Below are 60,667 nucleotides of genomic sequence, written 5' to 3' on the forward strand. Positions count from 1 at the left end.
GAAACACAAGTTTTCAGAAGCAAAACAGCATCACTTATAATACCTCCAAAAATCCATTATGGAAGACATACTTGTATAGCTCACTTTTAGGCTCTTTGCAGATCATTTGACTGGTGAAAAAAAGGCATAAGGGTTTTTCAAGAGCATGTCCCTTCCACGCTGCACAGCAGCAGCATTCCTAGTATTATTTCCATTCCCTAGCTGCTCATTTTTCAGGACACAACAAGCCTGAACAACTCTCTGCCTTTTTTTATTTTAAATAGCTATCACACACTAAGCGGACATCATCTAGATGTATCTATCCCAAACTACAGCAAACCAGTTCAAAAGTGGGAAGTAAACACATCTAAACGTCTGTGTATTTACTTAACATTCTGCAATGGCTTCAAACAGCCATTAACATTTTGGCTCAGCTCTCATGTACTTGAATGCAAGTTTTCTCATTCCTTAAAAAACAAAAGTCTATCAGAGAGAATACAAAGAAATTCAAACCACAAACTCCCAGGTGCTACCAGGTACTTAACATTATTTGGATTCCAACCAAGAAAAGATGGGACATTTACAGAGGAGACTAAAAATAGTATCTGTAGCCCCATTACCCTTTTTAAACAATATTTTGATTTTTCTGGGTTTTTTTAATCCTTAACATTATTTACCAGGGTTGGAACTTTAACCCATTGAGGCAGAGAAGTGTGAAGTGCTGTCTACCACAAACTGCATGGAGTATAAATTTTGCATATTAATACTTGTGCCATCCAATCAGAGAGTGAGCAAACATGTGCCTTCTGTATCACAGCATTTTCACTTCTTTTTCCCTGTTCACTCTCTCATTTTGTTTAACATCTACCTCCTACTAGCCATTCTCTCTCTCAAGCACTAACTACGCGAATAGCATAGCTGAAGTTGAAGTATCTTGGATCGAATTACCTGGGGTCCACATGGCGCGGGATCGATGGCCGCGGCTCCCCCATCGACTGCGCTACCGCCGCTCGCTCTGGTGGAGTTCCGGAGTCGATGGTGAGCGCGTTCGGGAATCAATATATCACGTCTTAACAAAACGTGATATATCGATCCTGGATAAATCGATTGTTGCCCGTCGATACGGCGGGTAGTGAGGATGTACCTTAAGTTTGTCTGAAGCAAATACAAAATGGAGGACAGACCTTTTCTAAAAATGGTCCTTCCCATGAGTGGGATTATGTTAATTATGGGGCAGATCGTCAAATTTAAGATTGCATCAGAAGCGGGTCTAGCTCTGAGTGCAGTCATTCTGGGTTAGTTCTGGAGAAGGTAAAAAAAAAAAAAAACAGGTTGCTTTTCTTAAAGGGCTTATGAATTTCACAGAGATTAAACCAAAAGGGTACTATAGAAATTATTCTAAAAAGCTGCAGAATTTAATAGAGAATGATCTTTCATCTATCCACACAAAAAAGTTTGTTACCTTTAGAAATAAGGTTGCTCAAGCGCATTTCCTATTAACAAAATGCTATAAATTCAAGAAAATTACCAGTTAAAGCAAAATTAACATCCACATCAATCCCACATGCCTTGCACCTGCCTACGCTAATACCCAACTACGGCCAGAAGCTCCTCACCCTTTCATATTGAAATAGTCAGTGTTTGACAATGATGGGGCATTTTCATGTTTAATTAAGAGGACCCTATTTTAAATGAAAAATGCAATCTTCACTACAAAGCTTCTAGAGTGACTCCATAATGAATTAAAGTCTAGAGGCTTGTTCAAATAAAACCCCAATCATTTTCTAAGGATATGCAAGACCATTTTCTTTTCTGTATGTAGCTCCTTTACCTTTAAGTCTGTCTTATTTCCCTTTTTGCTACTTTTATTCACTTTCCCTTGTCCGCTGCCCTTTTTTTAATTACAAAAACAAATTCTCACTATCTGTTGCACTAAAAATCTGGCTCTCTATTCACTATCCCACATGCCAGCATGATGCTCATATTCTCCTTCCATATTCTACTCCTGGAACAAAAAAAAGACATCAAATCCACTACTGCATATTATCCTACTGTAAAAGCCAAACCAACCATGCCTCTGTAAGTCAAGGCAGCCAGAAAAAGCACTAGAATAGCACACTGGATGGCTTGATAATAGCTTTCCTCTATTGCCCCCAGTGGATAGTGAATCTGGTGCCATACAAAACAGACACTAAATAAACCATCTGGCCCAATGAGAGGTAGCTCGCCTAGGCAACAATATGTGATGTATTCAGTTTTAGCAACACTTGTCATAGGTTTCTAAACTCATCAAGTTATTGACAAAGGTTAGCTTAATCTCTGCAATTCTGACTATCAGTATTGTGCTTTAAAAAAGAAAGGTAACTCCCCAGTAATCTATGTCACGCTCATGGAGGCCAGTGTTGCTAAGTTTATGGAGTATTCTAGAAAGGAGTGCCCTTTGCAGCCACACAAGGATCTTCTCACGGTATTAAACAGTCAGAGCTGAAGTCACAAAAAAGTCAGACCATTTGTTCCAGCCATTTCACTTCCTTCTGCTAGATCTCTGGGAAAGAAGGCAACTGGTGTGAACACAGAAGTAATCATCTAGGTTCCCAAACTTTTCATATTGCATATCCACTTCCAGATCTACCAGCTGCCCGCATATCCCTAGCAGAATACAGGTTTCATATTTTAACCCTTTTAATGCCCAAGCATTGTACAAAACATACAAATTATAATACACATAAACACAATATATATAGGACTATAATAATAATACATATGGTTTTAGTTTTAATGTACGCTTACTTTTGACCAATTTAAAAATGGCTTACTAGTACTACTCACCATTAATGTGATGGCTGAACTGGTTTGTTCAAGCTCAGACATATAATGTTTGGAGTGACAGGTGATAGTTTGAGACATAAATTGTTTTCTACACAAAGGTGATGACGATACTTTGATTTCATTCCAGTGAGTGATGAAAAACCACTTTCACACAGGTAAGTTGTAATAAACGGCATCAAAACCTTGAGAGCCCTGTCTGATAATTCGGGGAACTCTGCTCGCATTTGGATCCAAAACTCAGCCAACTGCTTTTGTTCAAACTCACTTTTAAGTCCAGCATTAGTTGAGATGTCCAGAAGATTCTCTTGTTCTTTTACTGACAATTCTTGTGGCATGGGTGCTACAGAAAAAATTGTGAAAGGGTAGCGGACCCATCTGTTTGTATTTCCCATTGAGGGAAAGTACTCACGTAATTGTCTCACCAGTTCAGTAATGCTATCCTGCAACTGTAGTTCATTCGTTGTCAGGAATTCATGCATGTTTGGGAAAATTTCAGTGTTATTTTCTTCCATGCAGCGAGCCCAGAATTCCAGCTCTTTTGTCACTGACTCAGTTTTGTCCTGGACATTGACGATGGTTGCATTCAGCCCTTGAAATCCTAGATTTAGCTCATTCGGGCAAGAGAATGTATCTGACAAGTAGCCCAGTCATGAGAGCCAGGCCATGTCATGCAGACAGCGAAAGAGTGGGAATGGGTGGTCTGTAAAGAATACCTTGATCGCAGAGTGAAGTTCAAATAAATGTGCCAAGACTTTTTGCCCTGGGACAGCCATCAAACCTCGGTGTGGAGCAATAGATTGATGTGATCACTTCCCATCTCATTACATAGAGCAAAAAAGATTCTGGAATTTAAGGGTCGAGCTTTTATAAAAGTTTACCATCTTCACAGATGGTTGGCATGCTATTAGCAGCTAGTGCTTCCCTATGTATGCTGCAATGCACCACATCACATTGGGAGCGACTGCTCTGATACGTGTCACTGTCCCACTGTGCCTACCAGTCATTGGCTTTGCTCTGTCGGTGCAGATGCCAATACCTCATGACCAGATGATATGTTGATTTATGAAGCTGTCAAGCAACCACAAAATCTCCTCAGCTATTGTTCTGGTAGGCAGCAACTGGCAAAACAAAATGTCCTCCTGTAGTGCACCTTCAAAAATATACTGCACATATACTGGAAGGTGAGCTAAGCCTGCCATGTCTGTGGATTTGTCCAGCTACAGAGCAAAGTACTGGCGGCTACTGACAGTTAACTAATTGAGTTAGGACATCATTGGCCATGTCATCAATTCAATGGGACACCGTGTTGTTTGATAATGGCACTAACTGCATTAATTTTTGCACCTTCTTTCCAAGCATGGTGCTTACCATGTCTGCAGCCACAGGTAGTATTAGTTCCTCTGCTATGGTGTGAGGTTTCCCTGACTTTGCAACTCTGTAATTCACTAAGTAGGATACTTCAAGGGCCTTAATATTGTTGTCAGCAGCAGAGGGCAAAACTTTTCTGCTCACCATTAGCTGTGCCAACATCCGCTTTAAAAATTCTGGTGGTTTGTCCTTGTGTTGTTCGTGTTTTGTTTCCAAGTGTCTGTGTAGAAGAGATAGGGTGGCCACCTGACACAAAATGAGGGAGAAAGTCCCAAAATGCAGAGTTCAAATCCCGGTCTCAAGCTAAATGACTCTGGGAAGCATTTGTCACGGATTTCCTGTGGCGCCGCTCCACACCTGCCCGAGACCCAAAGACAGCGCCAGCCTCTTCCCGGTGGGGGGAGGAGGGGCTCAGGTGGGTCTTAGTCCCCCCCTCACCACAAGGCCCCACCCTCCCTTCCTCTCCCCACCAAGACCCAGCTTCTCACCAGGCCAGAGGGCGGGGGCTGGGCAGTACTAAGAGCTGCCCAGGAAGCCTGGGCCACTATTGGGAGCAGGGCCGGCTCCAGGCACCAGGCACCCAAGCACATGCTTGGGGCAGCACCTGGTAAGGGGCGGCGGGGGGAGCGCCGCGCGGCATTCCGTGGGGGGAGGGCGTTCCGGCGGCGCGGCGCTGGGGGGACGGACTCCGGTTGCGCGGGGCTCGGCGAGGGGGCGGCGCGGCGCTGGAAGGGGGTTCCGGCGGCACTCGGCGGGGGCGGGCTCCAGTGGCACGGCGCTCGGCGGGGGGGGGGGGGGCAGCGCGGGGCTCGGCGCTCGGGGGTGGAGGGGTTCCGGCGGCGCTCGGCGCAGGGGGGGTCGGCTACAGCGCGCGGCGCTTGGCGGGGGGGCAGCGCTCGGGGGGAGCGGTGGGGGGGACGGCATGGCGCTCGGCTGGGGGGGGCGGCACGGTGCTCGGCGGGGGGCGCTGGGGGGCGGCACTTCTTTTGCTGCTTGGGGCAGCAAAAAAGCTAGAGCCGGCCCTGATCGGGAGCCCCAGATCCATCACCTGCCCTGGGCAGCATACTGTTGGGGGCGGGGACACAGGCCGGGACTGCTCTCAGGCACCCCAGCCCCTGCCCAGGGCAGGTGGAGGGTCCAGGACTCCCCACAGCAGTCTGGGCTCCGTGGGTGGCTCTTAACACAGCCCAGCTCCAGCTTCTGGCCTGGCCAGGGGGCGGGGCCTCAGGGAAAGTGGAGGGACAGGGGCAGGGTTCCTGTATGTGCCCCATTTTTGCCTTTTGAAAAGGTGGTCAGCCTAAGAGGAGATGGTTTAGGCTGTTATTCGACAGGACTTCACATCACACACCCTGCAGCTGATAGTATTCACTGTCTCCAGTCCAAGTAAATCCCATTTCAATGTACTTTTTGTCATATTTACATCTCTTTGGTATCAATGTTACGCTTCACAGGCTGAGATCCGCATATTGAGTCAGTAATCATTTCACCCAGCAACTCAGCAAGTGCACTGGTATCGGCAAGACCAATTTAATCACTTTGCTTCTCCTAATTAGCATGCAGGACTGCCCTCCCCCAAGGGAGCATGGGCTGTAGATACAAAGTCAGGAGAGTAGGACTGGCTAAGCATGCACATAGAATTCCAAGCCCTACAGATCTCTAAAATGGACACATTCTGAAGGCAAGACATCTAAGCTTCCTGTAGCCCAACCACAGCGAACTTTAAGACCCTGAGTTACTGGCCCCATAGCTAGGTTTGATATCATATAACAACACTACTTACACTTTGTGTGGATGATGTTCCCTTAGATTCATCCCCAAAATGCTAGATAGTCTCAGGGATTTTCTAAATATTCTCCTCTGGAAATAAAGGCCCAGAACTCTTTGTATCTCTAAGAGCAGGTCTTCACTACCCGCCAGATCGGCAGGTAGTGATCGATCTATCGGGGGTCGATTTATCACGTCTACTGTAAACGCGATAAAATCGATCCCCGATTGCACTCCCTGTCGACTCCGGAACTCCAGCTCGCGAGATGAGGAAGCGGAGTCAACGGGGGAGCGGCAGCAGTCGACTCGCCGCTGTCCTCACGGCCAGGTAAGTCGACCTAAGATATGCCGAGTTCACCTAAGCGAAGTTGCGTATCTTAGGTCGACCTTCTTCCCTCCCGCTAGTGTAGACCTGGGCTAAGAAACAGATTCTAACTTCTCTGGGATGAGACTGTCTGGGGAAGAACATAGGAAGACCAATGCTCTGGGTCACATGGAAATGACACCATGTGTGGTATAAATTTGGGATGAGGACACAGGACAACTGGAATATGAGGCTTTTATAAGCAAAACTGATTATTTGACTTATAATTGTGCAGAGGTGTTATCAGACCCCAAACAACTACAGGATAGTGGAAGAAGCTTATGCAAATATTTCATGCCATTGGGTGATGGAGATTCCTAGTAGCGCCATAATTAAGGCTGTGCTCAGATTTGCACTTAAAGCAAGAATATCATCTCTCTCTTTCACATAAATATTTGAATTTAGTCTCTAAATTCAACAGACTTACCCTTCATTGGCCAAGTGAATTCTCGATCATCTTTTCTTTGTGAAAGAGTTACTAACTTTGGCAGAGAAACGAGCCCATCCTTAAGAACGTAACTCTCCAGCTCACTCAGCAGAGTGGGCAGCAGGAATTGATCTGGGGGTGTGGGGGGGGGCACGGAGGAGACATGGGGGTCTGAACAGGTATTGATAGCTGAACAGCGCTGTAAGGGAGCAGGGAGACATGGCCGCTGTGCAGGGACAGAAGCAGGGCTTGGTGCAGTGCCCAGGCATATCAGGCAGCAGCACCACCAAAGGGGGAAGGGCTGAGGACCATGTGTGGAAGAGGAGAAAAGGGGCTGTGGAATGGAGCATCGACAGCATCTGAGGCTGTGAGGAGTCAGCAGGGGTTGGAGGAGACAGAGTGATTGACAGCACCATGCTGAAGGAGAGGAGCGTTGGCAGAGGGCCACGTGGGAGCCTGGGAGATGGTACAAGAGAGGGCCAGAGCCTTGCCAAATAGCATTGGTACTTGAAGGGTCCCCTCTCCCCAGCATCACTGCATCAGCTGCATAATGCAGAGGCAGCAGCACTAGGAGGAGCCCCCAGTTTACTGCATACTCAAAGAACCTCACCACCACCCCCTGGCTCTTTGTACTCTTGGTGGAAAACATGAAGTGCCCCTCCACTCGCAGCAGCAAAGAGCTGACATGACTGTGGAGTTTGCTTTGTTTTAATTGTTCTCCCTTTTCAGCAGCAGTCAGCTGCTCACTGTAATCATCAGTGCAGGGAGGTGCTAGTAGAGAATTTGACTTAGCTCGAGGTAGTAATACCCTTGTCTCACAAGAATCCCTGCAGAGGGGTGTGAGCTGCAGACAGCATCTTGTATCCCCTAAAGAAAACATTTGTCAAGTGTGCTTGCAGCCCTAAAAAACATGTGCAGGCAGCCGGATACCTCACCTGGAAGCTTGGTTGATGGTCTTTGCTAATGTCTCTATGGATCATCAGGGTAAAGAGCAAATTCCATGTTAGCAGGGCCAGGGCAAACCCACCCAGAGAGCCCCCATGGCCTTAGCAGCTTTCCACAGCATTCAAATTTGCACATAAGCCCAAGTTTCCAGCACTACCTAACCAGCAACTTCCCATTCAGTTCAAGGAGGTAAAGTCGTAAGTGCAATGGCCTCATTGGGACCAGCCCATGCTAACTGCATTAAGAGAAGCAGGCCTATGGAGTCCTGTAATTACTTCAACACTCTTGCCTTGCATGAGATCTCTCCAGCAGTTTTCAACAGAACAGTGACAGCTTTGGCACAGGTACATGCTCAGCAGCAAGCTTCAGCCTATTACAGCAGAGGATATTCACCCTCAGTGTTCTGCAATTTGATAGAAGATGGCATCAAGAACCAGCAATCAGCAATTTATTAGCCCTTCTTCCCCACTGAGGGTACATCTACACTACAGGGGGGAGTCGATTTAAGATACGCAAATTCAGCTACGTGAATAGCGTAGCTGAATTCGACGTATCGCAGCCGACTTACCCCGCTGTGAGGACGGCGGCAAAATCGACTTCTGCGGCATTCTGTCGGCGGCGCTTACTCCCACCTCCGCTGGTGGAGTAAAAGCGCCGATTTGGGGATCGATTGTCGCGTCCCAACGGGACGCGATAAATCGATCCCCGAGAGGTCGATTTCTACCCACCGATTCAGGCGGGTAGTGTAGACCTAGCCTGAGTCAGGAGGTTGAACTTCCTCCTTCTTCCCTACACACAGGCATCCCACACCTCCATGGACTTCATGCTACCCTAACCTTACCTTCCTATTCAGAGTAATTTAGGACTTCACCGTGGTTCTTTCATGCCCCCCCCCCCCAGCTGTTCTCACTCCTTGACTTATTTTCACCGCCAATCTGCTTCCTGGACAAATAATGGAAGAGGGGGCACTGCAGCTGGAAAGTGTGTGAAAAGCAAAGCAGAACTCTAAAGAAACAGCTCTGTTACATCCCCTTCCCCAGGCTCACACTGCTTCCAGTAGCACCTCTGGGAATTAGCCAGTTTGCCAATCTCACCCAATTGGGCATTAACTGCTTTCTAAACACCAATACAACAACCCACTTCTCTGTGCTCACCCAGTTTATCAAGTTGAGCCCTCACCTGTTTCCTAAGCAGCAGAGCCCCAACTCATGGTTTTAAGATAGAGTCAGATCAGCTCCTTCGTGCTCTGTACTTGTCATTCCTTTCTGAATCCCCACTTTCTGTTCTTTGTAGTGACGGCTCCTAAGTCTGGCAGTGAGTAAGTCTAGAAAAACTGTCTACTCAGCCTTTTAAAATTTGCAGAAGAAGTTACATGATCTGTTTTATATCTCCACTTTACGGCAAAGATTGTGTAGACTTACAAGTGTTAGATTACAGTAATACTTACAGAGCATGTAGGGGTACTCTCCCCAGAATGCTTCAGAAAAAGGGGCATGATTCCTGAGAACGGTTATCAGTCTCTTTCCCAAAAGTTTCCATTAATGCTAACACTGGAGAGATTGTGTTGTGTATACTTTCATCTCACCATAAAATCATACATTAAAAATATGGAAAAATTTAAAAGATTGCACTCTGAAACTAATTCATTTTCTTAGACTAGATTACTATATATCACAGCATGGGCAGCATTTAAGACTTGGCTTTTGTTTGAAGGACATCTCTCATTACACTTCTAACATGGAGTCTGGGAAAAGAAAATATATTAAAAAACAAAAAACCACAACCCAAAAAACCTCCAGTTTGCTCTCCTAAGTAGATCTTAAGACTCAAGTTCTCTTGACCTAAAAATTAACTAAAAAAAAATTAAAATTTACTACAAATTATCCACAACTGAAGAAATTCTTCACTTAATGAATAGACAAGGAGTATCAGCTATTCACACAACTAGCACAACTCTAGCTTAACAAATGTAGGCAGTACAATGAAAGGAATGATCTATTTTGTATCATTTTATCTAGCCAAGGATTTCAAATTGAGAATTTTTATTTTTCAGTTTATGAACCAAGCCTTCACTGGTGGTGCACAGGGAGACATTCAAAAACTATTCATATATATTTGTTTTAAATATTTAAATCCTGATGCATTCCTCTTTTTGAGCTATTTTCCAAATTCAAAGAAAGCACAGATTCTACAAAAGTGAAGAGCACACGTTATTTGGGATTAAAAATACTGTCAGTTTTATTTCAGTAAAAATGAGTACAGGATACACTATTTTTCAAAAAGTACAATGATGAAGAATAAAACATTCAGAGAAATGAGGAGCAAATTCTACTTTCTGGGAATTCAAACACTAACCTTCTTCTAGCTGTTTTAGTACTACATTTTAAATCTGCTGATGCTACTATACCTGCACAGTGGCCTGCTTAATATAGGGTTTAGATGCCATAGGAGAAATGTGTGGGAAACACTGCCAATTCCAGTGAGATCAGTGTAGGAACCTGAGACAGGTGGAAGAAAAAGATACTGAAAAGGCAGATAATGGGGCAGAACAAGGAAAAAGCACCTCTCAAAGGTTAGCCCCAGTATCTATCGAATGTCAGTTTCAGTGCTTGCTTTGAAAGTGTCTATAAATGGTTAAACTCATATTCCTGGTCTTTTCCTATGTCTGATATGATATTAGTTTGACTCCTCAGGGGAATAATGCATGTAGTTATCATGCAGACCTGTAAACTAAGGCCCTCTCTCCACTGTGAAGACTATTTGGAGATTATCCTTTGGGGATTTCCACATCTTGATTTTAGTTATCCAGTTCCCAAACATGGGATCACTATATTTTAGTTTAATTTACAGTACTTGAGACACTGCCCAATTTTGTAGTTAATTGGCAAAGGGTGTCAGAGCATTTGGGTGGCATTTATTGCTTGTACAACACTTCTTTCACACTAGTTTGGATTCTGCACCCTCCCCTCCCCAAGATGAACAGAAGCCACAGAAGTCAAAGGATTATATTTTTTCTTAGAGTATCACCTTCGTGTGCATTAAGTTAAAAACCAAATGAACAAACAAGACCTCTCTCAGACATGTAAACTGCTAAGGAGCTTCAATGCCAATAAATTCCTTACTTTCAGTTAAAGCTTAATTGATTGCAAAAGGCAGAAGAAAGTTTCGTTAGCAACTGTATTATGCTAAGTATTTTGCTACATTTCTAATATGACTAAATGTTTTCCAAACAGCTGAAGTGTGAGTTATATTTTAGTTGGTTTGGACAAGCTGCATACATTATTCTTGCATAAGCTATACATCAGACTAGGTGCTGGAAGTATTTCTGTAGGTGCGAGCTTTTTTTAAATATGTGAAAGCCACACACACACACACACACACACACAAACAAATATTAACTAGACCATTTTCCATTGTCCTTCATCAACCTCCACACTTTTCTCCATGATGTATGTTGAGGCCACTTTCCTGCATTAGGAGTTAAAGAATTCTGCAACACTCTTCAGTACTAAAATGTGGCAGAGCTTTAGTATAATCCTGGCATTTCAAAATTCCCTAACATATAAGTGTTCGGTACACTTAGATGGCACAGCATACTGATAAGGAAAGAGGCACATGTGGTTGGTCACAACAGAAAGAACCAGTAAAGGCAAGCCACAAGTACACATTATTGCTGTTGTACTTTTTTCAGTGAAGGAGCAGGAAACCCACTCGACTCATATCAAGGTAATTAAATCTAGAAGATTAGATTCTGTTAATATTTGTTAGAGTCTGTTTATGGCAACATTAGGAGTCACCGAATCAGCAGTGATGATGGGGACTCAAAAAGTCTGTGGAGTAATAAAAACACTGCTTGAAAAGATTTGACATCATCAATCTTCTCTCCCCACCACTTAATGACTTTACAGCTTTCTCGATTTCATGCTGCTAATTTAAATGAAGATGTGAAAAGAAAAGTTGGCCAGAAGGTCTTTTCACTGAACATTGTCAGGTTCCTATTTAAAGAGAGCAGATCTAATGTCTCACCCGTATAAAAAAACAAAACAAAAACACAGTTAGTTCCAGATCCTGGGATTTTCATCTATAAAAATTTTTCCAGTCCAGAGAAGATTCCATGTATGAAGTTGCAAGAGAACTTGCATATCCTGCAATTAACTGATGTTTCTATGTCGTTGGTCCAACAACTGCTAGTTAATTTGGCTATTTTTGCTCATGCAACATATGACATGTGCAAAGCATGCTTTGCAAGTAGACCTACAGTGTTATAAACGGAGCAAGCTATAAATAATATTTCAGAAGACAATCTCGGTGTTAAAACAGTTGAAGTGTTTTATAAAAATGGTAACAGACAAAATAAATTAAATCTCTGTTTAAAACAAAACAGCCATGGGACTAGTGACCTGTTAAAACAAACATATGATACTTAGACACATGACAAACTCAGCTGCATATTAAACCTAAGGCAGGTTAGAAACGACACTGGTTTGAAGTTTCAAGTAAAAAACTATGCATTGTTTGCACCGTTGCACCTCTCTGGTACCAACTGCATTGTTTGCAGTTAAATACAATTGACAGAAGAAATGTCAGACACATGATTAATAAATTTTAAAATACATGGAAATTCTACTTTCCTCATAATATTACTGTCAGGAGGTAATTATGACAAACAAGGCCAGTTCTGGTGTGCTACGTAGGAGAGGCCAGTTCAGGAAAGCATTTTAAAATATTGAGGTTAAAGGGTTAAACGTGTTAGAAAGCAACGTTTTGTACTGTGCTGTAAACCCTGATGTGCTTTTGGATGAAGAACACTAGGTAATCCTTAAAAAGTTCTAGTATCTTGATTAGGTGCAAAATTCTCCAGTTGGTAGATCAGATCTACAGCAGCATCAACATCTGGTACAATATGGTCTGGCTCTACCAAAGCAGGATCAAATCTAAAATCTCTGTGACCATGGAACACAGTCTCAGTTATACTCTCTCTGGTGTCAGAGGGCACCTCTGTGTGAGGATTGTAAACCCCAGTACAAACAAGAACAGACCTACAATTGGTGGCAGTAGCAGGTGCTAGTTCATTTTGCCAAGTGTGGTCTATTTCATCATCCTGAGAAATAGTGGCAGACCTGGTCCCAGCAGCAACTTTGGCCTGGATACGCCCTTTGGAACCTTTTCTGGAATTCTTCTCTTCAAGGTAGCGATTATAAAGGTTAGCACCATAGATATCAGTCATTAGGTTGTCCCTGGAAAGCCAAAAATATGGTTTCATCAGCAAAGCACAATCAAATTAGCAGATTTCAGATGTATCAAATATTTTTTGCAAAGTTTTGATAAACAGAATTCCATCTCCCCACACAAATACATGAAAATATGTGTAGCATTTGATCACGATCTCACATCAGTATACAGATAGGAAAAAGTTAGCCCAACAATAGCTATTTTCATCATTCATGAACAAAGTACCTTTTAGTCATGGGTATTTTTAGTAAAAGTCATGGACAGGTCACTTGCAGTAAAAAAAATTCCTGGCCCGTGACCTGTCCATGACTTTTACTATATACCCCTAACTAAAACTTGGGGCGGAGCGCTGTGGGTGCTGGGTGGGGAGGGGGTGGGTGGCAGCGCATGGCCCAGGAACTGCAGCCAATGGGAGCTGCGGGGGGCGGCACCTGCGGGCAACATGCGGAGCCCCTTGGCCTCTCTGCCTAGGAACTGCAGGGACATGCTGATTGGATCCAGGAAGCCCCTCCTCCAGGTATGCGTCGCCCCACACTCCAACGCCCTGCCCCATGAGCCCCCTCCCACACACCCAAACTGCTGCTGGCCCAGGGGCTGCCCGGCTTGGACAGCCCCTCAGCCAGTACCAACCACTGCAGAAGTCTCAAAGGTCACGGAAAGTCATGGAATCCATGACTTCTGTGACAGACATGCAGCCTTATTCATGAGACATTATAGATATGAATAATTCTTGCTAATGCAGACAGCGGGCCAGAAAAAAAAACATGCATTTATTAGCAGTCCTTGCCAATAGTATATTCCAACAACCTAAAAATCAAACATCTTTTCCTTAAATGCTTGCACAGCCTACTTCAGAAAATGAAACTTTTAATTGGGGAAAAAGGAGTTGTGTATAAATTACTCCAAATTCTTCTACAGAAACTATTATATACAAAAAAGTTAAGGAAATGTTATCGGTTTTCAAAGTCAAGCAGTCTAAAGTTGGGAAATGCCAGAATTAAGTTTGCCCACACATCCCATACATCTTCCAGCATTTGGAAGTGAAAGAGACAGGAGTCCACATTCACTTCACAGCCCTGGTTCATTCTGTCAGTGGCATCCATCCTGTGGCACTTAAGGAATTAGGGAGTGGAAAAAATACACTATGTGATCATGCAATTAAAGACTAAGGCCTGGTCTACACTACGGGTTTAGGTCGACTTTAGCAGCGTTAAACAGAATTAAGCCTGGACACGTCCACACAACGAAGCCCTTTCTTTCGACTTAAAGGGTCCTTTAAACCGGTTTCTTTACACCACCTCCGACGAGGGGATTAGCGATAAAACCGGCCTTTGCGGGTCGGAATTGGGGTAGTGTGGACGGAATTCGACGTTATTGGCCTCCGGGAGCTATCCCACAGTGCTTCATTGTGACCACTCTGGACAGCACTCTCAACTCAGATGCACTGACCAGGTAGACAGGAAAAGACCCGTGAATGTTTGAATTTCATTTCCTGTTTGCTCAGCGTGGAGAGCACAGGTGACCACGCAGAGCTCATCAGCACAGGTAACCGTGATGGAGTCCCAGGATTGCAAAAGAGCTCCAGCATGGACCGAACGGGAGGTACGAGATCTGCTCGCCATATGGGGAGATGAAGCAGTGATAGCTGAACTCCGTAGCAGTAAAAGAAATGGAAAAGTATTAGAAAAGATCTCCAAGGCCATGAAGGACCGAGGCCATAACAGGGACACACAGCAGTGCCGCGTGAAAATTAAGGAGCTACGGCAAGCTTACCACAAAGCCAGAGAAGCAAACGGAAGGTCCGGGGCAGAGCCGCAAACTTGCCGCTACTACGCGGAGCTGCATGCGATCCTAGGGGGTGCAGCCACCACTACCCCAACCGTGTGCTATGACTCTCTCACTGGAGAAACACACAGGGAAGACGGTTCGGGGAACGAGGAAGATGACGATGGAGGTACTGTAGGTAGCTCACAGCAGCAAGGAAGCGGAGAAACCGGTTTCCCCAACAGCCAGGATATGTTTGTGACCCTGGACCTGGAACCAGTAACCCCCGAACTCACCCAAGACCCTCAGGGCACACAGGAGACCTCTGGTGAGTGTAACTTTGTAAATATTTGTAAACATTACAAAAAAAAAAGCAAGCGTGTTTAATGATTAATTTGCCCTGGCAATCGCGGCCAGTACATCTACTGGAAAAGTCTGTTAACGTGTATGGGGATGGAGCGGAAATCCTCCAGGGACATCTCCAGAAAGCTCTCCTGGTTGAAATGGGGTGATTTTATTAAGGGGACATTCAGAGGCGCCCGTTCCTGCTCTTCTGACCAGAAATGTTCCCCGCTGTTAACCACGTGGTGGGGGGAGGGGTGAAGTGATCATCCCAGAGAATCGTGTGTGTGTGGGGGGGGGGGGGGGTGGTTTACTTGTGTTTGTGCCGCATGTTAACCGGGAAACCGCAGCCCCTCCTTTTACATTGAAACCCCATTTTAAATGGGCAACCCAATTCATCCTTGATATGGGAAATGCGCTGCTGTTTGCAACCTTTCCCGCATGTTAAGAAGGTTAAAAAAGCCAAAACACTGTGGCCTACCATGGCTGCCTGCAAGCCGAAATATGCGACCTTGTAATGAAAGAGTGTACCCATTATTCTCTAAAATGTGTCTTTTTTAACCACCTCTCCCTTCTCCTCCACCAGCTGCAAATGTTTCTCCTTCGCAGAGGCTCGTGAACATTAGAAAGAGAAAACGTAGGACGAGGGACGATATGTTCACGGAGCTGCAGATGTCCTCCCACGCTGATAGAGCACAGCAGAATGCGTGGAGGCAGTCAATGTCGGAGATGAGAAAAGCACAATATGAACGAGAGGAGAGGTGGCGGGCTGAATCGCGGGATGAACAGAGCAAGTGGCGGGCTGAAGACGATAGGTGGCGTCAGCTTGCAGACAGACGGCAAGAGGCAATGCTCCGTCTGCTGGAGCATCAAACTCATATGCTCGAGCGTATGGTTGAGTTGCAGGAAAGGCAGCAGGAGCAGAGACCGCTGCTACAGCCCCTGTGTAACCAACAGCCCTCCTCCCCAAGTTCCATAGCCTCCTCACCAAGACGCCCAAGAACATGGTGGGGGGGCCTCCGTCCACCCAGTCACTCCACCCCAGATGATCGCCCAAGCATCAGAAGGCTGGCCTTCAATAAGAGTTAAAGTTTTAAAATGCAGCGTGTCCTTTTCCATCCCTCCTCCCCCACCCATCCCAGGCTACCTTGGCAATTATCCCCCTACTTCTGTGAGGAACTAATAAAGAATGCATGAATGTGAAAAAACAATGACTTTATTGCATCTGCAAGCGGGAGGGGAGGGTGGGGTGGGGTGGTTGGTTTACAGGGAAGTAGAGTGAACTGGGTCGGGGGGGGGGGTTGGAGGGTTCATCAAGGAGAAACAAACAGAAGTTTCACACAGTAGCCTGGCCAGTCACAAAACTCGTTTTCAAAGCTTCTCTGATGCGCACCGCGCCCTGCTGTGCTCCTCTAACCGCCCTGGTGTCTGGCTGCGCGTAATCAGCGGCCAGGCGAGTTGCCTCAACCTCCCACCCCGCCATAAAGGTCTCCCCCTTACTCTCACAGATATTGTGGAGCGCACAGCAAGCAGCAATAACAATGGGGATATTCTTTTCGCTGAGGTCTGAGCGAGTCAGTAAGCTGCGCCAGCGCGCTTTTAAACGTCCAAATGCACATTCCACCACCATTCGGCACTTGCTCAGCCTGTAGTTGAACAGGTCCTGACTACTGTCCAGGCTGCCTGTGTACGGCTTCATGAGCCATGGCATTAAGGGGTAGGCTGGGTCCCCAAGGATCACGATAGGCATTTCAACATCCCCAATGGTCACTTTCTGGTCCGGGAAGAAAGTCCCTTCCTCCAGCTTTCGAAACAGACCAGAGTTCCTGAAGACGCGAGCATCATGTACCTTTCCCGGCCATCCCACGTTGATGTTGGTGAAACGTCCCTTGTGATCCACCAGGGCTTGCAGCAGCATTGAAAAGTACCCCTTGCGGTTTACGTAGTCGGTGGCTTGGTGCTCCGGTGACAAGATAGGGATATGGGTTCCGTCTACGGCCCTGCCACAGTTTGGGAATCCCATTTCAGCAAAACCATCCACTATTGACTGCACGTTGCCCAGAGTCACTACCCTTGCTATCACCAGGTCTTTCATTGCCCTGGCAAATTGGATCACAGCAGCCCCCACCGTAGATTTGCCCACTCCAAATTGATTCCCGACTGACCGGTAGCTGTCTGGCGTTGCAAGCTTCCACAGGGCTATCGCCACTCGCTTCTCAACTGTGAGGGCTGCTCTCATCTTGGTATCCTGGCGTTTCAGGGCAGGGGAAAGCAAGTCACAAAGTTCCATGAAAGTGCCCTAACGCATGCGAAAGTTTCGCAGCCACTGGGAATCGTCCCACACCTACAGCACGATGCGGTCCCACCAGTCTGTGCTTGTTTCCCGGGCCCAGAATCGGCGTTCCACGGCATGAACCTGCCCCAGTGACACCATGATTTCCACATTGCTGGGGCCTGTGCCTTGTGAGAGGTCTATGTCCATGTCAATTTCCTCATCACTCTCGTCGCCGCGCTGCAATCGCCTCCTCGCCTGGTCCAGGTTTCGCCTTGGCATGTCCTGGCTCTGCATATACTCCAGGACAATGCGCGTGGTGTTCATAGTGCTCATAATTGCCGCGGTGATCTGAGCGGGCTCCATGATCCCAGTGCTAGCTATGGCGCCTGGTCTGAAAAAAGGCGCGAAAGTAGTATCTGATGGACCAGGAGAAGGAGGGAGGGCAGGAGGGAGGGAGGGCCGAGTGACGACATGGCGTACAGGTACAGGAACAGGGAGAAACACAAACAACTGTCACACAGAATGGTCCCCCCAAAGATTAAACTGAAAACCCTGGGCTTAGCAGGCCATTGATTTCACGGAGGAAGGGGAAGCAAATGAATACAGAACAAATCTATTTTTTACATCTTAAGCAGGCAACCGACGGTGCAGCATGAGTGATAGCCTCTCCAGTACAATGATGATGGATACCAATCATAATATACCATCATCTGCCAAAAGGCAAGGGGCTGCTGCTGTGTAGCAATGCAGCCCCACGTCTGCCAGCCCCACGTCCGCCAGCCCCCAGCATCGCCCTCGGCCTCTTCTGGGTGCTTAGCAGACAATACTGGGCAATGGGCAATTGGCAGAAAATAGTATATTACGATTGGTAGCCATCATCATCGAAACATGTCTGCCCAGGTGGCCATGATTGACAGCCACTCCAGTATGACGACGACGGGTACCAGTCATAATATACCATCTCCTACCAAAGGGCAAGGGGCTGGTGCAATGCAGCCCTATGGCTGCCAGCCCCACAGCTATCACTCATGCTACACCGTCTACCGCCAAAAGGCAGTTAGCAGCTGCTGCTCTGTAGCAATGCAGTCCCACGTCTGCCGGCACCCAGAGGACATATGGTGACGGTGAGCTCAGCTGAGCTGAGCGGGCTCCATGCTTGCCGTGGTATGTTGTCTGCACAGGTAACCCAGGTAAAAAGGCGCGAATCTATTGTCTGCCGTTGCTGTGACGAGGGGGGAGGGGCCTGACGACATGTACCCAGAACCGCCCGCGACACTGTTTTGCATCATCCGGGCATTGGGATCTCAACCCAGAATTCAAAGAAAAGGCGCGAACCGCTTCTCTGCTCTCTGAGCTGTGGCGCAAACGTAGTATCTGACGGACTAGGGGAAGGAGGGAGGGCGGGCCGAGTGACGACATGGCGTACAGGCTCAGGGAATTAAAATCAAGAACGGTGGCTGTGCATCAGGGAGAGACACAAACAACTGTCACACAGAATGGTCCCCCCCAAAGATTAAACTGAAAACCCTGGGTTTAGCGGGCCTTTGATTTGACGGAGGGAGGGGGAAGCAAATGAATACAGAGCAAATCTATTTTTTACATCTTAAGACGACGGTGCAGCGTGACTGATAGCCCTCGGCATCTTTCTGGGTGCTTGGCAGCAAATACGGGGCGGTGTATGACGATGGTCTTCAGGCCTATTGCACAATCGGCTGCTCAGGGAAGACTCTGCTAACGTGCGATGACCCGACTTGTAAATAGGCCGGTTAACAGTCGTAATACACCATTTACTGCCAAAAGGCAAGCCCCACGGCTGCCAGCACCCAGATCGCCGATGAAGGCTACCAGTCTACTGCACCGTCTACCGCCAAAAGGCAGTTAGCAACTGCTGCTGTGTAGCAATGCAGTCCCACGTCTGCCGGCACCCAGGGGACATATGGTGACGGTGAGCTCAGCTGAGCTGAGCGGGCTCCATGTTGTCTGCACAGGTAACCCAGGTAACCCAGGTAAAAAGGCGCGAATCTATTGTCTGCCGTTGCTGTGACGGGGGAGGGAGGGGCCTGACGACATGTACCCAGAACCGCCCGCGACACTGTTTTGCATCATCCGGGCATTGGGATCTCAACCCAGAATTCCAAGGGGCGGCGGAGACTGCGGGAACTCTGGGATAGCTGTGGGATAGCTACCCATAGTGCAATGCTCCGGAAGTCAACGCTAGCCTTGTACTGTGGACGCGGTCCGCCGACTAGAGCACCTAGAGCATTTTATGTGTGGACACACACAATCGGCTGTATACAACCGATTTCAATAAAACCGGCTTCTATAAATTCGAACTAATTTCGTAGTGTAGACATACCCTAAGACATACACATAAGGGTTCAGAACTAAGGCTGCAAGGGCCACTTTCATTCTGTAATGTCCTAACTTGAGCTCTTGACTTGCAACCTTAGCTAGATTCTTTTAACAATTTGTAAGTGTATTCTCCTAGATTAAGAAAAAATACATTTTACTATGTGTAATTAACAACCTTCACATGATGACTGATCAGTGCGGGAGGATGAACCCTAAACTTTCAGCATAGACTAGTGGTTTCAACCTGGGGTCCGCGGACCTCTGGGGGTAAGAAGACTATGTCTAAGATTTCTAAAGGGGTCCACACCTCCAATCAGAATATTTTAGGAGCCCACAAATGAAAAAAGGTTGAAAACCACTGGCACAGACGTCTACCAACTGAACTAAAGAACTAACTACATCTGGTGGCAGAAGGCTGTTATCTTCCATGTACCAGACACTGCAAGATGACATGTAACACACAAACAGGGGGTTCCATTATTCAGGTGTTGCCATATTTTACAGACAGCATAGCTAAGGACAAAGAATTGGAAATGACACACTGTAGCTAAGTGGTTGGGATGTGGGCCTGCCATAACTGAGTTCTGGGTTCTCTTCCCAGCTTGCGCAGACTTTTGGTGGGATATGATAAAAAAAAATAATAAATAAGGGTTGTGAAGGGCACAGAATTAATTATTAGAATTGGTGTGGGATTCATGGTCTCCTCATTCCCAGCACATTGCACTTTCCCATAGGCCAAGGGTATTTTGATAGGAGAAAGCAGTTGCTGCCACCAATTTGTCTGAATCTCTTTCAGGAAGTGCTACATGGCATGCTGAAGTAACACCAGGATGGTTTATGCACCATGTATTGGAATAGTGGGGGTTTGGCAAGCTGCCAAAACATGCTGCACTGAGGGAAAAACAGAGGAAAAATGGTGATTTTTGACTTCTTATAATTTGGCCAAATCTGAATGGATTTACAGGTGGCAGCACAAGGCACCTCCCTCTGTCCATGACTATCCCTCTCCCAAATTTCAAAGTCCTGCTGTAAACCATGGAGGTACCAAACTTTCAAAAAAAAAAAAAAAAATGTTCTGAAGAATTTTTATAATGGTGTTAGGCAACCTTAGCACGGGGGTTGCTACCTGTACTGTACTGAGAATTGCAACACCAGTTAAACCACAAGGAAAGAGGAGGAATTATAAAATTCAGAAAGATGTCACTGTTTACCCTAAAATATTGAAAGTGCCCTGAAAGATCCTGATCCACAGAAAAAGGTTTGTTCATAGTGTGCCAGCCATTTCGTTTAACGGAAAATGTAACTTCTACTGGCAATGTTACATTTTTTATATTCCAAATGCATTGAAAAAGAAAAGAAGGAAAATGTTGGGGGAAAGGAAGGTTCATTCTGAGGTCCCCATTTGAGACTAATACAACAATAACTTTCACACAAACAACAGATTTTCAAATTAAAAAAAAGTTAAATTTTTTTAAACAAAAGATTAGGACAAACTAAGAATAAAACAGTGGGAGCCACAGAATTTTCCTTGCTGTTACTTATGTTGTAAACAATTTCCTAACGTGCATATTTGATGATCTTATCCCTTACCCAATGGCATAAAGAGTTTGAATAGGCTTCTTCCAGTGTCTTTGTGCTGCCTGCATCCTAATCAGGTACTCTGCATAGTGATAGGTCAGTTCACTGGGTTTGCCCATCAAGGCCTCATATTTCAGTTCTTTGCCAGTGATCTTCTTGTAAATATTTTCCAAACAAACCATGAATGTTCCATGCCCAAATCTAGAAAAGAGATGATTACAAATCAAATTGCATTAAGTATACAAAGAAAAAAAATAGAGTTTCAATTTCATGGACTTTTGGTGATACTAAAACAATAAACCTATACTGTTAATTCCTAGACACTGGTACCACTTGCAGATTTCAGCACTATGGAAACTATGGAACACTGCATTAACTCACTGGGAAGCATTTGGGGTAGGGTGAGGAGAGCAGCAACCTCATGTGGTGTTTTGGGGGAAGAGGAGAAATGGCTCGGGGCTGAAAATGGAGTTTTCACTTAAGAAAGCTAACTTTTACAACTGAAAAATTTGGTGCAAGTGCATTTTTGCAAACCCTGCAAGAACAGAATGTGGCACTTTGCCTAGTTTGCCAAAGGCGTGTTGCTTTTGCACAGCTCTGCTTGGGTCTTGATGACTATGGTGACAACTACCTCAATGAAAAATTAGTATGAAACACTGTCTCTTCTTGAATTTTGACTACTCCCTTTTATTAGCAATGTGGAGAAGCCCGGAATGGTGAAACTGTCTACATTACATGGTGTATGTGCTATAACTGCACCTACCTTGGAGACTGTGCTTCAGCCATCCACATCAGATCCATATTACAAGCAAGCACGGGTATATGTGGGTAACTGGCTTGATGATGTGGCTTTCCAGGACAGCCACCCGTCAGCAGAACATCTATTATGAGTTGAAGATTAGTCTCCCATCTGACTGGTTCGCCAAACAAAACAACAGCTGCAAGAACAAGAAAACATTTGTGAAATATTAAAAATGAAAGGTAGATATAATGCAATAACTTTCTAAGATTTAACAAACAGCATCACACCCACGTTAAAATTTGATAAGGAAGAAAAGGAAATATCCTAAATCAATTTGAACAAACTTCTAGATTTAAAAATTCAGTAAAGTGATCAAAGTGCAACATGGGGCAGAGACCATCTTTTTGTTCTGTGTTTGCACAGCCCCTAGCACAATGGGGACCTGGCCTATGAGTAGAACTCCAAGGCATTATGATAATACAAATAATAAATAATAAGATTATGATTTTGGTTCAATCTACCTTAAATTTCAAATCTCTTTCGTTACAGAAGGATTTCAGAAGTTGTTAAAACCTCATACTGTAATCCACAGGTTTTACAAGATGAATTAACTAAATTGCCCCATACAACTGAACAACACTGACACTTCTAATCACATTTATAATATTGTGACTGCCAAGAATTAACATACAGCACTGTACATAATAATCAGATCTACCAGGACTACCATCTGTTTGTCTCTAGACAAAATACAGTATGGATGTTTATATTCCTAGCTGATTTCTCCAATTGCTTGGAATAAGTCATGGGATAGATCCAGCTCATAATTTTTTTCTTTCATTCTCAAGCCCAGTTTCTTACTCCCCACATTTCAAACAGATGGAGGTGAGAAGAGGAAGGAATGGCCTCTTGCCACAACTTTGCAAATGACTCTGCTGACCAGTGTAGGAGCAGGATTGACTGACTCTGATGGGATTCCAGTTCAGCCCTCCTTTCCAGAAACAAGGAAGCACAATCTGCTAGAGGAAGGCAAAAAGGAAAACAAGCCCCTTATCATCCTTCTATAACCCCTAGGAGGCCCATGGATGAAAACTGCACATTCACACTGTGACATTCTGTGCCTTGGGAGAGCACCCCGTAACCCCCCCATATTCCTCATCTGTAAATAATTGTGATACTAAATATAAAGCATGCCTTGTAAGGTATCAGGGGAAAGATTATGACCTGCTGAAAGTCATTTCTCTATCCATATATGTATATCATTAATGCATGTGAAGTTATGAGAATTGTGTTGTATGGTGGTCACTAAAGGATGCTGTAAGTTGGGGAATCAGCCAGATATTAGCTCCCCAGAGTAGGGTGACCAGACGTCTCGATTTTATCGGGACTGTCCTAATATTTGCTTGTTGTTTGGTCGGGACACTGGACAAACAAACAATTTTGCCCTCCGCTCCGCTCTCGCCCCCCTCCCCCGCCCCGACTCCGCCCCCTCCTTCCTCTATTGGATCCCTCCCCAAATCCCCGCCCCCCAGCCCTGCCCCCCTCACTGCCCCATTGGATCCCGAGCCGGGCCCGGGGAGGAGATGCCCCTGTGCAGCAGCCTGGGCGCACGGGCCATGGCCAGCCGGGGCTGGGAGCGCTGCAGTGCAGCGCAAAGGCTGCTCCAGCCCTGCAGCCCACAGGGCAGCGCGGTGGGTTTGGGGGCAGCGCGGAGTGGGCAGGGCCCGGGTGGGCGGCGTGGCCCGGGAGCGTGGGCCGCCCGCTGGAGACACGCAGTGGAGAGGGGCTGCGGGGGTGAGACTTGTCCCAGGCGGGGCTGCCGGCGGACAGGGGCAAGAAGCCGGCCGGGGTCTCCCGAACCGATAAACTTCCCCACCACTGCCGGGAAGCCCCGCGCCTCTCCCGTTCGGGTGCGCTCCAGTGGCTCGCCCCGCCGGAAGGAGCCGCTGGAGCGCAGTTGAGCGGGAGAGGTGCGGGGCTTCCCGCTGGCGGCGGCATGCGCCACATGTGCCCAGGGCAGGGCAGGAGGCTCCACGGGGAAGGCAGCACGCGTGGCTGGGACGCTGTGCGCGATCCTGCAGTGCGGCTGGGGCCTGCTAATTCCCCTGAACCCTGCGAAACTGCTTTTTTTTTTTTTGCTCTGCCTCCCCCCCGCGGCCCGATATTTCATCCCTGTGATCTAGTCACCCTACCACAGAGGCAACATCAAGGAAAGTAACCAACACCCAGGCGGGGTGTCAAACAACCCATCAACAACCACTGTCCAGCTAGGGAGCTATAATTCAATGACTCACCTGCATGAGGCCACACCAGGGGAATTGCTCAACCTTGCCTGGAATGTCAGCAATACCTCCAGACATGCCTGGACTCCTGATCCCATAGGTGCTGACTCTGTGGGTGCTCCGGGGCTGGAGCACCCACGAGGAAAAATTAGCGGGTGCTTGGCACCCACCGGCAGCCAAGCTCCCCCACCCCAGCCTCGCCTCCTCCCCCAAGTGTGCCACATCCCCGCTCCTCCCCATCCCTCCCAGCGCTTCCCTCTTCTCTCCCACCCCCGCCGCCTAACAGCTGTTTGGTGGTGCTTAGGACTTTCCCGGAGGGAGGGGAAGGAGGCGGAGAAGGGGCGGGGACTTGGGAAAAGGGGGTGGTATGGGGGCAAGGCGAGGGCAGGGCAGAAGGCAGGGACTTGGGGGAAAAGGGCTGGGGACTTTGTGGAAGGGGTTGAATGGGGGCTGGGAGGGTGGTGCAGGGGCGAGGCCAAGGGGTTGAGCACCCACCAGGCAGAGGGGAAGTCGGCACCTATGCCTGATCCCCAAGCACATAGGACTGAGGCAGACACAGTGGTCCCATGCTGGGCTTTTCTCCTTTACCCACCTATGCTGCAAGCAACAAGGACACTCTGAAGACTCCAACTGAGGCAACTGGCTCAGATTTCAAGGGTGAAATCTGTATGCTATGGACTGCAATATCCAGTAGGGTCAGAAAAACTGCTTAATCTAGATGTTGCCCAGTTTAATAGGGTTGAGAGTTTAGACTGCGTGGTTATATTTCATTTTCTTTTGGTAACTAACTGACTTGACATATTGCTTAATATCACTTAAAAAAAATCTATCTTCTGTAGTCAATAAACTTCTTTTACTGTTGATCTTTACCAGTGAGTTTGCCTGAATTGTGTGGCAAATGTGCTCAGGTTTGCAAAGGCTGGTGTATATCCACTTTCCATTGATGAAGTGGTGAACCAATTAATAAATCTGCATTGCCCACCTTGAGCAGTGCAAGAGGGTATATTCCTGAGGTATAGTGCTGGGGGGATTTGGCATTGGTGCCTTTCTCTGTGTGATTCATGAGTGGCTCCGGGAACATTCATGCAATATAGCTGGGTGTAGGGCTTCACATGCAGTTGTGCTGAGCAATAATAGCACTTGGAGGGGTTTGCTGCAGGTCACTAGCAAGGCACTGTGAGACACAACCCAGGCTGGAGAGAGTTCAGGGGGCACATGGTCCCAGGCTGCACCCTGGGGATCCCGGCACACACACACACAATGACTATGTTACTGTAGTGCACACACGTTTTGCATACATTTTATGTAGAAATTCTAGGGTTCCCTCTGCCAACCATCCAAACCATCAATGGGGGGGGGGGGTTTCAAGGATTTGTAACTGTAAATAAAATTTACAATGAAGAAGAGATGACATTTAATCTATGCTAGGACAGTTGCAAGATAGGAACACGGAAGACATACCCTCAATTTTGGGAAGTTCCACAGCTGACAAATGCTGCAACAAGAAAAAGTAAAGTTATCTCCACTAAGTTAAACATCCTTTGGTGTTACTAACAAAAAGAAATATAAAGCATTACTCCCAAAACCGTTCTTTGGAAAACTGATAGAAGATGCACTTTACATTCGTATGTAGCTAGTTCTTGATGTCACTTTGCTTAAAAATTAATATTTCCAAGCACTGAAGTATGGTCCAGCAGCAAGGACAAGTTGGACTGACGATTTTTGTATTCTACATTCACAGCTCTGCTCTATTTGCCAGACTTTGGGCAAGTCACAGAATTTCTGTTCTTCAGTTTACTCATCTGCAAAATAGGTATATTTACCTTTCTACCAGGGTCGTTGCAAGGTTTTAATATTTGTATAATGCTTTGAGAATCTCAGCAGACAATATATTTGAGAATACTTCATATTTCTAAGGAAATCAACAGATGTTTTACAACAACTGCTACACTAGGTTCATCTGGAAGGTAATGATTTGTACTTCCTTCTCCACCCTTCCCAGAGATGACACACAAGTTAGCACTGTCATGGACTCTTATCTTTGCATGGTTGCATGGCAAGCTGAGAGGTGACATTACTGAGTTACACACAGTGAACCTCAACTTGGAAATTCTGGCTTATGTTGTTCTGTGTAAAATCTTCAGTTTTATCTAAGCATAGTTCCATTGATGGTGATAACATACAGAAGACTGCTCTAATCTCTCCAGTACATCTTTAATTGGGTTCGTGTAAATACCTAAACTAAAGAAGCAAAATATATTGAATTACTTTCCAAAGCATCTCCTACCAGATTCTATCTCTATTTTCATATTCACATTAACTCATTTGTTGTATTTTGGCCCAAATCCATATTTTGTCACGTCATTAAAAATGAATTTTCTTAATTTAAATTAAATAAATAAATAAATAAATAAATCGAGAATTGCACCAGCTCCAAAAGAACCGCTGAAGTTTGTGTAATTCCTTCCTCATAAAACAGATAGTTAGTGACTCCTCTGGAACTGTTCCTAAACACATGCAATGTGTTTATGAAATATCTGTTTGGAAGACACAACGTGGAGGGGGAAGCGGGTGCCTCTGGGCAATAATCTGCATTTCTAAACGAAGCCATTTCATAGTTTATTTTGCCCCCAAGATTTCTCTACACAGTATGAGCAGATATTGGCCTGCTTATGATCAGCAAGCCCTAGGCCATTTTTAAAATGTTTTTATGTTTATAGCTTTTATTTTTAATCTCGCAAAGTACGAAAGGGGAAACATTTTTCCTGCACATTTTTAAAGCAAATTTTAATGATCGTGAAATAATTGATATTAGAAGTCTCTACAAATAGCTGGTAATCACCGCGCAAGCTTCCTAACTCCATCAATGACACACAAAATAAACCCAAAGGAATCAACTCTATTGTGAGTGTTCGTTTTCCCACACAGTTAATCATGTGGAGCTAATCAGCCTCTATAGAGACTGCCAACAAGAGCATCAATTAGTGGCACTGGTGGTGGTAGTGGGTTTTTTGAGAGACCTTGCATGATAGTTCTGATGACAATTCTGAACTGTAGCAATAAAGCAGATTTATGTTCAAAATGCTGACACAACCCGATTTGCTAGAATATCACTAAGAAAAGTGTGTTTTAGTTCCCATTTTACTCTTGTTGCACACTTCTTTGGAACAGATCTACTTGGGCTTCCAACCATGTCATTAGAAGATTTGCACATTATGGCAAATTATACTTCAGGTTAACTATTTTAAATTATGTACATCATACCTATGAGTAACGTCAAAGATTATGTAGTATTCAGTTGCTGTTTTCCCATCTAAAGTATATAAAGTCACGAAAGGGTCAGAATTACTATTATTGTTGCATATCTCAAAGTAGTTTCCTAGAGAGAGGTAAGATTTAGCTTGTACAAACTTTTTGGGTTGCTTAGTCACACTATTTTTCTCTTTGTCTTTACAGGCTGCTAAAAGTAAGGTATGTGCATTTTTACACTTAGGCAATTCTATCTTGCAGTCATTTCCTGATGCTGGTGTAGTTGGCTGTTCTCAACTGTTCAAACTTACTCTGTAATCAGTAAATACTGAGTGACTGTGAACAACCTGTACCTTTACAGACAGAAGTTAAACAAAACGCTTCAATTAACTTTCATTAATACATATTTGCAGATTTGTACTTAAGGTAGTATCACATGTACATCAAATCAACAATACAGTGAAGGCACCATTCCAAGGGCAGACAAAGGCTATCCTGGGTTGTTGGTTTGTTTGTTTTGTCAGATATCACATGAACATCACCTGCTGTAGAAAACTGGCTTAGAGTGTGTGTATGTCAGTTTTAGCTATCAATTTTCAGATATTACCAGCTTGCATTGGAATAGTAAATCATCAAGGACAGAAATTTACAAAATGACTGAAGCTACTGAGCAGCCAACTGTATATTCTCCAATGGAAACTATAGATTTGGGGTAAGCATTTCCAGACCAGGCATCAGTGAAACAAGGGCTGACTGGCTACTCAGTTAGTAAAGATTTTGACTTCAGGGCACAACTGTTTGGCCTGTATTACTCCTGCCTCAAAAGAAGCATATGTTGTACTAGATTTTGTTAGGCAACTGGTTGTTAGAGTTGGATGGGAAACTGTTTTTCCATCCCAAAAGAATTTGATATTTCAAAAAATATTTCTGACCCAAACTGTGACAAAAAGGCAAAAATCTCAAAAACTTTCATTAACTGATAATCCAAACAAAATTTCAGATTGGGTCAATCAAAACATTTCATTTTGATAGTTTCAAAATGTTTTGGTTTTGATCTTTTAATTAAGACCTTTAATTTATACTAACAAGTATAAATTAAAATTTCAAAACAAAGAAGTTTTGACAAAAAACAAACTTTTCATTTAGAAAATGTTAAAATGGGATATTTTGACAGCTTCAATGCTTTTTGCCACTATCAGTTTTGGTTTAGACAAATCCACGTTTTCCAACAAAATACATTTCATTGGAAAATTCCTGACCAGTTCTACTAGTCATAACCTAGATTTAAAGGAAACAGATCGAGCAGAACGAATAGGAGGAGACTGAGGGAGAATCACCTGAAAAGGACATTTTGGAGAACTGTTAGTATAGCTCCAATTTTTGCTAAAAAAGTAAATATTTAGATATTCACAGCCTATCAAAATTAAAGTAAGATTGTTGAGTTTAAAAAAATATATATATTTTAAAGGAGAAACACTTCAAACAATCAAATGTGCAGGGGAAACATTGTTACACAAGGAAACTCCCAAGAAACTTCAAGAAAGGAGAGAAGGAATTTATTTTTGACAGAAGAATTTCAGACAGTGTACCCCAAATATTAAGGAACTAGCCTGAAAAGATTCCTTAGTCTGAGAAACTACAAAGAAGAATATTGTTTAAAAAAAGAGGAGAGATTTCTTCTGAGTGCTTATGAAAGATAGTGAATTGAGAGTTCTGCAAACTGAAGCAACGCTCCATTTACATACAAGTTTCCTTACCAACGTGCCTCCATCTCACAGGTTGTACTACGGCAATAATATTGAAGTCAATTTACGAAGAAAATCCATTGCAGCAAATTCAGAAATCTTGGGCAATGGTACTGAATTAAAGCTGGATCCCTGTGCTGAGGCAGCTATGCATGCAGTCACAGCTAGGGATCTGACAATCCACAAGAAGAAACAATTCATATAGCAAGCCTGGGATCCTAATGCCTGAAGTTCAGCGTGAAAGGGATATTCAGCAGAAATACAACACACTGTTATGCATGCCTATGTATCTGCTTTGATATATTTTAGTTAATAGGATAGGTAAGTAAGCAGTTCCTTTGGAGTCAATGCAACAATTTGCAGAACATTAATGTACAATCAAAGCAACACCACAACTTAGTAGTAGTAACTTGCCACTACTGTCACTCTTATGGGAGCCGGGGTGGGTGGGGGGGGGAGTATCAGGGGGTAGCCATGTTAGTCTGTATCCACAAAAACAACAAGGAGTCCAGGGGCACCTTAAAGACTAACAGATTTATTTGGGCATAAGCATTCGTGGGTAAAAAACCCACTTCTTCAGATGCATGAAGTGAAAATTACAAATGCAGGCATTATTATACTGACACATGGAGAGAAGGGAGTTACCTCACAAGTGGAGAGCCAGTGATGACAGGCCCAATTCAATCAGGGTGGATGTAGTCCACTCCCAATAACGGATGAGGAGGTGTCAATTCCAGGAGAGGGAAAGTTGCTCTTGTAGTGAGCCAGTCACTCCCAGTCCCTATTCAAGCCCAAATTAATGGTGTTAAATTTGCAAATGAATTTTAGTTCTGCAGTTTCTCTTTGAGGTCTGTTTCTGAAGTTTTGTTGTTCAAGTATGGCTACTTTTAAATCTGTTATAGAATGTCCAGGAAGATTGAAGTGTTCTCCTACTGGCTTTTGTATGTTACCATTCCTGATGTCTGATTTGTGTCCATTTATTCTTTTACGTAGAGACTATCCGGTTTGGCCAATGTACATGGCAGAGGGGCACTGTTGGCACATGATGGCATATATCACATTAGTAGATGTGCAGGTGAATGAGTCGCTGATGGTGTGGATGATGTGGTTGGATCCTCTGATGGTGTCGCTAGAGTAGATATGGTGACAGAGTAGTCAGCGAGGTTTGTTACAGGGATTGGTTCCTGGGTTAGTGTTTCTGTAGTGTGGTATGTAACAGGTTTTTTACCCACGAAAGCTTATGCCCAAATAAATCAGTTAGTCTTTAAGGTGCCACTAGACTCCTTGTTGTTGTTGTTGTTTTTTGAGGGGGGGGGGGGGGAAGTTACCTCTCCATCTCTCTTAGATAACCGGTAGACTTTCCAAAGTAGCAGATTTGTCAGGCAACTGCATTAAATCCAAAGTTTTACCTGTTTTCCTCAATATTAGATAGATCTAAGACTGTAATGCAACACTTTTTTCAAGTCAACCAATTAAAAAATGCCCTAAACTTTATACTGGAGAGTCAATGTGAACTTCAATAAAAGTACTGGCCAAGCTGACTTATTAGACAAGTATACTGAATAATTTTTTTAAGTGTTGCAGAGAAACAAGTACATCGGTAGAACTCATGAAGTCAAAGTCAAAAGCATATTAAAAATGGAATAAACTAAAAAGCCAATTTTGTGATTTTTAGACTATGAAGAAATCTCCAAAAAGGTAGAATGTCAGCCAATGAACACACACAGAAAGGTTTCAACATAAAACATAATGCACTCACCAAAACTTTAGGCCGTCTGTCATGGTCAACCATATCCAGTAAAGGGTATGTCTCACGCAGTATATCAATAGTAATAGGTTGACAAAAACCCAGACTAGGAAAGCACCAGTTAAGGATCCAAAAATACTTATTTGTATAGCTTAACAAATTTTAAAAGTGTGTGAAGTCAATAAATTCTATCATATAAAGTTTTCAATGCTGGCAAAGCAAATCACATATCAATGAGCTTGACTGTTCTTGTATGAAATAGATAAAACACTCCATATATTTTGTCCTACAGATATATTGTGAGAATTCTCAGATTAAAAGTAATGGTAAAAATTAGGGCTGTCAAGCGATTAAAAAAATTAATTGCAATTAAACACACGACTAAAAAAATAAATCATGATTAATCGTGCTGTTCCAAAAACATTTAAGTAAATGCTATTCTATTATTGTTGATGTTTTTCTGCATTTTCAAATATATTGATTCCAATTATAACACAGACAAAGTGTACAGTGCTCACTTTATTTTTTATTACAAATATTTGCACTGTAAAAAACAAAAGAAATAGTATTTTTCAATTCACCTAATACAAGTACTGTAGTGCAATCTCTTTATCATGAAAGTAGAACTTACAAATGTAGAATTATGTAAAAAAAAATAACTCCATTCAAAAATAAAACAATATAAAACTTGAGAGCCTACAAGTCCACACAGTCCTACTTCAGCCAATCGCTCAGACAAACAAGTTTGGTTACAATTTGCAGGAGATAATGCTGCCCGCTTCTTGTTTAAAATGTCACCTGAAAGGAAGAACAGGCATTCACATGGTACTGTTGTAGCCGGCGTCACAAGATATTTGCGTGCCAGATGCACTGAAGAGTCATATGTCCCTTCATGCTTCAACTACCATTCCAGAGGATATGCGTCCATGCTGATGACGGGTTCTGCTCGATAACAATCCAAAGCAGAGCAGACCGACGCATGTTCAATTTCATCATCTGAGTCAGATGCCACAAGCAGAAGGTTGATTTTCTTTTTCGGTGGTTTGGGTTCTGTAGTTTCCACATTGGAGTGTTGCTCTTTTAAGACTTCTGAAAGCATGCTCCACACCTTGTCCCTCTCAAATTTTAAACGGCACTTCAGATTCTTAAATCTACAGTTGAGTGCTGTAGCTATTTTTAGAAATCTCACATTTGGTACCTTCTTTGTGTTTTGTCAAATCTGCTGTGAAAGTGTTCTTAAAATGAACAACATGTACTGGGTCATCATCCGAGACTGCTAGAATATGAAATATATGGCAGAATGCGGGTAGAAAAGAACAGGGGACATACAATTCTCCCCCAAGGAGTTCAGTCACTAATTTAATTAACGCTTTTTTTTTTTTTTAAATGAGCATCATCAGCATAGAAGCATGTCCCCTCTGGAACGGTGGCCGAAGCATGAAGGAGCATATAAATGTTTAGCATATCTGGCACAGAAATATCTTGCAATGCCGGCTATAAAAGTGCCATGCGAACGCCTGTTCTCACTTTCAGGTGATATTGTAAATAAGCAGGCAGCAATATCTCCCGTAAATGTAAACAAATTTGTTTGTCTTGGCGATTGGCTGAACAAGAAGTGGGACTGAGTGACCTTGTAGGCTCTAAAGTTTTACATTGCTTTTTTTTGAGGGGAGTTATGTAACAACAACAAAAATCTGCATTTGTAAGTTACACTTTCACGATAAAGAGATTGCACTACAGTACTTGTATGAGGTGAACTGAAAAATACTATTTCTTTTGTTCATCATTTTTACAGTGCAAATATTTGTAAGAAAAAATAATATAAAGTGAACACGGTACACTTTGTATTCTGTGTTGTAATAGAAATCAATATATTTGAAAATGTAGAAGAACATCCAAAAAATATTTAATAAGTTTCAATTGGTGTTCTATTGTTTAACTATGCGATTAATCATGATTAAGTTTTTTGATCGCAATTAATTTTTTTGAGTTAATCATGGGTTAACTGTGATTAATTGACAGACCTAGTAAAAACAGTTAACCTGTGTTGTTCAGATCCTCCAGTGATAGCACAGGTAAGGAAAGAAATCACCACACTTGCTATATCTTTTTTATCTTTGGTTAAAGAGAAACTTAAACGAGTTAATCAGAAATCAAGGCAACACCAGCTAACTAAGTATTCTAAAATTGTTAATCATTTGCAAAAACAGTTTGGTTACTTCTGTAGTTAATTTACCTTCTACAAGTATTTAAAATAAGCAATTCACTTCTTCTTAGGAAGGAATGGAAAGGAGGAAGAAAGCAAAAAGAGCAATGTCTCCTATGTTGAAAAAGAAATATTTTAATTTGTGTTGCAATTCCCTTAAATGGAGACAAATCCCATTAATTTCAACCCTAGTTAATAGAGTGGATCAAATCAAAAACATCCTGTTTAATTTGTGTAAAAGCAGCACATAGTTCCTACACTCAATACTAAATGGACCTTCCTTTCATAATAATTCATGTGACAGCACAGAAGAAGTGATAAAAATATTTAACAATTGAAAATTAAATAATCAGAATGTGTTTCTTTCAGAACTATCATCTCAGTCACATGTTAAAATTATACTTTAAAGTAAGCCTATCCAGTGTAAAGATATTATCTAATCATACCTGGGGTTTATACTGTAGATTACATAGATTTTCAAATTCAGTCTTGTACAATATCCAACACGCGTGGTTTCTTAATATTTACTCTCTCTACCAGATCCAGACAAGTAAACTAATCCCTCATGGACATATCATATTTCCCAACATTTGTATTAAGTACTAAAAAGAATACAAACATCCATGCTCAATGTCCCTCCATTAGTAATTGAATATTGGTAACTTTCACATCTCAAAATCTGTAGAAACATTTGACCTTTACAGTGTTAGGCATTAGTCATGTTTTACTATACCTCTTCATGACATAACAGGTAAAATGCACGCAAATACACTACTAAGTTTTAATGAGACACTATAGTAGGACATTAGTTGACCTAGAAGACAGTGTTAGTGTTCATTATCATGTGAGTTTACATTAAATATTAACTATGGGTTCCCAGGAAAAGAAAAAATATAGAGGCACTTTCAAATTTGAAAATGCAGACTTCACACCAAAAAGCCCTGTATTTCTGCTTTTTTAATAAAAATATTCAAGTTAACAAAAACAATTTCATTCATGAACTGGTATAACCTGAGACAAGTGGCCCAGCAAATTTGTTAGGCTCTGTACAAAGAGGCTCTATAAACTGGTTTTAGACATATTACATCATCTGTTAAATAGCATTATGGCATCTCAAGACTCATCCCTGAAGCAGTCAAAACCCTTAAGCTGTGATTTGTCACTCTCATTTAAGTTTAAGGAATACTTCATCATCCTGGCCTAAAACATATATAATAGTAAGTGAAAAAATTGGAGAGTATTATACCAGAACATCAATTTCATTACTTTTCAATGTAGAAGGTGAACATTGGGTTAGAATTCCCTCGCCCTCTAAAATACACCGTGTACTTTTGACCAAGTGACGGATGGCCTTTACCTGTTCTACATGATAATCCGAACTAGCTGAATGAAAGTACTTAAAAGCAGAAAACGACCTTTTCAAAAGGATACTATTTGGCAATATCAAGAAGTGGTCCTTGCCCCGACACCAGAACGCATTTGTCATGGTAACGTTTGAACATCCGTAAAGGACTATGAGACATCACAACTTGGTCTTGTGAAATCTGTTTGGGATAAAATAGGAATTTGGTATTACTTTCAAATCATCTTTATCTTTGCTAGATTTAATCAATAACGATGCAAACTGTATTTCAGTTTGTTAACCAAAAGTCACTACAGAAAATATGCCTCCCCCCAACCTCTGCCACAGTCATCATTCAATTGGTTCCCAAATTTCCTAGCCAGAATACTGTCCATGATACATGGCAGAAAAAGCATTCTGAGTCTTAGGGCTGGTCTACACTGGGGAGGAGGGGGGTCTCGATCTAAGATACGCAACTTCAGCTACATGAATAGCGTAGCTGAAGTCGAAGTATCTTAGATCAATTTACCTTGGGTCCTCACGGCGTGGAATCAATGGCTGTGGCTCCCCCGCCGCTCGCTCCGGTGGAGTTTCGGAGTCGACGGGGAGCGCATTCAGGGATCGATATATCGCATCTTAACGAGACGCGATATATCGATCCCCGATAAATCGATCGATACCCACCGAAATGGCGGGTAGTCTGGACATACCCTTAGCTTACAAATGCACACAGCAAGCCTCCATTTTAGCTTACAGAATTCCTGTATTCAGCATGGGTACAAATCATCAAATTGAGACACCATTAATAGACTGAACATGGGATCTCCGGACTCAGAAATGCCTTATTTCTAATCCTGGATCTGTCACCAGATTGCTGTGTGGGCCATGCTACATCACTACACCCTTCTCTGTCTTAGTATCAATATCCAGTCATTGAGTAAGTAAATTTTTCTCTAACAACTATATGATCTGAAAAATTGGGATAATAATCCATTACTCCGCAGAAGGTTGTTACAATAAATCAATGTTTGTAATAGGGTTTTGAAGACTGTGAATTCTAAGGATTATGATGATACTTCAGGTCATTTTAACACCTTAATATTTTAGGATATTATTTTATACGTAAATTTATATTGCCCATGGCACCTATTGAAATGAGGATCACTAGAGAGTGAAAAAATCTTGTTCTAAACTTTAAACATTTATCTTAGCAGGATTCAAACACTCAACCCTTGACTCATGACAAGCACTTTAACCCTATGGGCAGCAGTGCCCAGTCCTCCTTGTGTCATATACCACGACAGAAGTTTTTTTCATGTAAAGAGGGAGGCAGGAACTAGGAGCAAGTTATCATCTTGGATGTTGATGTCATTGCAGGAGATCAGTTTGCATGAGCAGAATTTCATGCCAACAGGAAACAGAGCTACTAGTCTGGAACTCTTAGGCAGATAATTACTACCAAAATAGTAACGTACCCTTTGATACTGAGAAATACCATTAGTAGTAGTTAGTAATAATAATACTTTGCACTTCTATAGTTCCTTCCAACCAAAGATTTCAAAGGGCTTTACAAATATTTGATTTTCTCTTATGCAAAAAGAAAACCAGAGGATTGTTAACTGAACAGCTGAAATGTATTTAATGCAAGATCCTCCCCTCATTACATTCTCTCTAACAAAATTCTGAAACCTTTAAAAGAAGTTTACGTTACTCACCGGCACTCCCAAAATATGAGACAACTGATCAGCTTTCTTCTGGCGAAGACAGTTTCCTGCATTGGTGACAAATACTACAGGCACCAAGAATTGTCCCTGAGAATTAACTAGCTTTTGAAAGGCTTTTTTTGCAGCAGGAATTGGAGTCTTTCCTCGTACCAGTACCCCGTCAATGTCAAAGAGGAAGCCAAAGTTAGGTATGTTGGGCTGTAACGAGAAAAAATATGTAATTATTTCCATCACTGCACACATTCAATAAAGCTTAAATACAAACCAAGAAAAGCTGTGTGACCACCTGGAGTTCTGTGAATGGGTCATCTCATCCCATGCATAGGTGCCACACAGATAAAACCAGACACTGCAACATTTCTTATGGTTATGGGAGCACAACTGCCAAAGTTAGCAGTGCAAAATTTTTTCCCTATCACAAGCCCTTTTTACTGCCCAAATAATTGTGACCTCCCTAGGGATTCTTACAAATGAGAATAAGATTCAAAATATTTCAGAACATTGGTCCAAATTCAGCAAAACTGGCACAAGAAGATGTAAAGTATGCACTCCAGAGTCAGTTAGTTTTTTGTGCCAGAGAGAGATATGTTCTCTGTAGAGTGGTGTAAGTTCTGTTTTTTCCCTGCTCTGAATATTTATCAGTATTTTGTATGTGCGTCTAATGAGGAGACTGGTGTTTTCCACTACCAACAAAATAAACATAATACAAAGCAAATGTGGTTATAGTGGGTGGGCTGTGACTGCAACTGCAGCAGAGTGTTCATTTTACACAACACTTAGATATTAAGTTTTCCCTTGCGACGTTCACATCACTCTATTTCCAGGCACATTCAACTGTAGCAGGGGTTGTCAAACTTCATTGCACCACGACCCCCTTCTGACAACAAAAATTACTACATGGCCCCAGGACAGGGGGACCAAAGTCTGAGCCTCACCACCCTGGGTGAGGGGGCCAAAGCCGAAGCCTAAGGGCTTCAGCCCCAGGCAGGGGAGCTTGTAACCTAAGCCCCGTCACCCAGAGCTGAAGCCCTCGGGCTCCAGCAAGTCTAAGCCAGCCCTTGCAACCCCATTAAAACAGGGGTGAGACCCACTTTGGGGTCCTGACCTAGTTTGAAAACTGCGGAACTATAGCTTAACAAGTAGGGCTCCTCTTTCTCACACCGCACTCCAGCAAGTACTCCCCTTCCTGAATGCAAGAAATACTGTATTGTAGGAGGAACCAATAGCGCAGCCTATTAAGGTTGCACAGCACTTCCCATTACAAGACCCTGTTTTCCATTGCTAATAACTCTGCCAGCCTTTAACCATTTGGGCTGAAATTCCTCATGCTGGGTGTCTGCTGCAGACAAAAGCTTTTGGAAAATTTCACCCAAAACGATTCAGCCATTCCAAGAAGGAGGCTGGAGAAAAATATGTTTTGTTCATGTTAAAAAAATTCTGAAGACTTTCTCTTTGAACAACTCTAGCACCTCCCTGCTTTTGAGTAGGGACTTGAAATTTGGCAGGGGGTGGCCGTTATATCAGGGATGAGCCTTTTGCTGTCCCTTTGAAAATGTGTCCAAATTTGGCCAAGTAACAAGCTTTTGTAAAACTGCAGTTCACACATGCTCAGGTTTTAGCTGCTAAAACCTGAAAAGTATCCTCCCTGAGCATGCTCCATCCCCTCATAGCTCCTGTGTATGAGCAGACTGCACATCCACCATCCCCACAGAGTGATGGCGCACACTCCCTCCAGCCCAGGGCTATAGGGATAAAGCCAGACTTCTTCTGAAATGGCTGCTTGAAACTGGGCACTGGAACTGAGAGCACGGAGAGTCTCATCCTGTGCTCTCACTGACACTACCTTCTCCCTGCTGGCACCCAGAAAGCATCTGATTCAAATGCAAAGGGGAAAGAACCCAGACTAGAGGGAAGGGGAAAGAGTAGATTAGGACTGAAACAAATATTCCTGAGTCTCTAGATTCGTCTACTGTCAGTAAATTTCTGTGAAATCCATGACTAAGTGTGTATCTCATCTCCTTCTAGTGCATATGCATTATGATCATATAATTAAAGACTATCATACTATTGAATGGGGAATGAACCACAGCTGTGTAGCAAAGGAGGCTGTTATCTGTAGGATCCTTTCCTTATCTGTTGTAGAAATTGGAAGATATGTGGTGAATGAGGCAGGGGATTGCAGGAAGAGAAAGGATGGTCTCATGGTTAAGGCAGCTGAATGTTCTATAGCAGAGGCCGGGCTAGAATCCAGTTCTCCAAGACAAGTCACATAAACCAAATTTTTCTACAGGGGGTCACTAATGGTATTCTTCATTTTTTGGATGTCCTAACTTGATACCTGGGGTCTGATCTGCAGAAGTGATGAACACTCACAAATAAAGTCAACAGGAGCTGTGTTCTGAATATATGAAGTACTATATAATACCAAGTACTGAAAAAATCAGGTCCTAGGCATCTGAAAATTGAGCAAACAAAATTAGTGGAAACTTTTTACATTCATCTCTGTGCTTCAGTTCTCCATTTGTAAAATGGGGATAATACCACACACCCCCTTCCTCTCACATGGGTGTTGTGAAAATGAATTCATTAACATTTGTGAAGCACTCAGATACTGTAGTGATAAGCAGCACAGAAAAGCCCATGAGAAGATAAAGCAAAGTGTGAATATTGTACAGAAAATAAGGTATAGGGCCACACACTGAACAATTAAGATTGTTCAAAATATTGAATACCTGCTTTTTAAGTGAGCACTGTCCATCCTCTACATGGAATGAGGCAGGAGTTTACAATGTAATTACAAGACTATCAAAATGCATACACAAGAAGGCATTTCCTAACTTTTGAGGGTCTGACTTAAAAAAAAAACATTCTTTTAACATTGGGTGGGTTTTGGTTTTGGTTTTTTTCTTTTGTGAATTGTATTTAACTAAGCATGAGCTGTTTATTGTTTAAAAAAAAAGTCATAAGATTTTCTTGGCGTTAAGAATTCATATTTCTCCATCCAGAGACATTCACTACAATACCATGCCTCCTTCCCTTGGGCTTCTGACCCACAATTTGGGAAATGCTGTCCTAGAAAACCACATCTGTTGAGGAGATCCTATTACAAAACTTTCTGATTCTCATACTGTCATCTTTTAAAATGGGAATGTTAAATTCTTGAACTAATATTGGCACATTGCAGTGCTGTTCTTCACATGAATGCTGCATTTGTTGTATTTGATACACATTTTAGTACATAGTTCCTTGATCTAAAAAGGTTTCAGTGTTAAGGCGAAAGGCTAGGAGCAGCTTGAGTGAACACAGTTGCACGCATTTTTAAGAAGTAATCAAGCCTTACCAAATAACTAATATATTGTAGTTTGATAAATAATGATGTATTTCTTAATAGACTGTTCTTTATCTTTTCCGGTGAATGTATTGCTGATGTCTGGCAATCTTAATACTGAAGGCTAACGCGTTAGAATCCTTTCAGTTATGAGCTACATTTTTTTCAGTTATGTAAGATTAATTATGAAACCTTTGCTTCATCTCAATATGCACTCTAGCTCCCTTAAGCCAATTTTACTCTTTTGGAGGGGAGACAGCTGTTAAGTACTTTACAAAAACAAGAATTTAGGTCAACCAGCAGATCTTCCCTTAATTGATTATTAGCCAAGCACAGGTACAAGGAAGTCCCAAAATCCATCTACACATCATCCTTTGACATCATTGTTGAGAGATTTATTGAATAAGACTCTGACTTGGATTCTAGAAGACTTAAGTTACCTGATTAGCTGTGGTGTAAAAAATCCATTTCATTCTGTTAGACAAAGAATGCAGACACCAAGAAGTTTCAAGCATGTTTAATAGCACCTGGCATAGAACCATGAACAAGCAATTTAAAAAAATTCATCTGCCTTGACCACTTCATCACCACCAATATTGCATGTCTGCCAGCTAAAAGGACTGCAGCGATGCAATATTGGTTTTCAGAATCTAGTAAATGAAGGAGAAACAAAGAGAAAATATATCACAGCTCTTTCACCCCATCTCAAGTGAATGCACCCCCATACCCATTACTCTTAGAGGTGAACACTCAGAAGCAGAAGTGAGAATTGTAAACCACACGCCATGGGATCCAGGGGATAGTGCATCCAGAAGACTTTTTGGTTCAGGTTCCACTCTCTGAGAACTGAAAGGGAGAAAAGCTGATGGTGTCTGTGGCAACAACAGAAAAAAATGGTGTGTGAAAGGACAAACAGATGCAGGCTGGGAACAGATAAGCTTTTTGGGGCAAGGACTGTCTCTCTGTTATTACTCCTGGGGGACTTCTGTGCCACTGCACACGTGCAGAATTCATGTCTGGTGCAGATTTTCCCCCTCACCCCCACAGAAAATACATTTTGCCTGAAAAGTGCTGCAGTTCTGCCTTTCACCCACCAGAAGCTGCTGTGGCACCAGAACAGCCAGCAGCCGAATGCATTCATCACAGCACCCTGCCGCCGAGCCAGGTCAAGACAGACAGAGTGGGGCACATGGGGCTGCTAGGGGGTCATGAACTGGAGTTCAGAACGGTAGTAGGGGGACAGACTGGAGCACGGGGTCAGGAGCTAATGGGGGGACACCATTGAGCCAGGGGCTGAACGGGAAGAGTGTTGCAGGACCACATGGGAACAGGGGCAGAGGTGCCTCACTGAATGGGAAAGGCTCAGGGTCAGCCAGGGTCTGCATGGGGGAGGCTCCCCTACTCCCTAACATTCCCTCCCCATCCCTGAAAAAAAAAAAAAAAAAAAAAAGAAGTATTCCATACTTCTGCTACCTACACCCAACAACACTCCAGGTTCACTTCCAGGCTCCTTCCCTCTCCCTCAGCTCCTCCGTTACCCTGACTCCCCCAAGCCTCTACACTGCTTCTAAGGGGTGCGGGAAATATGTTTATGTACTGTAGTTTAAATGAATTACTCAAAGTTCTGTATTAATAAGCCTAGCAAGGAATCTATTTGTTAAAAAAACATCCTGAATCTTTTTTTTTTGTCTGTATTGTTACAGAAATACCGCTGACAGGTATTTTGAAATAAATTACCAAAATAATTGAAACTGGTGTGACTATATTGTGCTAATTTTGACATAAAATATGCAGAATTTTAAAATATCGTGCGCAGAATTTTTTATTTTTGGGCACAGAATTCCCTCAGCAGTACTGATATGTTTTTGTAATGTGCCTAGCACAATGGGAGCATAACCCATGACTAGGACTCCTACACATTACTAATAAAGATACTATTGTTTAACCTCTGATGATGGAACAGGATAACTGCTTCCAAATTCCACCACAATCAATGCACCCTTTCCTGGCTGAGGACATTCAGAATGACAGAAATGAGAGGACTTCCACTGACCAAAGCATTTTGTTTTAGCAAACCTCTAGGGGTGTTTCAACTCCAAAGTGATAAAGTCATAGGAGATAAGAGACTCCAGATCTTATGAGAGGGACAGATAATATGCCTCTGGCTCAGGATCCTTTTTCTGCTTAAAGTCTATGGCATCCCTCTGAGGAGAAAGCCCTTTTCTTCCTGCAGCAGAAGCATAGGAAGGGGTCCACAGAAGATGAAGTGGTCATCCATTTCCTAAAGAGCTATAGGCGATTGGAGAGCTTGACTGGCTAAGTGTGGCAGAGCAACAAAAAGTTATGGGGCTTTCCCAGAGGGACATTACAATAGATGAATCGCTGAGAGAGACTGTAAGCAAGAGAGCAACCAACTTCCATTCTGTCCACTTCAGTTGCACAGAGCACCTTGAACGTTGTCTGATCCTCTGCAAACAGCGTGGACAGAAATGTTCACAGACCTACCCATGCAGTCAGGAGTCCCATGCTAGATCAGTTATCTCTGACTAAAAGAAGTCTAGTAAGTAGGTCAAGGTATGGTACAGCAGTTTCTATCAAGTCCTAAAAACCTATACATTCTCAAACAGGGGACGGAAGAACTGGGATGCTTTCTGAAGAAAGCTGGAAGCCAGTGACATTAGAGTTCAAGAACATGGACCTTGAATGTCAAAAAGATTTCTGGTTCAATTTAAGGGGAAACCAAAAGCGTGTTTCAGTTTTTATATTGCCTGAAACAGTTTATTCACATACACTACATTAACTCTTAAACCTACTGGTCCCCAGGTATAGGATAATTGGAAAAAGGCTGCTTAGGAGGTCATTTAGGGTAATAATCCAGAAAGCAAGGAAGAACCTTAAGCAGCTGAGCTACAAGATAGATCAGGATTCAGGACACTTGCACAGAGTGAAGTCCTATCCTGCTCCACCTCACAGCTACCAGGAATCTCTCTCAATCTCGATGCTACTTACCCTCTCTTTGCTACCAATTACTAACTCACACAATCAATTTGAAACTGGCAACAGGAAAGAGGACATCAGGATTTAGGAAAGCAGGTAAAGTAGAGGACAAAGGATGTCAATGCAGGCAAAAGGAGATGGGGAAGGATGAGAAGCTGAGGATAAACGTTGTCAACATTGTGAAATTAAATGAAGATTGGGATATTCCTCACTGCTCTAAGCAGTAAGGTTTGTGTAGGAGAATTTCTTGACATGTTTGTATTTAAAATTCTTAACCTTAACACACTATTTTGCATGGGGAATATGCTTATTCTTTCATTGATGTGCAAGCCAGATATATACTTTAAAGCTCCTGCACAACAAGAGAACAGATCCATACATACTGGAAGATGTACTCTGCTTGTCAAGTAGATTATTCTTTCATCAGCAAAGATAAAAAACCATTCAGATTGGCTGGATGAAATTACAAGATTTCCAGAGTCTCCAGAGTAAATTTTTTTCAATAATCAGGAAACAAAAAGTTGCAGGCTGAAGCTAAGTCACGCCACTTACACTCTCCACAAGGCTCAAAACACTGTATAATCTTGTAATAATAACCCTATATTTGTACAGTAAGGCAGACGAGCATGGGGGAGGATTAGGCTGTCATAATATATTGGCATCTCTGAAGTGTTGCCTTCTCTTCCTCTTGAATTTTCTCCCAAGGCATACTATTTCCCCAAAATGATACCAGGTGTGAGGATTCTTTATTTTTCTAAATTATTTTGAAATAATGGAAGCTGAAGCAGTTGCTTCTGCAGGGAACGGAGACCTCTTGCCCCACACCTTATCCTGACGGTCCTAAATTGCACCTAAACCTCATCCCACAGTTAGTCTGAATGATTATACAACAGGCCTACTCCCAGACTATCCTACATACTGAAATGCAGGTAAGTGAAGGAATCCCTTGTCACAGCACAGGCAAGCATTGTTAAGCTAAGTGCCAGCATAGAGTTTATGTAAAAAAAAAAAAAAGTTCCTGAAACAACGAGCACCTCTCTTTTTGCATGATCCAAAGATCCACTCTCCATAACTTCAAAACCTACTTTGTTGTATTAAATTGAAAGTTAATTCAGACCTAGAACTGGATTAACTTTCACATGGGCTGCAAACAGCTAGCAATGGAATTCTGGAGATTTTGTGGATTTAGGTTCTCTGTGCAGATTTTGCTGTAATTACCAGACTCTAAGAAAATGAAGTACAGTCCTCTGGGTTTGCACAAATTGATTCCCTGCTGTCAAAAACTAACAGCCTTAGAGGGAAAAAATGCCAACTTTAATTTCAGTATACTGAGAACTGCAACCTTTCACAGAGCAAATACCAACATTTGATTTAAAAACTGGTTTGGCAAAAGCACCCTGCTTAAGTAATTATTTCCTTAATTACAAGAAATGGTACTAATTTACAATCTAAGTGTTCTTCAAAAGTGCATATTCTCCAGGATCTTACACGTAGACTTCCTCAAAGTACTTTAACATGCCTTAACTTGCACGTTTTTTTTGCCAATCAATCACCATACAAGTGTTGGTGTGAGATAAAGATAGTAATGTTGCAAGCTTTAATACATCAACATGTCAAACATTTCACAAGTGAAATAATTGAGAAGTGCGCTTACAGAACATTAAAAAGGGAAAGGCAAGAATGGGGAAGATCAGTTTTAAAGCAAAGAATTTTAGTTTATTCAAAGTTAGATTTTGCTGTATAAGTTGCCTGCTGCTAAATACATAGAGCATATATAAAAGTACTGAATATTCATACATTTTATAGTTTTACAGTCTTGAGTTTAATTTTTCATTACAAAACACAAGAACTCTCTCCCGACAATGCCCACTTCATCAAACGGTGCTATGAGAACGAGGGGAAATGCATACTATGATACTCAAACAGCACATGAGAAAATGTAAGTACAGTTCTTAATTTCTTCCTTTTGTTTGCAAGATCAAGTGAACTATGCAAAAATAGACTGCACTGTCAGAAGACTGGCACACGGAAGCCTGCTTTATTAGCAAATCCTTAATCTATTTATTAGATTGGTTGCCAAACCTCATAATAGATTTTTTAGAAAGCTTTAGATAATCACTGGCTTATGACAGGTAGAACTATAGCAGCTCATCAGTGGATGAAAAAGGCTGTTCCTTCAGGCTATTCCTTCAGTTGGGAAGACTCACCAAATGTGACAGAAATTGGCAAGGGAAAAGCAAATTACATTTTCGACTTAAGGAACGTACTTAAAAAGTGAATTATATTGCAGCTGAAGCACGGATATTCTCTGAGTAAGCTGATGACAACAGGAGCACAGTTGACTAAACACAACCTACTGAATGTTATGGTTACCGGAGGAGTTGATTTGAGCCATTTTATACAGCATTTAAAAACCAGTGTTTCCTCTGAAGACTCAAATTAGCTGCTAGAGTTGGTAACACCGATGGTTCAATCTGTAACACACTTCTTTCTCAATCCCAATCCTGCTCCAAAACATTGAAGATTAGACATCTGAATAGTTTTTTGGCTGAAGGCTGCTTCTGGCTACACACCCAAATATAGCTTCTCTTCATGCCTTCTTCAGCTTGTCAACTAATAAGTTCCAACAAATGTACAGTATGGTCCTGAGAACTCATTTAAAGATAGTAATTTCAAAGAGGCATCAGTTTCTTTTGCTTTGTTTTGAGGGGCCTCTAAAGCAGGGATTCTCACAACAAATTTTTTTGGTGGCCTCAGTGTGCGGCCACCAACTCTTGCTGGTGGCCGTGCTGACAATTTTTCCTAAAATACTTAATTAACTTTAGGAAAAACAAATAAATATGCACTTATACATGTCCAAATCATTGTAATTTATTTATGTAGGGTTTTTTCAGATTCAGTAAGAAAAATAATGTACAGTGGTCTCTATTCTTTACTGGACCTAAACAGAATAGAAACACAAATAGGGTGCTTTGCATGTTCTTGTCTTTTTGTTGTTGTTTCTTTTGCTTTCTTGGTTGCCCTGGTTTTTTTTTTTTTTTTTTTAATCTTGCTAGATAGTAAGTCTGCTGCTGTGAAAAGAGAGATTTGTATGTTTGTTAATATCACTTTTCACAGCAGACTTACTCAGCCCCAGCAAGCTCTGGGACAAATTAAGCCCTGGATGGGAGGTGGGCAGGGAGGCCACAGGGCCCAGGGATGATGGCATGGGTGGTGATCCTGGGACCAGAGCCTGGAACAAGAGCCTATCACATGGATAGAGCCTGATGCCCCGTGGCCAAAGCCTGCCCCCCGCCCCAGGGAAAGTGGGGAATTCACCAGCTGCCTACACCTCCAGTGTTTCTGTCTCCAAAGCGGGGCAGGGCCAAACCCCCACTGTGGCTTTGGAAGAGGTGTCACTGTTTCCCCCCCACACACACACACCCCATCACAGTCCAGGAGGCTGTGGCTGCAAGAAAAGCCCCTGGTGGCCACATGTGGCTGCATTTGAGAAACACTGCTCTAAAGACAGAGTTAGTGAATGCAAAGTAGACAGCAATTCAATTTTCACCTCTGTGTCTAACGGTTTTCTAGATCCCTTAGCCTCATCTACCCACCACTGCACTAACATTAGTACAGTTCCACCAGTGAAAGCAATAGCAGGAGTGCTAATGTAAAGACAGCACCAAATGGCTGTTATCTAAACCTTTTTTGAGCTGAAGCAGTGGACAGTGGCAGAAATGCCAATGGCTGAACTACACTAGTGCCCCAACCTCCCACTGTTGCACCGACAGTGCAATACTGGGAGAGTTCAGGAAAAATGCCCATGCAGACACAGGCGTGATAGTTTTGCTATCTACTAGTTTTACTAAACTATATAGACTACTTCTTCCCTATTTCTCTGCCCCATCCAACTACTCAGCAGTCCTGACCATTCACTACCCACTTCTCATATTCATAGATTCATAGATTATAGGACTGGAAGGGACCTCGAGAGGTCATCGAGTCCAATCCCCTGCCCGCATGGCAGGACCAAATACTGTCTAGACCATCCCTGATAGACATTTATCTAACCTACTCTTAAATATCTCCAGAGACGGAGATTCCACAACCTCCCTAGGCAGTTTGTTCCAGTGTTTAACCACCCTGACAGTTAGGAACTTTTTCCTAATGTCCAACCTAGACCTCCCTTGCTGCAGTTTAAACCCATTGTTTCTGGTTCTATCCTTAGAGGCTAAGGTGAACAAGTTCTCTCCCTCCTCCTTATGACACCCTTTTAGATACCTGAAAACTGCTATCATGTCCCCTCTCAGTCTTCTCTTTTCCAAACTAAACAAACCCAGTTCTTTCAGCCTTCCTTGACTGACCTGCTCTGTCTCCTCTCCAATATGTTGAAAAAGGAAATAACCACTTACTTTGTATTTCCCCATTTCACCTATCTATAAGTCACTGAATCATTTCCTCTCACTACTGCTTCAAGACTTTCAATCTCTCTTTTGCTGAAGAGTGACTGTGTCAAGCACAGGATATAAAAGTAGGATTTATGTAAGCAAATAGAAGGAAAAATTAAGAAAAAAATATTAAACGATTTAAATTAATGTTTTGGAAGGCAGAGCAGAGATATTGCCTTGAAACGTATGGCAACTTGTAGGGTCAAAATTTGACAACCCCTTGTATTATACAGAACATCGATGCCTTGTAGAGCAGCATTCCACAGTTACAAGTTGCAATTAAGTTTCCATTATAAGCCTGATTTTGCTGCCCTTCATCACCAACTAAAAAAAGAACAGCAGCATCAAAACTGAGAGCTGGATCAAGGTAGATTTTCTTCTAAAGATATCTCAGAAGTGGGCAAACTTTTTGGCCTGAGAGTCACATCGGGGTTCCGAAAGTTTATGGAGGGCTGGGTGTAGTGTATTAAATTGCTCCCTGTAGGATTGTGCTACTTCCGGAGCACCAGGACTACACATTCCTATGGGGAGCAATTTAATACACTACACCTAGGTAGGGAAGGCTGTTTCTCCATAAACAGCCTGGCCCCCACCCCTTCCACTTTCTGCCCCCGACTGCCCCCCTCAGAATCCCTGACCCATCCAACCCCCCCCCCCCCGCCCCTTGTCCCCTGACTGCCCTCTCCCAGGACGCCCCACCCCAACCGCCCCCCCCAGGACCCCACTCCCTGTCCAACCCCCCCTTCTCCCTGTCCCGACTGCCCTGAACCCTATTCACACTCCCACCCCCTGACAGGCCCCCCACACCTATCCAACTGCCCCTGTTCCCTGTCCGCCCCCCAGGACTCCCTGCCCCTTATCCAACCCCCACCCCACCCCCCACTCCCTTACCATGCCACTCAGCGCACCAGGACTGGCAGCCGTAAGTAGTACACTGTAAGTAGCACATCGGCTGCAGCCGCGCTGCCCGGCAGGAGTTCACAGCCCCACCCTCCACAGCACTGGCAGCACAGCGAGCTGAGGCTGCGGGGGAGGGGCTAGGGGCTAGCCTCCCGGCCAAGAGCTCAAGAGCCAGGCAGGACGGTCCTGCAGGCCGGATGTGGCCTGCGGGCCATAGTTTGCCCACCTCTGAGATATCTGAAGTGATTAGAACGGGAGAGTTCCAAATCATAATACGTCAGAAATAGAGATGTTTGAATTCCAAAAATGACTTTTTTAAACCAATTTTCAGCATGACAGAAAAAAGGAGTGTGATGACTAAGTTCATTGTATTAATCTTGTTGAGATCTAGCACATACAATAAAAGTTATCTGATCTAAAGTCTAAAGTCAATATTTTAAATAGGAGCTTCAGTGTGGTCCATCAGGCTCTGGTGAGCTACTTTTGCTAGTCAGCACCAGAGACCAGATCAGGAAAAAGGTGGCAGCAGGAGGAGGTGCTCTTCATTCCCTGGGTCTCCTGCACACAGCTTACTCCCCCCCTCCTCCCCCAATCCCCTTAATTCCCCAGTGTTTCCCCCTGGAAGTGATAAAGCAATGCCTATAAAATGTCTATCAAGGAACACATACTCTTATGGCATAATTTAAAAATTAAATAATTACAAACAGAAATCCACTGGAAGGACACATTTCTAGCTTAGGTACCAGAAGCTGAAGGAAATGTTAAAACAAAAAAATTCTGCTGAGGTGCTCATCCACATCATCTCCTCTTCCCTTTATGACCGTCTCTTCTTCATGACCTCCAAGGGTCTTAGTTGGGCAGACCACTGTCACCTACCTTGTTTCCTTGGTACATGTGGAAATACAAAGTCAGCCTACCCTGAATCTTTCCTGTCAGTCAGTTCAAAACCACACTTTACAAAACACCCGAGTTGCTTCAACCTTTCTGTAGCTCTGTCCTATCACCTTTCCATCTACTTTCAAATCTTGAGTGAAAACATTTTTTTCAGTTTTGTCTCTCTTTTTCCATCTGTTTTTTTTTTTAATTTTAACTATTTACATTCTCTAAGCACTGTATTGTGGTACACTGACATGCACATACCTATACAGCGCCAGATGCATTCAGATGCAAGATCAACATCAAGGAGAGACAAAGAAAAAACTAACAACACAGTCCAGAGATGATGAAAGGCAGAAGTCTACTCACCTGCCTATTACCCCTTACAATAAAAAATAAAACCCCAATACTTTACTCTTCTGGCCAAAAATAAAAAGCCATACACACCATTTTTTACCCTTGGTGTATACAGTTTTGCAAGATGGCACTAATTAGCAAGCTTTCAAATATTCTGAAACAGGACAATTTTGGACCAGTGCTCAAGAAACATGTCTGTTGTTTTTTTTTTTAAATGCCTATTTGTACTGGTAACAACTAAGTCTGCACCACTGAAACTGTGATCATGTAACATATGTATTGAAGACTATAGCCAGATTTTGAACAAGAACATGTTTTGTTCAGTACTCAAAAAAAAGTTCAACTGCAGCTCACAGTAGGTTTTTCCAGACTTAACTTCCATTTATTATTACATTTAAGCCACAATGAATTTGTACAAAATCTGACACTATTCACTTACCTACCACCATGCTAATAGTTACGGGGGGGGGGGGGGGGGGGGGGGGGGGGGGGAGGAAGAGCCAAGACCACTGTTGTGCTGTCAGAACAATTATGATTTCCACCATGTAAGCATGTTTATATACAATTACTTATCACCTCTAGTATAACATTATTGTTTGGCATCATATTTGAAGACCAGTCTGTGAAAGTTTGCAAACAAGACTCTCTCAAGTACTTATGTTTCACTTCCACATATCTATGTTTGAACAGGAGTAGATCTCTCAGTTTTACAAGTGTTTCCATGAATCTTTGAGTACCAGAACTATTTTGCTTTGCAATTCTTACTCCCTGGATGTTTATGGACCACAACAAAACATGAGATAACTACAACAGAAAATGTTTTCATTAGTGTAATTACTATATAAACATTTCGTTATTATCCATCAATTTCATGGTTTACAAAGATTATTAGACTATTCCTATTGCTTGAAAATTACATTCTTACTTTAGCAGCACCTGACAATAGATGCTTAATAGCTTTGCAAATCCATAACTGATGCCATCACTATCAAGAAGACACTAGCAAATAGAATTTCCGTTATTGTTGTATAACAGCTACTTGTACTAACTTCAGTCGACTATCTATGCACATAATTACACCGTCTAGCAATATATACCGGTGAGGCACTATCCCAAAGCTTTATGAACATACATAATGACTGACAACACCATTATGTATTATTACAGGGTCTGATAGCCACAGGACTGAGCTGTACATCCACATGACAGTGTGCCAAAAGAGAAGAAACCCTCCAGACGCTTGCTCACCCCCACGAGCATCCTTGTTCTCGGGACGGTGTCGAACCTCAGCGGGGACAGGCACACAAGCCGCGCCCAGCTCGGATTCGAGCTGCTTCGGTTTCACTCCGGTTCGCCTCCGAGCCACGTTAAAGCGCAGCCGGGGGGGAGGGGGCAGAGCTGGCCCATGCACCCTCCCGGCCGCCCCACAGCTGCGCGGGGATCGCCCGGCTCCATACGTTCAGCTGGTGGGAGCTAGAAGAGCTCCCGACGTCGACCCGGCTCCCCCGGGGGATGCTACAGGCTGTCCCCGCGCCACGAGCCCTCTGCCCCGAGGTGGGGAGGCGGCTGCTCCCCGCGCCTCACTCGGGTCCGCACCAGGGGCGCCCCGGAGCCCCGTACCCGGCTCGCCGGTTACCTTGGTGCCGCCTCCGCTCTCCCCGGGGGGCGGCGCGGCGAGGCCGGCGGCGGCGCTGCAGAGCCCACGGAGTCCTGTGGGCCCGGCCGGCCGCCCCCCGAGCCAGCGGCGGAGCGGCGGCAGCACCCGACGCATGGCCCCGAGCGCGCGGGCCCGCAGCCCGCCAGTCCCTGCCAAAGAGCCGCGGCGGCGGCCGGCACAACAAGCTCGGTCCCCTAGCCCCGCCCCTCGCACACGCCACCGCCAAGGGGCGGGGCCTGTATCCCGCCCCCTCCGTTAGCCCGCTCCCTCACTCGACGCCGCTCGTAGCCCCGTCCACAGGGGCGGGGGCTCCACCGCGGATCCTGTTAGGAGACGCCCCATCCCCAGAGCTGATGGGTAGTGGGAGCTGTGCTACCAGGGGGCCCAGTCCCTTCATGCACCTAGCTCAGGTTGGGTCCCCCCCCCGTGTGACACACATGAATGTAAAAAGAAGAACAGGAGTACTTGTGGCACCTTAGAGACTAACAAATTTATTAGAGCATAAGCTTTCGTGGACTACAGCCCACTTCTTCGGATGCATATAGAATGGAACATATATTGAGGAGATATATATACACACATCCGAAGAAGTGGGCTGTAGTCCACGAAAGCTTATGCTCTAATAAATTTGTTAGTCTCTAAGGTGCCACAAGTACTCCTGTTCTTCTTTTTGCGGATACAGACTAACACGGCTGTTACTCTGAAACACATGGATGTGCAGCCCTGGGGGTTCCAGGGTATTAGCCAGACAAAGTGGGTGGAGCAGCTGAGGAGCTGCCTTCAGGGAAAGGGACTCCCAGCATCACAGCAACATGCAAGCACATATTGTAAGGGACCAGTCAAGGAAGACTAGCCTGCTTCCACCCCTGCAGTCATAGGACAAAAAGAAGAGGTTAGGCCTCGACTAAATTTAGGAGAAGCTGCTATGCAACATTTTATCAGCATAGTTAATCTACCTCCAGGAGAGGGAGTAGCTATGACAATGGGAGAAGCTCTCCTGCCAACATAGCACTGTTTACACTGGGGATTGGGTTGGATGTTTCACACCCCTGAGCAACATAGTTACACCAATGTAAGTCTGTACTGTAAACCTGGCCTTAACTGGTTACAGAGTGTTGTAATAAGCCATAAATCCAGTCTCTCTCTCTTCAGTCCATGATTTTTAGTGTCTATTGGAGTAATGAATTTAAACTCCTAGTGAAATTAAAAAAAATACTTTGAGGAAAAACCCAACTCAAAGCAGCACCAGATGCAAAACCTACAGACATCTCTGCTACTGTTGATCAACACTCTACACAACACACCTTTTAAGATCTACATATGCCTATCACAACATGTGGTGTACCAGTGCACTAAGTGCACCGACAACAACTATGTGGGTGTAACAAGACAATCACTAATCACTTGAATGAACTCAGACAGGAAAGTGATAAAAGACAAACACCCCACCACCCGTGGGAGAATGCTTTTCACAAAGTGATCACTATATCTAACCTATCAGTCCTCATCCTGAAAGAAAAGCTACACAACACTGCGCCTGGGAGTGAGACACTGGATCAAACAATACATTTAAACTAAACAATCTGTTCCCTTGCATTTTGCTGTGATGCTATGAGTGCCTTTCCCAGACCTGAAGAAGAGCTCTTCGTGGCTTGAAAGTTCTCTCTCTCATCAACAGAAGTTAGTCCAGTAAAGGATATTACCTCATCCACTTTGTCTCTCTGATACGCAGATATCACACTATCCGTGGCACACATGCTCCGCCCGAGGCCATCATCTCAAGGGCCATAGCATTTTGTATGCGAGAGCAAGATGCATGATGCAAACTCATCTCTCGTGTGTGAGAGCATGACAGAGGTTCTCTTTCAGTGGGGGAGACAGAGGGAGCTGCGGAAAGGAGGCCAGGGGAAAGAGTGGTGAATTGCTGGCAGGGGGAAGCAGCACAGGAGAACAGTCTGACTGCTGTAAGAGGTACTGACTGGACAGGTACAGAGAGGCTGAGACAGGAGTCATATATGGAAGAAGAACAGAGGACATGGGATGAAATGGGGACTTGAAGGACTGGGAGGAGGCAGTGGACTAAGACAGGTGCAGGAGTGAAAATGGGGGTGGTTGGGTTCCAGTATATCTAAAGTTTACAATTTATGCATAGTTCATTGATAATTTCCATAGAGTTCTACATAAATTGTAGAATTCCTTAAGCTTTTTGTTGCACCAGTTTGGGCAGGCCAGCTGACGACTGGAGTGTAGGGGTAGGTTTAGTGCCCTTGAATTTCTCCCACCTTAGTATTGGGCCAGGGATGTCAAGATACGTCCCTACTTCCAATAAAAAAACCAAAGAACATGCAGAAGTGCCAATGTCCTCTCCCTCACTAGACTCTGCATATTCACATTTTGTCATACATAATTCATAAGAAAACTCCAGTAAATCCAGAGGCAAAAGAAAGCAGAGCACAGGTTAAAAAAAAGTCTGAAATAACGGTTGTCTACATTTACATGCCATAAACACAGAGTCTGCTAGTTAACTCATCCAATAAACAAGCACACAAGTCCAAATCACACAATATTCCAAGAAGTGTTGCCCAATATTCCAAGTAGTATTGCCCAATATTCAGACATGCTGAGCACCAATGACTCCCATTGACTTCGCTGCATTAGCTATAGGTGCTCCGTACATCTGGAAATACCAGGCCAGAAAAGAGTTCTCAGTTATTTTGACGTTTACTGAGTTTTATATAAAACATTTGGCAACCCAGGAACCAGGTCAAGATAACCCAGAAGTCTATCAGAACTTCTAGAGAACTTATTTTTGCTTTATATCTAAAATTAGAACTAACACCTAATAAAATCAGAAATGTATGGCTGAAGAGAGCCTCAAGAAGTCACCAAGTCAACCCCCTACACTATGGCAGGACCAAGTAAACCTAGACCATCCCTGACAGGTATTTGTACACCTGTTTTTCAAAGCTTCCAGTGATGGGGATTCCACAACTATCCAATGGAGTCTATTCCAGACCTTAACTATCCTTATAGTTAGAAAGGTTTTCCTAATATTTAACCTAGATTTCCCTTGCTGCAGATTAAGCTCCTTACTTCTTGTCCCACCTTCAGTGGCTATGGAGAACATTTGACCACCATCAGGGCCGGCTTTAGGCCGATTCAGCCGATTCGGATGAATTGGGCCCCGCGCCGCAGCTGTCCACCCCGCCCCCAGCTCACTTCCTCCTCCTCCCCTCCCCTACTCGCTCCGCCCCCTGCTCCTCCCCCGCCCCTGCTTCCCGCGAATCAGAGGTTCGCGGGAAGTCTGAAAAGAAGCAGGGGCAGGCGGTGGCAGCAACAGGTAAGCTGGGGGCGGTGGGAGGGTGTGAGAAGGGCTCCGGGGAGGCGCGGCGCGGCCCAGTCCAGCCCCGTCCAAGCCGCTCCAGCCCCGGGGCGCCGGTCCAGCTCCCTCGGCTCAGCTCTGGCCCGGCCCCGGTTGAGCGGCTCAGCTCTGGCCCAGCCCCGGCCCCGCGGCTCTGGGTCCGGCCCCGGCCCCGGCCCCGCAGGTCCGGCCCCGGCCCCCGCGGCTCGGCTCCGGTCCGGCCCCGGCCCCCGCGGCTCGGCTCCGGTCCGGCCCGGCCCCCGCGGCTCGAGCCCGGCCCCGGCTGAGCTGCTCTGGGTCCGGCCCGGCCCCCGCGGCTCGGCTCCGGGTCGGGTCCGGTCCAGTCCGGCCCCCGCGGCTCAGCTCTGGGTCCAGCTCGAGCCCGGCCCTGGCTGAGCAGCTCTGGGTCTGGCCCGGCCCCCGAGGCTCGAGCCCGGCCCCCGCGGCTCGGCTCCGGGTCCGGCCCGGCCCCTGTGGCCCGCCCCCCCCCCCCGGCTCAGCTCCAGCCCGGCCCTGGCTGAGCGGCTCCGGGCCAGACCCAAGCCCCACGACCCCAGCTGGAGCTCCGGCCAGAGCGGGGCCCGATTCCTGGGGGCGGGGCTTGCGGCAAGCCACGCCCCCAGGAATCGGGCCCCGCTCTTGCTAAGTCGGCCCTGACCACCATCAGGGCCGGCTCTGGCTTTTTTGCCGCCATAGGCAAAAAAGCCACCTGCTGCCCCCTCCCCCCCCCCCGCACGGCAGGGGAGGGCGGCGAGCCCGGCCGGGGCCCCGCTCTCCCCGACCGGCCGGAGCGCCGGGGGAGGGCGGCGAGCCCGCTGCGGCTCCGCTCTCCACAGCAGCCAGAGCACCGCAGGGAGGGGGGAGCCCAGTTGCAGCCCCCTCTTGGGCCGGAGCACCCCGCCACGCCACCCCCCTCCAGGCGCCACCCCAAGCCCATGCTTGGTGGGCTGGTGCCTGGAGCCAGCCCTGATCACCATCCTCTTTATAGCAGTCCTTAACATAGTTGACAATTGCTATCAGGTCCTCCCTCAGCCTTCTTTTCTCAAAACTAAACGTGTCCCCCCACCCCTTTTTTTTTTTTTTTTTTTTTTTTTAAAACCTTTCCTCAAGGGTCAGACTTTTCTAAATCCTTTTTTCCACCCCTCTCTCCTTTGGACAGTTTCCAATTTGTCCACATCTTTCCTAAACTGTGATGCTCACAAATGGACACAGTAACTCCATCTGAGGCCTCACCCGTGACAAGTAGAACAGGATAATTTCCTCCTGCATCTCATATAGGACACTCCTGTTAATGCACTCCAAAATGGTATTGGCCTTTTTTTGCAGCTGCATATTGACGACTCATTCAATTTGTAAGAACATAAGAATGGCCATACTGGGTCAGACCAAAGGTCCATCCAGCCCAGTATCCTGTCTACCTACAGTGGCCAATGCCAGGTGCCCCAGAGAGAGTGAACCTAACAGGTAATGATCAAGTGATCTCTCTCCTGCCATCCATCTCCACCCTCTGACAAACAGAGGCTAGGGACACCATTCCTTACCCATCCTGCCTAATAGCCATTAATGGACTTAACCTCCATGAATTTATCTAGTTCTCTTTTAAACCCTGTTATAGTCCTAGCCTTCACAACCTCCTCAGGCAAGGAGTTCCACAGATTGACTGTGCGCTGTGTGAAGAACTTCCTTTTGTTTTAAATCTGCTGCCCATTAATTTCATTTGGTGGCCCCTAGTTCTTATATTATGGGAACAAGTAAATAACTTTTCCTTATTCACTTTCTCCACACCACTCATGATTTTATCTCTGTCATATCCCCCCTTAGTCTCCTCTTTTCCAAGCTGAAAAGTCCTACCTCTAATCTCTCTTCATATGGGACCCGTTCCAAATCCCTAATCATTTTAGTTGCCCTTCTCTGAACCTTTTCTAATGCCAGTATAACTTTTTTGAGATGAGGAGACCACATCTGTACGCAGTATTCAAGTTGTGGGCGTACCATGGATTTATATAAAGGCAATAGGATATTCTCTGTCTTATTCTCTATCCCTTTTTTAATGATTCCTAACATCCTGTTTGCTTTTTTGACTGCTGCTGCACACTGCGTGGACGTCTTCAGAGAACTATCCACGATGACTCCAAGATCTCTTTCCTGATTAGTTGTAGCTAAATTAGCCCCCATGATATTGTATGTATAGTTGGGGTTATTTTTTCCAATGTGCATTACTTTACATTTAGCCACATTAAATTTCATTTGACATTTTGTTGCCCAATCACTTAGTTTTGTGAGATCTTTTTGAAGTTCTTCAGAGTCTGCTTTGGTCTTAACTATCTTAAGCAGTTTAGTATCACCTGCAAACTTTGCCACCTCACTTTTTACCCCTTTCTCCAGATCATTTATGAATAAGTTGAATAGGATTGGTCCTAGGACTGACCCTTGGGGAACACCACTAGTTACCCCTCTCCATTCTGAAAATTTACCATTTATTCCTATCCTTTGTTCCCTGTCTTTTAACCAGTTCTCAATCCATGAAAGGATCTCCCCTTTTATCCCATGACAACTTAATTTACGTAAGAGCCTTTGGTGAGGGGCCTTGTCAAAGGCTTTCTGGAAATCTAAGTACACTATGTCCACTGGATTGTGATTCACTGTAACTTCCAGATCCTTTTCAGAAGTAATACCACCTAGCCAGCTATTCCCCATTTTGTAGTTAATGCATTTGATTTTTCCTTCCTAAGTGAAGTACCTGGAACTTGTCTTTATTCAATTTCATCTTGTGGAATTCAGACCAATTCTCCAATTTGTTAAGGTCGTTTTGAATTCTAATCCTGTTCTCCAAAATGCTTGCAACCCATTCCAGCTTGGTATCACCTGCAAATTTTATAAGCATACTCTTCACTCCCTTATCTAAGTAATTAATGAAAATATTGACTAGTAGCAGACCCAGGACTGACCCATGTGGGACCCCAATAGATACACCCTCCCAGTTTGACAGCAAATCATCGGTAACTACTCTTTTAGTACGGCCTTTCAGCCAGGTGTGCACCCACCTTATAGCAATTTCATCTAGACCACATTTCCCTAGTTTGCTTATGCAAATATCATGTGGGTCTATGTCAAAACCTTACTAAAATCAAGATGTGATACTGTACACCTGCCCCAAGCTGAAAATAACCCAGCAAGAAAGAAACAGGATGCCCTAACCACAGTATAGCTATTGCCCAGTATCATCATTGTCCCTCAAATGAAGACACTCTCTCTCCCCATTATCAATATCCTTTCTTTCTGGGGGGGAGGCCGGTGGGGTAGATGACTCCTCTTATGACAGAGCTTGGGAAACTCTGCTCTAGGGCATGCTAGAACTAGAATATTCCCTTTCTATGGTGCTAGAAAGTAAGCCTCTCCCCCTGTAATAGGGCAATGGTTCTCAGGACTCCCTTCCCATTTCACAATATGAAAAAGGTAAGCTAGTTATGATCCCCATGTTAAGGGTGTTGTATGGCTTGCTTACACTTTGAAAACATATAGGAGTTATGTAAGTAAGAAGAATAGTTATAGCATTTCTAAGAACTGGAGAGAGTCTTCTCTGGGGAAAGGAGAATGGTGCATTTACAAGCATTCTGAACAAAACATATGGAGAAGGAAAGAGTTGCAAGGGAGGATTCCTCTACAAACAAATTTGGAAAGAAAATGGTGACTTTGGAGAATGTGTGTCTGGGTGGCGATGGAATTTTTCATTCTGGATTATTTCTAATGTAGGAGTCAGCCAAAGCAGAACTTAGTACTCATTACCAAACAGAACTGCACAAAAATGGAACAATCCACGTGAAAGTGATCCATGAAAAAAATAAATAAATAAATAAATAAATAAATCAACAATCCAGTCTCTTTTCCCTGGATGTCCATGTGCCACCTGGTAAGAGTTTGGCAGTTCCTCAAAACTGGCTGATGTCAGAGTTTAACAAACAGTCATCTAGGTAACAACTCAGCAGAGAGACAGGGTTTCCAAATGTACTACCCTTACTTTTTACTATTTACTTAAATTACAGGAAATAATGTGATCCAGTGGATAAGGCACTTGTCTGGGAATTGGGAGACCTAAGTTCTATTCCCAACTCAGCTATTGATTTGTTGTATCACTATGGGCATGCCTCGTTTCCCCATCAGTAAAATGAGGAACCATCACATTGTGCCACAGTTAATCCATGGAATCACTATCTTCTCTGTTACCTTTGTCATTCTTCCTCCTCTGTCATGCTCACTTGATGCATCTTGATTTAAATTAGACTGTAAGCTCTTAGGGACAGGGACCATATCTACCTGTGTGTTTGCACAATGAACCCCAGCTGTGACTTACACAGCAGGGGTACGTGCATCTTGATCATTGTAACCTGCATTCATTAAACCACAAGAGGCGCTAAGGCAGAGGTGGGCAAACTACAGCCCACAGGCCACATCTGGCCCGCAGGACCCTCTTGTGCAGCCCCTGAGCGCCCCTGGCCCCTTCCCTCCTGTTCCCCCTCCCCCACTGCCTCAGCTCATTGTGCCACCGACAGCGGGGATGCGAGCTCTTGCCGGGCAGCGCACCTATAGAGCCGCGGCCTGACGTGGTGCTCTGTGCTGCGCAGTGGCGTGGCTGGCTCCAGCCGGGCGGCATGGCTGCCTGTCCTGGTGCTCTGGGCAGTGCGGCTGTAGTGCCGCCAGCCACCGGTGCTCCAGGCAGCGCGGTAAGGAGGCAGGGAGCGAGTGAGCGAGCAGGGGGGGAGGTAGGTTGGATAGAGGGCAGGGGTGTTCGGGGTGGTGGTCAGGGGCAAGGGTGTGGATAGGGGTCGGGGCAGTCAGAGGGCAGGGAATAGGGGGGTTGAATGGTGGCAGGGGTCCTGTGGGGGCAGTCAGGAATGGGAGGAGGGGTTGGATGGGGCAGAGGGGGGCGGTCAAGGGACAGGGAGCGGGGTGGTGGATGAGGCAGGAGTCCCAGGGGGACCGTCGGGGCTGAGAAGCAGGGGGGTTGGATAGGGAGCACAGCCTCCCCTAACCGGTCCTCCATACAATTTTGGAAACCCGATGTGGCCCTCAGGCCAAAAAGTTTGCCCGCCCCTGTGCTAAGGGCTAAACACAGAATTTAGACAGAATTTTATATTCCATCACAGGAGGTTAAGCATTAACAAAGTCATGTATAAGCTAACAGTTTAAGACTCTTACTTTCAGTAAGTCAATTTGTGCAGTTCCATGAATTACACTCAAGAACAAAGGGGCAGGCATTGCAGAGTTCTTCCAGCAATATGCTTGTAGCTACAAAATAGACGCTGTCTCTCTACACCCTCATGAGTTCCCTCAACAGCTTCAGTAACACCTGAAGCAGTACGTACCCAGAATATCCCACAAACCATTGGTACAACTACAGGCATTGTGGGAGGATCGAACAACCGATGCTGTAGAACTTAGTCCCTTGCAGCTGGCTATAGCTGTCCCTTTCAACACTTCAATCTCTGCAGCAGTTAAGTGTTTCTATAGAAAATGCATTCACTTCCCAATCAGCTTACTTACAAAAATCCATTTTAAAGTAAGCAATTCTTGGTCGTCTCCTTTTCTAAATCACAATTCTCTGTAAAACCCTTCTTCCAATTCTTTCTGACTCCCGTAGTATTCTTGCCAGCAAGTTAAAGAGGTATGGGCTTAATGAATGGACCATAACAGGGGTTCTCAAACTGAGGGTCAGGACCCCTCAGGGGGTTGTGAGGTTATTACATGGGGGGGGGGGGGGTCACGAGCTGCCAGCCTCCACCCCAAACCCCACTTCGCCTCCAGCATTTATAATGATGTTAAATATATAAACAAGTGTTTTTAATTTATAAAGGGGGTTGCAATCAGAAGCTTGGTATGTGAAAGGGGTCACTAATACAAAAGTTTGAGAACCACTGGACTATAAGCTGGATAGAAAGCTGGCTAGATCGTCAGTCTCTACGGGTAGTGATCAATGGCTCCATGTCTAGTTGGCAGCCGGTATCAAGTGGAGTGCCCCAAGGGTCGGTCCTGGGGCTGGTTTTGTTCAATATCTTTATTAATGATCTGGAGGATGGCGTGGATTGCACCCTCAGCAAGTCTGCAGATGACACTAAACTGGGAGGAGTGGTAGATATGCTGGAGGGTAGGGATAGGATACAGAGGGACCTAGACAAATTAGAGGATTGGGCCAAAAGAAATCTGATGAGGTTCAACAAGGACAAGTGCAGAGTCCTGAACTTAGGAAGGAAGAATCCCATGCACTGCTACAGACTAGGGACCAAGTGGCTAGACAGCAGTTCTGCAGAAAAGGACCTAGGGGTTACAGTGGACGAGAAGCTGGATATGAGTCAACAGTGTGCCCTTGTTGCCAAGAAGGCTAACGGCATTTTGGGCTGTATAAGTAGGAGCATTGCCAGCAGATCAAGGGACATGATCATTCCCCTCTATTCGGCATTGGTGAGGCCTCATCTGGAGTACTGTGTCCAGTTTTGGGCCCCACTCTACA

At 44.3% G+C, this 60,667-nt stretch overlaps 1 protein-coding gene across 2 annotated transcripts; it reads right to left on the minus strand.

The window, feature by feature from the left end:
• Positions 1-11,981: 11,981 nt before the first annotated feature.
• LOC128841331 (haloacid dehalogenase-like hydrolase domain-containing 5) lies at positions 11,982-50,934 on the minus strand. Of its 2 annotated transcripts, none has more exons than XM_054036303.1 (8): positions 50,781-50,934; positions 36,248-36,454; positions 34,622-34,734; positions 30,997-31,090; positions 25,705-25,738; positions 21,983-22,157; positions 21,232-21,420; positions 11,982-12,913 (listed from the first exon to the last, which is right to left on the minus strand). In XM_054036303.1, exons 1-8 carry the CDS (start codon positions 50,913-50,915, stop codon positions 12,496-12,498), a joined length of 1,365 nt encoding a protein of 454 aa, XP_053892278.1. In that variant the 5' UTR covers positions 50,916-50,934; the 3' UTR covers positions 11,982-12,495. The 2 variants fall into 2 exon arrangements, with proteins under 2 accessions (XP_053892278.1, XP_053892279.1); XM_054036304.1 differs by lacking the exon at positions 50,781-50,934 and adding an exon at positions 50,393-50,493.
• Positions 50,935-60,667: the final 9,733 nt, after the last annotated feature.

Source organism: Malaclemys terrapin, chromosome 7 (assembly GCF_027887155.1).
Source record: "Malaclemys terrapin pileata isolate rMalTer1 chromosome 7, rMalTer1.hap1, whole genome shotgun sequence".
Taxonomy (NCBI): domain Eukaryota; kingdom Metazoa; phylum Chordata; order Testudines; family Emydidae; genus Malaclemys; species Malaclemys terrapin.

Coding starts and splice junctions, on each gene's coding strand:
- LOC128841331 (XM_054036303.1), bottom strand. CDS start 50,915: ATGCGTCGGGTGCTGCCGCCGCTCCGCCGCTGGCTCGGGGGGCGGCCG. Junction 36,455..50,780: donor AGAGCGGAGGCGGCACCAAG/GTAACCGGCGAG, acceptor TTCTCGTTACAG/CCCAACATACCTAACTTTGG. Junction 21,421..21,982: donor GCTGAAGCACAGTCTCCAAG/GTAGGTGCAGTT, acceptor TCTCTTTTCTAG/ATTTGGGCATGGAACATTCA.